Source organism: Crocodylus siamensis, chromosome 5 (assembly GCF_052110815.1).
Source record: "Crocodylus siamensis isolate JL-2025a chromosome 5, ASM5211081v1, whole genome shotgun sequence".
In the NCBI taxonomy this organism is placed as follows: domain Eukaryota; kingdom Metazoa; phylum Chordata; order Crocodylia; family Crocodylidae; genus Crocodylus; species Crocodylus siamensis.
The window spans coordinates 122097025-122169113 of record NC_143399.1 but is presented as its reverse complement, the minus strand read 5'-3'; the positions used below and the strand labels follow the sequence as shown (position 1 = coordinate 122169113).

The 72089-nt window shown below is 42.9% G+C and overlaps 1 protein-coding gene across 1 annotated transcript; it reads left to right on the top strand.

Annotated features, from left to right (window-relative positions):
- The first annotated feature begins 40588 nt into the window (after positions 1–40588).
- LOC149864512 (putative G protein-coupled receptor 141) lies at positions 40589–55599 on the top strand. Its single transcript, XM_090048664.1, has 3 exons — positions 40589–40623; positions 40819–40914; positions 54026–55599. Exon 3 carries the CDS (start codon positions 54041–54043, stop codon positions 54950–54952), a length of 912 nt encoding a protein of 303 aa, XP_089904790.1. The 5' UTR covers positions 40589–40623; positions 40819–40914; positions 54026–54040; the 3' UTR covers positions 54953–55599.
- Positions 55600–72089: the final 16490 nt, after the last annotated feature.

Sequence of the window (72089 nt, the reverse complement as noted above, 5' to 3'; positions counted from 1 at the left end):
TTCCCAGTTCCCCAGAAATTATTCTCAGAGCAGGAGAAAATTACAGACATAATTCTAGAAGTCCAAAGCATCTCTAAAAGCAAATTTCCATCTAAATAATATTATTCTCTCCCTTTTCTGTATTTTAAATTTTCTGGGATGTGGTGCTGAATACCTACCAGTCATCCAGAAGGACTACAACTTGGGAGGTTTGAATAAAGTTTCAGCAGCTGATTTATTTGGCAGTGTTCTCCAATTTACCAAGTACTCATTTATATGGGAGTCATATCACTCACAAGTGATGTGGACTCATATATGATAAGAAAAATGGACAGTGAAACCACACAACTATTTATCGAGTTGCGATTGTGAGGGGAGTTTAGGTAGGCAGAATAAGTTTACCAGCATGTGGAATTTTGCCACATCACAGTATCTAAGCTGTGCCTGAATAACTTCCCTCTCACCCCCTAACTGGCCACTGCCAAAATAAGCCCTGATCATTCACTCCTGCTCAGGCCCACCAAAAATCAACCATTAGGTATAGAGTACTTGCTCCCTGTGAATGGCACCAAGCACCTCTGGGGGGACCTGAGTGTTCCTGTCTTCTCTTTCTATGCTCCCCTCAGGCTCTTCCAGAGAGCCTGAGCACACCCCCACATACAGGTACTATGAGCTAACTCCTCTGCCTATTTACCCAAGGAAATATCTGGTATGCTCAAGCAGAAGCAAGTGGGATACAGCTTATTTTATTAGCAGCAGACATACATTGGAAGGGAGGTTGTATAGACGTATCCCTGCTATCTCACGTGAACTGAAGGTATGACCCACCATGGTCAGAGACCGCTACTAGAATCACATTGTTGCCTAACATCATCCTGGAGATTTTATTCTGTACAGACTCAGAAATGAGTGCAGCTTGTGAAATAAACTAATTCTACTTCCTACAAGAGCTTGGTCAGGAAGTGCACAAAGCAACTACTGACTAGTCCTAGTGCTATTTATATGCAAAATGCAATGTGATCATACCCGCAGTGACACTGTTCCATGGCAGACCATTTAATACTATTAACATTGCACTGCATCACTATAACAATATGATTTTCACACTTGCCTTTAATTGATTTATCTTCTGTGCACTTGGAAATTCTTGAGGCTTATGAGTGTTACCTTCATGGAATTCAGAAGTCTGAAATTTAAACCAATATATATATATATATATATATATATATATATATATATATATATATATATATATATATAGGTATATATGTTTAAGAACAATGGAAATACATATAACCAGTGCCCAATTCTCACCAAATGAAAAATCCCTGAAACTCCAGGAATTTCTCTCCCCACACCAAAAGAGAAGTTCTAGGTAAGGCCTAGAGTTCAAGCTGTGCTGTGAAAATCTAGGACATTTGAGATATCTCTCCATCTGAATTGTCATTTTAATTTTACTGCCCAAAGACACAACTGAGTGTAAAGCAGGAGTGAAAATGTTTGCTCTGTCATTTGAAAACACCTGAAATTTAAGAGTTCTCTTATAGCACAATGCCTTATAGCACCTGAAATTTAAGATGCTCTTATAACACAATGCCTTAAATTAATCAATTTGTGGGTTTGGTCTAATTACTATTAAATTAACAACAATTTTTAAAAGTATACAAATCTTTTTATTTTCTACTTTCAGAGCAGCCTAACGTTTCATCATCAAACTGTCAAGTAGGTAACTTCCTGTCTGACTGTTGTCAGTTCCTCATCATATTACATCTCTTTGTAATTACTAGTGGTAATATACTAACATTACAAATGTGGTTTTTTTAATTAAGCTACACAACACCTTGAGAGATGCTCCACATACAGAAGTTGAACCAATGATGGTGAAAACTTGCCTTAATTGACAGCCAATGCAAACCTGGATTGAAAATAGTGTAAATGAGACGGGAAAAAGTCTACACACTGGATTTGTGGACAAAGCTTTTTTTGTATGATGTTAGCATACATAGTCCTAGGGGACTATAGCATAGCCCTAGCAGAGCAGTCACATTTCAGTATTTTTCCTTGCTCAATAGGCAAAAAGGGAGGTAGGGTAGCTTCTTAGGCCATGTGTAGACAAAATGAGACGTGTGTTTGCATGACACTTTAAAGTAGACTAAATGCTTTTGCATCACTTTAGTGGTATCAGTGTTTGCATGCCTGGCAGCATATTGTGCATTAATGCCAGCCGCTATAGGAAATGTGGTGGCATAATGCACCTTCAATGACTTGGGGCGCAGCAAACTAAAACTCCTTTGAGGAGTTTTATTTTGCTGCCCCTACAGCCATGGAGTGAAGCACCAGGCTCCGTACAACTCAGGGGCTCTGCAGGAAACCCTGGAGACAGCCTGACAGCAGCCCAGGAAAGCAGCTCTGCCCAAGACGAACAGTGAGCCTGATCTTTTTTTATTCCCTCCCCTGGAGCCTGCCTGTCTGAGCTGCATGGGGGCCTGGTGCTTCTCTCTGCAGCTGCGGTGTCCCCCAGGACCACCCGAGCTGGGTGCCTGCTGGCAGATACCGCCTGGGGGGAAGCTCCAGCTACTGCAGACGGAAGCACCCAACCTACCTGCAGCCCAGGGACCACTCCACCCACTGGCAGCTCACCCTCCCCTCCCTGCCTGAAAGGCAGGTAAGTCAGCAGGGTGTGTGCATGACACGAGGGTTTAATCAGCCCTAAATTGAAGCAGTATTTTTTTAAAACCCACTGCTTTAATTTAGGACCCGTGTTTCGTCTACACACGCCATTAGAAACTAACTGGTTCAGAGAAATGTGAGCTTTCATGGGCAAAAACTTATTCTGTCAGTCACTATCATTTGATGGTTGTCCGTTTAGCTTGGTCCGATGCTATATGGTTGTTAACATCTGTTGAGGTAAGTTGTTGTCTATGAAAGCTCATGCTTCTCTGAATCAGTTAGTCTCAACCCAGGGGAGCGGGCCACGAGACCCTTTTAAGAGTGCCATGGAGCGCTGCCCAATGTTAGCACTGGTAGGGCAAACACCTACAAATGAATCACAAGATAAACTAGGAGATGTGAAAGAGGAATTCACAGGAAACCATTCTGACCCAGTGTGGGCTTTCTGTATTCCTTGCAACAGAAACATGGTTAAATTACTTCTTCTTTGTAGTGGAAAAATGAGCGAAAGCTAAGAGTTGAAATTTTTTGAGGGTTGCCTCGGGTTTGATGAGGAGTGTCGTGAGTCTAACAAGGTTGAGACCCACTAATCTAAGGTGCCATCCTGCCCTGCCTTGCCTTCTGCCTGACATCCAACACACAGCTAACCACCTCTTTGCCCAAGAAAGAAATTCTGTTCTCTAACCTCCTCCTCCTGCCACTCCAAGTCTTTCCACTTCTTGACTTTGGTAAAGCCTGGTTTTATATCATCCAGATCTCCCCTCACTCTCTTCATAGGCACTGGAGAGCTATGAAAACTGTAAGACAATACACAGCTAAGAATAAGGAACAAATGCAACCGGGGAGATTATGTCCTGCTTATAGAGACTGACTGGACAAGAGTGAGGGAATTTTTAAAAAGTGTTGAGAATCTAATCTTTCTCATCCTCTTTTTCTCCCTTTATCTTATCTTTATCATTATCTTTCTTTTTTCCTCTTCCTGCTCCCAAATACCATTTACAAGGCCAGTTATATGAAAATTAATCTGAGATAAAGCGAACCAAGCCTTTTTTCTGAAATAGCAACTTAACTCTCAAAAGGAACTGAGAAGTTTTCATTCATTGTCAAAACAAGGGTTGTTTTTTTACATTGTGACCACATGTACACTTTCACATGGTCTTACTGGATCCAAGAAGTAGATATGCAATAATATCAGGGAAACACCCTAGTCTTACACAATTTCTAAACTACTCAATCAAAAACTGGGAGAAATTTCAGAGGAAATCTTGTTTGGGGTGGCTTTCTAAGTATATACATTTTTGGATGAAGTTCACTTAATACCAATCAATTCCCACTCCACAACATTATCATACACAATATCCTTACAAGTATTGACTCTCCACTTGCCAAAGGAAAATAGAGCTAGTTCTCACAGGGGGATGTCTGAAGTGGAAGCTATGCTAGGTATAATGAAAAAAAGCTACCTGTATCCCTTTTACCTTTTGATCTTTTCCTTGAAATACCTGTTTTCATTTAAGAGCTGGTGATTTTCCTCAATAAGCTTAACAGCCATCTTGCTGAGGTACTTCTTCTCACTTTTTAGCCTCTCTGTAGCTAATATCAGGCCTGAAATCATTGTGTTCCTACAAAAACATATTCTCATCATAGCCCTTTGATCCAAACAAAAAACATGGCTGAGCTCTTTCTCCCAGAGAGCTGGAATCAGATATGTGAATGAACCTTATAACTAACTGCCTTTTTGAAGTCTCTATTTGTGGCAACCCTCCCAACGGGCTCTCTCTTCTGTCCGTAAGGACAGTTCCTTCTGTATGGCATGACTAGCCCTTAGACAATCCCTCCCAATATAAAGTGCTAACAGAGCCATAACAGATTACATGGTATAGCACCAACTTCTTAGATGGTGTGCCATTTTTACAAAACCCACTTTTTTGTTTCTGAATTGCAATACCTTTAATTTTATTTTATTTCCATATTATCTGAGGGAATCATAAAATATTTAGCTTTATCTTCTCACCAAAGAATTATTTACCCAGTTTACACATGGGGCACTAAGGCATAGTTTACATATGGGGCACTAAGGCACAAATAACATCATAGGAAAGCAGGGTTGAGGTCATGAGTACATTTAGTCCATCCTCTTGCTCAAGGCAGGATTATCCCTGACTCAGTCACCACAATTAAATGGCTGTCTAACCTGCTCTTGAAAATTTCCAGGGATGGAGCTTCCCTAACTTCTCTAGGTAGAAGATAATAAGAGAAAGACTCAAAGTCCAAACTCCTCTTTCAAGGCAGTAATTGGCACTGGACTCCAACATCTCAGTGCCTTGACTATAAGACTTTCAGTTGTATATGGCTATTTCACTTTCCATTCTCTAAGGCAGGTTTGTCCAACATACAGCCCGCAGGCCACCATATGGCCCACCAAGCTGTTTTCTGAGGCCCAAGGTACTGCAACAGGAAACAAAAGTAAGCACTATTTACTTCCGTTCCCACCCCTTGTCCCTCCCCCAGTCCCTCAGCAGCTTCCTAATGGGGGCAGGGGGTTCTCTGGCTGGCCCACTGGGTGATAAAAAGTTGATGATCCAGCCCCATATTCAAAAGGGTTGAAAATCCCTGCTCTAAGGAAACTTTGGATGGGAAGGAGCTGTAGTAATAAAGTCAAAGCCTACAGTTTTCAAAACTCATTTTGTGTGGTCTTTCTTGATCCAGAGTACCCAAAGCTTCCCTGAAACTCAGATGCTGAACCAAAGAATTTTCTGAAACGGCACAGGTGCAACAAAAGGACTGGTCCCCGGCTTGGGTATTTGCCATATTGAAACTGGTAAAAAAGAATGAGCTGGGTAACAGAATTGGATCAATCAACCTTTGAAGTTCTGCTTCTGCCTCACTAAGCTTATGGTGGCATTAACTGCACCAGAGTGCCTGTGTAGGCCTGGTATCTGGTTGACTTTGTATGAGACAATACAAAGAAATGGAGAGGAATAGTAGACAATCCTTCATAGAATGATTATTAAACTTGAGATTAATTATTAATGTTTATTAACTGGGAAATTAGTTGTAACAAAATCACTGATTAATGTTTGTACCACAAATATGAGATGGACTGTCCTCTTCTCTTAAAGTTACAAAATCAAATTTGAAAAAAGTGTTAATAAAAACCTGAAGGTTTAAAGGGTTTTTAAATTTTGTTTTCCTACTAGTCATGCTACAGTCCCTTGTGTACCAGCCATGACCACTCTACAGGCCCATCTTCTTTCAGCTGTCCTGCTAAGCTTCCACTTGGCAGTGGTGACCAGCTGGAACACTTTGACACACAGCGGCTTTTTCAAAACACTGCGTTATCTAACCTCAACAGATACAACACAGCGCAACAAAAGCAAAGGAGTACTAACACAACAGTACACGCACGTTTGTCTTACCTTAAACTTACTTAGCCCAGGTTATCCAGACAGCTGCACTTTGCTCTAAAGGAAACAGTCCACAGCTCAGCTTTTCTCCCTTCCTGACTAGTTTAGGGTGGCCCTTTATACCCTCAACATTCCTTTATCAGCCCTAAATCTTCCATACATAGCCAAGTTGATTTATGTTCTCTATATGGGAAGAAGGGAGAAAGCAGTTAGCTACATCATCTTTTCATGTATTGATAAACAAGGACTATCTGAGATGTGCTTTCCTCTCAGTATGCTGCCCTGTTTGAACATACAACATTCATAAAATAATACATGATAAAATAATACATGCATATTCTACTTCCTTGACACTATCATGCCTCTGAAAACCAGTCAATTCATTTAAAAGAAAGCCAGCCCTACTTTACACAGAGCAAAAATAAAAGGCAATGAAAAGGAAAGAACTTTGTTCTATAAAGTAAAATCTAAACAGCAGTCAACTCCTTGATTGCAGACAAATCTGAGTTAAGCTACATCTCCAAGAGCTAACTCCCTAAGCTCCTGATGTACTGACCTTGTTTGTGAGGTAGCATGAGATCATAATTTATTAACTAAAAATCACTCAGCAGAGGATAACTCACTTTGCCTTAATCTCCCTCCTTTAAGGCTTAGTATTGATACTCAGTGGGTACGTTCATTAATACGCTCTTGCTACTGTGCATTACATTTAGTACGTCTAATGAGAGGTACTAATGCGCAGTAGCAAAAGCGCATTTTTTTAGTGATGCTTAATGTGTGGTAGCCTAATTGTACTGCGCATTAGTGTGGTAGCATGGTTTTGCCATGATGCTCTAATCCACAGTAAAATAGGCTACTGTGCATTAGAGCACACATGTAGACATGTCCAGTGTAAGGCTTGCTAAAAACACTGCTTTCCTGAGGACTTCAGTGGGAACAGAACAATGAAGACAAGCTTTCTTGTGAGATGGTCAGACAATGTTTTCAAATGTAACTATAGATAAAACCATTCCTGGTCCCACTGCTGTTAGTGGCTAATACTGCAATCAGGATCATGGCGTAGCAAAATACAGTTTTGCACCTCTCTAGTGTCAGAATATAAGGCTGCTCTCTCAGCTGAATGAAGATTTTGGGTACTATTGAATTCAGTGCTGCTCAGATTCACCAGTAGCACTGGTTGCCTGAGGAGGACCAGGAGGATACAGCAATGTCTCTCTACTGTGACTCTTGCATTGCTCTTCCAGATTTTGGTTGCTTCTATTTACACAGACTTCTGTATAAGACAGCCCTTCCTGAGTATCCCATAGCATAGAGGACAAATGCAGGTTTTTTGGGGAGGGGGTTAACTCAAGCTTGCAATATCTTTGCTCAGTGTCTGCTCTGACTTCCTGTTTGCTTTTGGTTGCAAATGAAAGTGTGGGTGATAACCATCAACACTTTGAATAAGCTAGAAAGTAATTACCTAAGAGATCACTTCTCATCACTATCTTTTAATTCAGCATTTAAAATAAGCCAGAAGAATCATAGAGTTAGTTTGCTCTGCCACAAGCTCACCTTTGTGATTCCCCATCCCTCACCACCAGGATCTGAAACTACCAGACTCTAGAAAAACAGGTGAGGCTCATTTGTTTTGATTCATTGTTTTTCAGGCTCACTGTGAATCTATCTGCCATGTAAGGTGAGAGCTGTGACTGGAGGTATTAGTGTATGCAATTTACATACATTTCAGTTCTTGTAAGCTAAGGCACATTGGTATTAAAGAAATTAACTTTTTAAGATGGATAAGGGTTGTTTCACTTTCAGGGCTCCATTCAACAAAGCACTTAAGTGTATGATTAATCATATTGACTCCTCTGGAATTCCTTGTGATAATAGGCATGCTTATATGCTTTCAGGGCCCAGAGCTTTATGTGGGACCAAACTAACTAGAGATTACAAGCCGTAAATAACAAATACATTTTTCCTGCTTCTCTGTTGAATGAAGTTCAGGGCCCTAGAAAATCTACAAAGGTTCAATGGGCAATGTAGCAAAGACAGAAACCATGTTAGCTCACTAAAGATTAGCCCTAGAAACCAGAAAAGACTACATGACAGCATCTCAGCAAAAATAAGTAAGAATGCTTAATGGGCAATTGATATACCATATTATCTAAAAGGATGGGTCCTTTTTACTGAGCCAGTTCCAGTTAAAAAATGTGTAGCCTGAGAAATAAGAATCTGAGAGTACTGCACTTATTATAATGTAGTGGTTCTCAACCTTTTTAGACTCAACGCCACCCTCCATAACTTCTGTGAATTGAGTGGCAACCCATTTAAAAAACTAAATTCTTTATTACAGTGCTTACCTGCTTAACGGGGGGCCAGGAAAAAGGAGGTACAGGTGGCAGAGAAGAGCCTGTGCTGCAGTGAGTGGGGGGAGGAGGAGTGGCTGCAATAGAGAATAGCCTACACTTTTCTCCTCAAGGTTTCTCTCTCTCCCTGCATCACCCTTCAAAAGCTGTCACAGCATCCCAGGGTGCCCTGGCACCTGGTTGAGAATCACTGTTATAATGCATCAAAATAGTCACAGCAAAAACTATAAGTAAAAACTATTTAAAATGCTTAACTAAGAGGGGTTGCATTGAAACATTGATACTGTCCACTGGCTTATCTAGACCGAGAAGAAGAAAGGAAATGGGAGGGGGGGAACTAAACCACAGTTGTGGGTCCATTCTTACATCCTGTAAAGGAAGTGGTCACAGGCATGAAAGAAAAGCAGGAGTTTTACATTATAGCTATTTTACAATTGCATATCTGCTAACTAGAGATAAACACCCTGAACAGGTTCAACGAATGGCTCTCAAAGGTGTAAAGACCCAATCACTCAATTCTACAAGAGAAAGATATGATGTGCAGATTTTCAAATAATCAAACACAAACAACACCCTGCATGGTTAAGAATAGAGTAAGAACAGATTAATAGATTAAGAATGGATTGATAGATTAAGACTAGATGGTTGTGGCTGATATGATTTATTAAGTTGCACCATTGTGACAGTTCTTTGCCATACCATGTGTCTCCGGCGGCTGGGGGGGCATGGCAAGTTCCCACAGGTGGTGGCAGTGCTGTCGGCGGTGGGATCATGGCAGTGACCACCTGCAGACGTCACTGGCCAGTGGCAATCACAGACCACCCGCAGTGTCAGTGGCCAGAGGGGAGGAGTGGGGGTAGTGAGCAGTGACCACCCACAGGCCGCTGGCAGTGTTGGTGGCACCTTTTCACAGGGGTGCACTGCCACGCTCAGGGGGTGCATATGCACTCATGTGCACCATTTACATGTTGCCAGTGCCACACAGTCACTGAGGTCTGTTATGTGGGGCAGCAAGTCTGCCATTGACTGAAGTTAGTCTATGAAGAGATATAAATACTGAAAGTACTGTAGCATGAAGTGCTGAGGTGCGGAGTCAGTCTGGCTAAATTGGTCTGCTATGGCTGAAGTCTGTGGCTGAGCACTTAAAGCCAACATTATCATTTTCCCTGATCCTCAAATCCAGTTTTGTATGTCCCAGTTGTATTTTTAAATTAAAAAATGTGCACTTTTCTTGGACTTATAGTCTGCCTTTGTGACTTCTTGGCTGATTACAGATGTTAAAAAACCCCTAGGAAAATGCAGCTTGCCTTATACTTGGTGTGCATCTGTGCAAGCCCACTGGATGCCCAAAAGAGGCATCATGTTAGCTGGACCTGGCTCTCCCATGTCTGCATAGATTGGGTGCTTTAGTGGGGCTGTTTTGGTGCTTTTATCTAATAGCTAATTCAATCAGCTATTAGATAAAAGCACCAAAAAGCCCCACTGAGGTGCCTAATCCATACAGAAGGGGGAAAGTAATATCTTCCTAAGGCTAAACAGTACCAGCTACACCCACACTGATGGTGGCCCAGGGTTAGAAGAGAGGCTGAGTCACACCCAATCTCATAGAAAAGGGGCTGGCATTTTGGTGCCACCTTTAAATCAGTACCCAAAGGTGCTGCCCAAGTTACATTACTGGATGTTTTCCTGCCTGACCTGCCTGTTTAGAATGCAAACTCTTTAAGGAAGAGAATTAATTGTATACTAAGTGTATAAGACCTTATGGGAAGGGATTATGATGCTGAATGCTGACCTGTAGGCACTACTGTAATACATGCAGTAATAATAGAAGTGGCTCTTGTTTAACACAATATCTGTATAATGGATGTTAAATGTGCTACTTAATTAAACCTAGATCTATAAATATGATTTCTACCAATTTTCCATTTATCTAATCTCCTAGGCAATGGCCAGTAGCGTAACCGAGGGAGACTGACTAGGACAGCAGCCCCAGGCACTGCCTTTGGGGAAGAATGCAAAAATAGCCGGCAGCTCAGCAACTGGAACGGTCCCGTTATGTTTCTATCAATCACCACCACAATGGAGCACCGATAATATGAGAAAGCCTCAAAGCCAAACTGCTCCTCCCAGGCAGTAATTGGCATTGGACTCCAACTTGTCAAAAGGTTTTCTGGCCTTTCCCTTCTCTTTCTTCATTCTCCTTTTGCTTAACCAGTTAGGGCATATTTTCTCCCAGACCCAAGTGTCCAACTCTGAAATGAACTCGAGGGAACAAAAATAGTGTTATACATTCAGCCTTAAACTTTTCCATTTCCTGACTTGGAATGCTTTACTATATATCTACAGTGTTTTATTGCCATAGATTTAGTGCATTTAAATAATATGTTTACTAGTTTAGTTTTTGCTCTGCCCCCTTCCCCCTTTTTCCACGCACACGCACAGAAACACATGTCCTATTTCTACCATCTTTCCTTGAGATGTCAGTTATCCTTTATTACCCTTTACAATTTATGGAACTCCTTGATGAGGAAGACCATTAGCCTGCAATTCCTCCGTCACTCCTGCAGGACAGTTATTTTTTAAACCATTGCTCTCTGCACTGCTGGTAAGGATGGCGAAATTAATATGTTCCTTGTTCCTGGTGACTCATTTGAACAGGGAGTGGAGCAGTATTTGAGAGTTATCTGGTTCAAGCTGCCCATAGTCTTAAGATAGCAAAAATTGTATGATCCTTTTACTGCAGAAAAATAATTTTTTGCTCATGTAGGAGTAACAACTAAATGCTTTCATTGGTGCTTTGAATCTCTCATTAACCTGTGCAGATTTTAACTTGAGAAGTGATTATTAGTTTATAACAGTCCTTAATTTTACATGATGTCCAAGCCTGTTTTGGTCAGAAAGTTACCTCTAATGACTACTCATTTGTTTAGCCAGTACCTGGATCTTTTTTTTAGTAGATGTATTTCAAGTCAATTAATTTCTGCTCTATTTGGTTGTTCAGATCATTATTTGAAATCCTTCAATATTCCTTTTTAAGCCAGACTCAGCAACCATGACAACCACTTGCCAGTCTCTAAGCAGTCTAAATAGGAATATTTTTATGTCTGACTTGGATTATTTTTTCATCTCAGCTTCAGTTTCTGAGGATTTGACTATTTGCCTAAGGGTAGGACCTAGGGTAGTGAGCATTCTCATTTCCCACTGACTGTTGAGCTCCTTTCAGGGAAGTGAACCAACAAAACTGGCTCAGCAGAGAAAAACTTCACTCAGTTAAATTTCCACTCCCAGAACGCAAGGCACTGAACCTCAAAGCCAAGGAGCCGATAAGTTGTTAGAACAAGTTGGTCTTCAAATGGCCACAAGTGACTCTAAATATGCCTCCCTTCTCACGGTGGCTAAGAATATCTGTGTTTTACTGAGAAACTATGTGAGAATACCACCCAAGTTGAACGCACCTCTGCTGCAAATGCAGATGTCACCACAGACAAGGTTCTTTGGGTAAATCCAATATCTTTTATTAGACCAACTCCAATAGTTGGAAAAATTCTTCTTTGCAAGCTTTGCTCAGACCAACTGCAGACACTTCTTTAGCCTGAAGAAGGGTGTTTGTACCTGAAAGCTTGCAAAGAAGAATTTTTCCAGCTATTTTAGTTGATCTAATAAAAGATATCGAATTTACCCAAAGAACCTTGCCTGCCTATGCATTAACCTCTCAAAATATCCTTTTTCATATGTCCTTAGACCAACCTATACCCCTGATGTTAGCACAAAAACTTGTTCCAAGACTGCGCTACCTTGGTGCCAAAGGCCAATACAAGCTTTGGCCTTTGACAGATGTTAGTTCTGTAGCGCTACAAAGGTTGCAGCCCACAGAAAATTAGATCACAACACGTGGGCACATAGGCAGAGCCCCCTGCCTGGAGGGCAACACTGTCACCACAAAGTCACACTGTCTTGGCAGGAAGTCATAAAGGGCTGCTCTGTGGCTCCTGCCATCCCCAGGAGAGCTTTTCAGTGATGCAAGACATTTTGCTTGATAACTGTTGCTGCCATGCCAAAAGCTGAGACCAGAAACGGGCTGCAGAAATGTCCCCTAGTCTTGGGCTCTCTGTAAGGTGTTTAAAGTTTCTGGCTTCTGGGCAGCCTCAAAGGCAGCTGAAGCCAGTCTTAGGCAGCCCAGGACCCCTTTACATTTCCCAGTGCTTTTGACATTCAAGCACCAGTAGCCCTTTAAAGTTCCTGGGTTGTAGGCAGAGTCTCTGTCTCCAAACAGCCCCAGCCATCCCCCCTTGCACACAGCTCTGTCACCCTTGACCCTGTCACCGCAAGAAGTGACTGGGGAGGAGAACAGCGGGGTTGGGACAGAGTCACCTTCTTCTGGGTCCAGGAGGACCTGGACCAGGCAGGGGGCAGTGGTCCCTGATAGCTTGCATCTGGGAAATCTACCATGGAGCCAGCCACTCTCCCCCTCTCTTGGAGGGGAGAAGAGAACGTGGGGCATTGTGAGATACTGATGGACGGAAATACTTGTTCAGGTGTTAAATTTGTGGTGAAAAAGAAACTTTCGGGTCATAGATCTGCCAGTTTTAGGATGAAAGATCTGGTAACACAAAACTGGCACAAAGACTGCTAAAAATGTAATATCTGCCAGCCCCCTTCTGGTTCACTACCAGCACAGATGCAATTTTGAACAGCAGAGTGAACTGGCTGCATAATAAAATATTTGCCTCAAGTACTAGATACCGAGAACTCCTCTTACTTAGCAGCAAAGGTCATGTTGCCTGAGGAACTCACCAGGAAGAACGAAAAGCCCCAGTACACACCTGGAGTTCAACTCCATCATGCATCCTGAGAAGTATTTGATCAGTCACTTATAAAGCAAAGTTATGCCCCTTCTAGCTGGCACATGACAGAAAACAGCAGTTGTATCCTCTGCTAATGGAAAATTATCAGCTTCTTGCTCAGGGAAGCAAATTTGCAGGTGTCTCCAGAAAAAAAATATAGGAATAAGCTTTCAGAAATATTCCCTCAAAAAACTTGATTCAGAAGCCTTTTGTAATTATCATCCTGTCTCCAATCTCCTGTTTAGCAACAGCTAAGCTCTAACAACAGACAATATATCCAAATTTCCTGAATGCTTCAGATAAAGCCACAGGTCAGAGACAGCCCTGCTAAGAACTAGTATCTTGCTGTCCTCATCACAATGGATACATTATCTTAAATGCCTAAAGTTCTCAGCCTTTCTATAGCCTTTCAGAAGCTTGTCCCTAGAGTGATGTTGACCCACCTGTATGCCAACTGTTGCATGTGGCACAGTACTTCAATGCTTCTTCTCTAACAGGGCATGGTGATGATAGGCAATGTCTTCCCCTCACTAGTGGCAAACTTCAGAGGCACTTACTGTGTTCCTCTTTTCTTCAAATATTTGGAGATGTGATGAGATGCCAGAAGTTTTGCTACCAGGACCATTCATGTGTGTTTCTCTTTTTCAAAAGATAAAACCACCACCACCACAAAGGTGTTGTGGTGCCTACAGAACATGAACAGCACCTTGATAGAAACCTGCTGGCTCAAACTCAAGCTAGACAGGACCAAAGCAATATAGGTTAAGAAAGGAAAGTGCTTTGAAAACCCCTGCTTTGATAATGACCATCAAATATATTAAAAGGACAGGCCTCTGTCTTTGTGGATCATAGCTGGAATTTCAGGTATAGATGTAGCAGTCAAGGTCCCTGTAGACACATAAGACAACCCAGGAGGAAACAAAAGAGATGAAGGGATAGAGCATCTAGTTTCAGCCAAAGCTGCCAATGTGAAATTTGCTCTCAGCTAAAATTAGAATAACCTGGAATTTGAGTACCATTCAAACATATTTTAAGGTCCTCTTCCTTGATAACACTTTTCTCAGTAAAGCTGAAAGAAAACCAAGATAAGCATTCCAGTTTTTTGTTATGGTCACCTGTTAGACAGAGATGGATTCTTAATGCAAGAGAAGTCTTGGACAAGTGAATCAATATACCTATGGAAAGACAGATGAGTTATAAGCAGATATTATATATATGTGGAAAAAATGGGGTGGAGTAGGGTAGATTTTGCAGGGTCACTCCACAGACAAATCTGGCTTGTGGGCCTGGCCAGTGTGGTGGGTTGCACCTGCACGCTGAACCTGTGCACTGAGCCTGTGCTGGGTCAGGTCTGTAGACTGATCCTGCCCATGGGATTGAGCCTGTGGACCAGCCCTGTGCAACTCATTTGGCCCATGGGGCCAGAAGGTTGAGTACCACTGTTCTATTTGCACATAAATAACAGAAAATAAGGAATTAAAATGTGATAGCACAATGGTAAATCAGCCTAATATTTGTTTTTTAAAAAGGCTTTCTTTTCTGGTACATATGGTTAAGGCGGAGCTCTTTAAATAGTTGTGTGACTTATAACTGTAACTGAGAGCTTGTGTCAGGCAATCATTCTGTCTCAAAACACTGAAAACTCAAAAAAAAAATGTTTGCAAGCCTTCAGATTTCTAACATAAGCCATTGTTACAAATTACCCCCCAAAGAACAGAACAAATGCTGCTGGGTTTTTGTTCTATTTTTATTTTTTTAAACTATGACAATGACATTTTTGCTAGCATACAGATCCTTCTACTTCTATTTCTCAGGAGAACAAACAATCAAAATTTAACCAGCAAAGAATTGCAGAGCCTGGTGATATCACCAGTCCAGACTACAGATAGTGGTTCCACGCCGGTATAGTCTGATTCCAAATCCCCTCTCAGCTTTCCAAGATTCAATATGCACTTTAAGGAAACTTGGCTCCTTAGACAGCATACTTTTTCCTTGGATGGGAACATTCAATGAGGTCACTAAGTTAATATGGAAATTTAATATTAGGAACCTTGCTTATCCTCTCCAAAAGCGAAAGCAGTAGTTAAATCACTAATGGTTAAATCACTGAACTGGAAATAGGAAAGCAAAGTTCTAGTCTTCGTTCTATGCTAATTTGCTATGCAAATTTGAACAAAACATTTAACCTATCTGAGCCTCAGTTTCACTAACTGTATAAGGTGATAAGGTGATAAGCACACATCACAGTTGGCGTGTCTACACAAGATGTTACCAGACAGTCATTACTGCACATGTATTTAGTATCTGTAGTAGCAAGTACTAAATAAGTGCACAGTAACTGGAGTTTCTGTGCAGCAGCATCTGCAAATGTCTTTTAGGTGACGCTACTGCGCAATAACCTAAAAATACTGTGCAGTAGCATATTAGCACTGTCAGTGCTGTGATGAACTACTGTGCATTATTTTCTGGCTACTGCACAATCAGCATCTCATGTAGATGCACCCAATTAAGACATATTCATTAATGCTTTCAAAACATTTAGATAACCTGACAGGCATTCTGCTGAAGTATTATTATCTTATGAAAAGTATGAAAAGTCTTTCTTGGAGCAAAGTATTGTAAATTTTAAAACGGGGATGATTAAAACTGTATAAACAAATGTTATGACCAAAAACTACCAGTAGCCAAAGAAATATTTTCCCCATTACATTCTAAGAAATTATCTAGCCATTGTTATGACCAATGGTTATTTTCCCCCCATTATTGTAGTTGACCTTGTAGGATCTTTACACAAGCCGAGAACAGAAAATTTAATGGCAATTTGGCACGTATAATTTAAACAAAGAAACAAACGTGGACTCCTAGTTTTGGGGGAAATAATACTCTAGTTTAGCATTAACCTCTCAAAATATCCTTTTTCATATTATTCCTATGTAATATTTATATCATTTCATATTGTTCATTCACATTATCCAGACATATCTTCAGATCTAAAAGCACAGCACAAAGGTATTCTATATGTTGTATATATGTAGAATGTGTATTTCTGTAAAGGTTTCTGTTTCTATAGGTGAAGACCAAGAGATAGAGGTTAAGTAACCTTCCGGGTCAGACATTTCTGTTAGTGCTGTAGTAAGAAGAGTCACGAACCGCTGTGCAGAAGGGAATGCAAGATTCAAAGGGCTGAAAGGAAAGCAAAGAAGAAGGGACCCAACACTGTAGTCTTGTGATTATGGCACCTGCTTGGAAGTAGTTTTAACAAGATTCAAGCCCTGCTCAGTTCTGTCAAAGAATACTTTCAAGTATGCTTTCAATTGTCTAAGCTCAGGATAAAGGGCTACTTCCCTCACATGGCACTTTGGCAGTCCTCCCTGCTTGGTTTGGATTGCCATTGCCAAGCACATAATGACTCTTCCCCATACACTGCACAAATCTTGGACACCTCACTGTAGTTTCTGGATCCTACTCTGCGGGCCAGCGTGTACGATCTGGGTACTTTAGACCTCGGTTATGCTTTAGTTATTTTTTTTATCTGACTCCTAATGCTAGTGTTCAGCATTTAATACTAACGCTTCTCTTTCTCTTGCACTGGTTGAAGGAAAAAAGGAGGAGCTGATGTTTTTTCTTCTTGCAGGGTCTAATATAAAATCAGTTGGAATAAGAAATCATGGATAATCTGTTCCCAACAGTTACAATTTTCCTCAGTTTAATAAGAGGATAACACACTGTAATAAGTATGTCTTTCCGCCTGAAGTTTAAATTAACCCCTATAGTAGAGAATATAATATGGTTAGCATAGTCCTAAGACTTAAAATGTTTAAGATTAGTCTCATCGGGCTGCATCTGCTGAATCTACCTGTAGAGAAGGTAACACAAACGAAATCATGATCACCACAATTTCAACTTATATACTTCAAATGTTGCCATTGTATGCTTTTGCAAGATCCTGTGAGGCCTCTACCCAGACAGGCTCCTTGGATGGGTTGGCAGTGCCCTGGCCCCCTGTCTGTGGGGGTTGCCTGGTGGGACTTCTGAGGCCTGGGGGTAGTGTGGGGGCCAGGGTTCCCTTGCCTGTTCCACATGTGTCCGGATTGAGACCCTGGAGGGGCAGGTGAGGGAACTCCAGACAGAGGTGAGCGGGCTGCAGGGGATCAGGGAAATTGAAGAAGAGATTGATGGCTACTTTCATTCTCTGCAGCACAAGACTTCTGGAGGGGAAGCTGCGAGGGAATCCCCTGAAGCAGATGCTGGTGAGGGGAGGACGGTCATCTCAGGGTCCAGACCTCTCGCCACAGAGACAGCTCTCCTGGTGCAGTTGGGGAAAAAATATGAGGCCTGGGCTGCACTGGATGAGTGTGCAGTGGGGGAAAGTGCACTGGAGGGTCCTGCTGCCATCACCAAGTGAGCTGAGGGCCAGTCAGGTAATCGTTGTGGGTGACTCCTTGCTGGGAGGAACAGAGGGACCCACCTGTCATCCAAGTACCATGGTGCATGAGGTCTGCTGCCTGCCCGGATCCAGGATCAGGGATGTCACGTCGAGAATTTCTGACCTCATCCAGCCCTCTGACAACGATCCCATGGTCCTCATTCATGTGGGAACAAATGAAGTGGCCAGGACTAGTCCAGACCATATCATGAAAGACTACAGGGCTCTGGGGACCAGGCTTAGGAAGACAGGGGCACAGGTGGGCTTCCTGTCGATCCTCCCAGTCAGCAGTCGCAGTAGGCATCATGTCACTTGTGTCAGGGAAGTCAACCCGTGGCTCTGGAGTTGGTGCCATCATGCAGGTTTTGGCTTCCTGGACCATGATCCACACTTCCGTGCAAGGGACTTCCTGGGACACAATGGGCTTCATCTCTCTACAAAAGGTAAGATTCTCTTTTCTTACAGGTTGGCTGACCTCCTATGTTGGGCTTTAAACTAAGTATGATGGGGGACAGGGAGGCAGGAGATGGAAAGAATGTAGAACCTACAAACTGAAAGACATGCAGCAACACACCCCAGGTAAGTACCAAGAGGCCCTTTGGGCATCAGAATGGAGGGGGGTGGACAGCAAAGGCACCATTCAGAGGTCTCAAGTGCCTCTATACTAATGCTAGGAGCATAGGGAACAAGCAGGAAGAATTTGCACTTCTGCTTGCAGATAATAATTTTGATTTAGTGGGGCTAACAGAAACCTGGTGGGACCCTACCCATGACTGGGTGATACACATTGAGGGCTACAGGTTGTACAGAAAGGACAAAGTAGGGAGGAAAGGGGTTGCTTTCTATGTAAAGGAGCATTATACAGCTACCCTAATCAAAATGGGATCAGAGGAGGAGAAAATTGAGGCATTGTGGGTTAGGATGCATGGAGGTCATGGAGAAAGGGACTTGGTGGTGGGGGTCTGCTACAGACCACCACACCAAGAGGAAAAGATGGACTTGGAATTCTTGAGGCAGCTCTCAGAGGCCGTACAGTCTAGGGACATAGTTGTCACGGGGGGCGTAAGCTACCCTGACATCTGGTGGGAGGAGCAATCGGTAAAATCCAACCGTTCAAGTAGGCTCTTAACCTGCGTGCAGGACCTTCACCTAACATAGGAGGTCTATGGTTCCACTAGGGGGAATGCCTTACTGGGCTTGATGTTGGCTACAGGGGAGGAACTGGTAGGGGAGCTGCAGATTCATAGTTACCTTGGGGACAGTAACCACCAATCAATTGAATTCACTATATAACGTAGAGTGGGTAAGATAACTAGTGGGTGGAAGTGCTTGACTTTAGGAAGGCTAACTTCAGTGTCCTTAGGAGTGCAGTCAATGACACACTGCAGGAAAAGAGTATTGGCAAGATGGGAGTCCAGGAAGGGTGGTCGTTCCTAAAGGGGGCAATCCTTCGGGCACACAGGAAGACTATCCCAGTACAAGGGAAAAAGGGTAAAGAAGCCAAAAAACTTCCTTGGCTAAACAGCGGAATCCAGGGGAGCCTAAGGACAAAAAAGAAGGCTACCAAGGGGGAGTATACCTACTTGGCCCGCACTTACAGGAGGCAGTTAGAAAGGCCAAAGCAACAACAGAGCTGAGGCTGGCAACACAAAAACAACAAAAAGTCTTTTTGTAATGGGTTCTTAGATGGGCCTCAGAGGGACACCAGCCCAACAACTGCCAATGCTGACTTGGTGCAGAGTCACTTGGATGGACTGGATGTGTTCAGGTCAGCAGGCTGGGATGAGCTGGATCTGAGGGTACTGAAAGAATTGGCCAGTGTCATAGCAGAACCACTGGCACGGCTGTTTGAGTGCTCATGGTGCTTGGGTCAGGTCCCAGAAGACTGGAAAAGGGCCAATGCGGTCCTAGTTTCAAGAAGGGGAGGAAGGAGGATCTGAGTCATTATAGGCCAGTCAGTCTCACCTCCGTGCTTGGAAAGGTCTTTGAAAAGATTATGAAGGATCATATCTGTGGGAGTCCAGAGGGAAAAATAATGCAGCAGGGAAACCAGCATGGATCTGTAGCAGGTAGATCATGCCTGACCAGTCTGGTTTTGTTTTATGACAGGGTCACAAAATGCTTAGACACAGGAGTTAGGGGTGGATGTCACTTTCTTGAACTTTAGCAATGCTTTTGATATGGTATCTCATCCTATTCTCATAAATAAATTAAGAGGCTGTGACATAGATGTTTACACAGTCTGGTGGGTGCAAATTGGCTTAGCAGTCTCACCCAGAGAGTGGTAGTAGACGGATCAGTATCAGCCTGGAAGGATGTGGGTAGTGGGGTCCCGCAGGGTTCAGTCCTTGGACCTGTACTCTTCAATATCTTCATCAGTGACTTGGATGTGGGGGTGAAGTGTACTTTATCCAATTTTGCAGATGATACAAAATTGTAGGGTTAAGTGCACACTCTAGAGGGTAGGGAATGATTGCAGGCAGACCTGGACAGGTTAGAAAAGTGGGTAGTACACAATAGGATGCAGTACAAGGACAAGTGCAGAGTGCTGCACCGAGGGCACAAAAATATCCAGCACACCTACTGGCTGGGAAGTGACCCCTCTCAGCAGCACAGAAGTGGAAAGGGATCTCGGAGTCATAGTGGACTCCAAGATGAACATGAGTTGTCAGTGTGATGAAAAATCATCAGCAAAGCTAACTGCACTTTATCATGCATTAGCAGATGCGTGACAAATAGATCCAAGGAGGTGATACTTCCCCTCTATGCAGTATTAGTCACACTGCAGATTGGAGTACTGCTTCCAGTTTTGGGTGCCATACTTCAAGTAGCATGTTGATAGACTCGAGAGGGTCCAGAGGAGGGCCACTCATATGCTTAGGGACTTATGGGACAAGCCTTATGAGGAGAGACTGAGGGACCTGGATCTCTTCAACCTCCACAAGAGAAGGCTGAGAGGTGATTGTGTGGCTGCTTACAAGTTCATTAGGGGGACGCAGCGAGGAATCGGAGATGCTCTGTTCACCAGAGCCCCTCTTGGGGTAACAAGGAACAATGGTCACAAACTGACAAAGAGCAAATTTAGGCTAGCTATCAGGAAAAACCTTACGGTAAGGTTGGCCAAAATTGGGAATGGGTTTCCAAGGGAGGTAGGGCTCTCCCCTATCTTGGGGGTCTTTTAGAAAAGGCTAGATAGGCATCTGGCTGGAGTCATCTGACTCCAGTGCTCTTTCCTGCCTAGGCAGGGGGTAGGACCTGATGATCTGTTGAGGTATTTTCCGAGCCTAGCATCTATGAATCTATGAAGCTATAAGGTACTTTGAAGAAGAAATGGGATTGGAGCAGCATTTGAAGACTCCATAGCAGATTACAGCATCTAACCCTAGACATGCCTTCAGACTGGCATGTGTCCCCAGACACATGGCAGAGCTGGGCAAGTTCTTTAAAAAAAAGAAAAACATATTATGAATATTTAATCAAATTGCTAAGAGAGATTTGCATTGTCTTTGTGCTGTTAAACAGCTACTTTCTGCCAATGTTTAGCAAATAAGTTCAATGGCAAGAGTATTCAGAGAGCTGATTTTAAGCAAATGTCAGAGTACCTGACACAAGTAATAGAACTTCTCTATTACAATCCACTTGTATAACACAAGGTCCCTTTAGAGCTAAAGCAGAGCTCTCCTGTGTAGTATACAGTGCATGTAAAGGTATTGCATTTTCATGTTGGTCTCTTCACAATAGTGTTGATGTGAGGAAAACACATAATCAAACATTGGCTCTATGTAATCGTTCTAACTCATGCTTATCAGCATGTGGAATCTTGCTACATTTATGTGCTACTTCTCTAACAGGCTCCACGTAGAGCCTCCACTTTTTTTTAATGGCACAAAAAAGACTATAACCATAGCAATGGTAAGTCTAACATAATGAAAAATAACCTTGCCAACACATCCTCCCTTGTGACGTGTTGTCTATCATTGCAAAGGTAGATTAAGTCAATATTTTCACTTTATTATTATATTACATTATTGATCTTACCTTTGAAAAACTGCTATTCATATTTTCTTTGCGAGATGTACCACTGCATGATAAGATCAAAATATTTCAAGTAAACTTTCAGACAATTCTACTTTGTTGTTCAGAGTGGCCAAATTTACTATTTTTAACGTTTGTGTCCTGGGAAAAAGAACCAGCTATACCTTTTGAAACCACTATATTCACTTTCATCTAATTCCTCAAGACTATTTGGAAGAATATAGAAAGTTACATCAGAAATGGCCAGCATTCAAACAGTTGTGATGGTCAGATAGATGACCAGTGGAACATAGATTTCTGAAGTGCTACAGATTAACACAGTGTAATAGTAGGCCATTTAAAGCTTATGTTCTTTCTACCAAAAACATTTCTTTATTTCACGGCTGACAAATACACAAAGATTCTGTTATGTGGCAAAGAAAATATTCCCAGCAGCGTCTCTTTTTTTTTTTAACCCTTAAGACCCTTTTCTGGAATAGTGAAACCCATATTATATTAAAGTATAGGTGTTTCTCATTCATTTTGTCCACGTGACGCTACTCTGAAAGCACAAATGAGCAAGGTTCAGTGGAGTTTCTGTAAGAGCAGTTGCATATTTTATATAATGGCCATATCCCCAAGTTCTCCCTAATTTCTCAAACAAGCAATCCCATTCGTTTTAAATTCCATGGACTTTAAATCCTCTTCAGCTCATGTCAGCAGTCCCATTCAAGCCAGGGATAGAAAGTAAACAATAATAATGGAAAAGGCAAATCTCAAGTTTTTTGTGTGCATCTCAGTGCTTAACTGACAAATGGTAAAAACCAGAAGGTACTCTGATGAGCTATCTAACTAAAGAGTGAAAAAGAATCACTACACCAATACTAAATTCAGAAGTTATGCCAGAATTTAATAATAATTTAAATGCTGGCATTCATGCTATTCTACAACATAGAATTTGCTCATGTTCTCTCTCTTTCATTCTCTCTCACACATACGTTATTACTTTCAATCTCTATTTATAAACTATCAGGTGATTATTGCAGTATATTTTGTATGGTAAGCTCAAAACTGGGGAACTTATCTGTTCTCTTCTGTATATCTGTGGCTTCAGTGATGTTTCGAACTATAAACTCTTCACCACAGGTCTTCAGTAACAGCTTTTAACCACACTGGAGTGTTAGCCTACCAAGATTCTCCTGGTGGATATCTGGATTTCTCTGCATAATGAGCATGAGGTAAGCACTTTAATTTTATTTAACAGTAGTATGGAAGATAGCTTTAAAGAAAAAAAAACGTATAGGGCAGGAAATCATTTCCCAATTTCAGAAACAAGAAGAAAAAGCAGATAAAGCTCCAAACCCAAATGAGAAAACCTTAGCTGTAAGCTGAATTTAACAGGCTCTCTTCAGAGATAAAAACAGGGAGAAACCTAAAAGTAAAAACTTTAGGACAAACTTTAGGAAAAGCTTGTGTTTGTACTCAGGCTACAACAGTGAAGGTCAGTGTTATACCTAGGTAAGATAAATGTGAAAATGTTGCATTGGTCTGTTGTGGTCAGGAGTCCATGTAAAGAAACTCAGACCTGTTTTTTTCTATAGCATCTATATCTTAACAACACTTTTAACATTCAACAAGCATTTATGAAAAGAAAAAGGAAAACAGAGAGGCAATTATTGGTGTTCACTATTGATCTTGTAACAATGGCCAAAGAGCAAGAGTCTGTGCTGATGTTACTAGTTCCATCAGATGCCTTTGATAAAGATATCAGAATTGGTAACATTTTCAAGTGACTTAGGAATCCAAGTTGTATTATCAGTCAATGAGACTTAAGTTATTAAAGTACTTTTGAAGTGCCCCAGAGCGGCATAACTTTAAGTCACCCAAAGTGTGCGTGAAACTAATTTTGGGTGTTAATATGTGGACAATCCTGGGGTTAAGAGCTCAAGAGCTGCCTAAAATGCATGTGTTACTAACAAGGCCCAAGGTTTCTTAAAAGCATATCTACCTTGAATGTCAAACAGTGGGGATAGGAAGTGGAACATAGATTTCTGCAGCATTACTAAATTCAGATGTTATGCCAGAATTGAATCATATTTTAAATGCCTGTTTACAGGCCAGGCTACAACCCAGAATTTGCTCATGTTCTCTCTCACACGCACACATGCATATTTTTGGAATTTCACACTTTTTTTTAGAATATCACCTGCTTATTGTGATGTATTTTCTACTGTCAGACGAAAACTGGGGAGCTACTGTATATCTGTTCTGTGGCTTTAGTGACATTTCAGGAACTGTAAAGTCCATCAGTAACAGCTTTTAACCACACTGGAGTGTTAGCCTACCAAAATTCTCCTGGTGAATATCTGGATTTCTCCGCATAGTAGGCAGAGGTAAGCATTTTAATTTTATTTAACAGTAATATGAAGGATAGCTTTGAAGAAAAAAAACATATATAGGTAAGGAAAGTATTTCCCAATGTCAGAAACAAGAAGAAAAAGCAGATAAAGCTGTATTCCCAAACCCAAATGGGAAAACCTTAGCAGTAAATGGAATTTAGCAGGTTCTCTTAAGAGATACAATAAACAGAAAGCTAAAAGTAAAACCTTTAGGACAAAATTGAGGGAAAGCTTGTATTTGTACTCAAGCTACAACAGTGAAGGTCAGTATTATGTCTAGGTAAGATAAATGTGAAAATGTTGCATTGGTCATGTTGTGGTCGGGAGTCCACGTAAAGGAACTCAGACCTGTTTTTTCTATTGCATTTATATCTTAACAACACTTTTAACATTCAATAAGCATTTATGAAAAAAAAGGAAAACAGAAACACGATAATTATTGGTGTTCACTACTGATCTTGTAACAATGGCCAAAGAGCAAGAGCCTGTGCTGATGTCATTAGTGCCATCAGATACCTTTGATAAAGATATCACAATTAGTAACATTTTCAAGTGACTTAGGAATCCAAGTTGTATTGCCAGTTAATGAGACTTAAGTCACTAAAGTACTTTTGAAGTGCTCCAGCTGTGTGCACCTCAGCAAGACCAGACCATAATGCCTTTGAATGATTTACTTGTTTTATCTCTTGGGGAGATCTCAGATAGTCTTGTGATACATTTATTGAGTTGGCCTGAATATACTCCCCAAGCGGGGCTTGTCTTGTCCCTTTTGTCAAGGGTGTAAAAAGAGGTCACATTCAGAGGATGAGGGAAGAAGACAGTGCAGTGTTTCAGTATGTTGAGAGCCCTGAGCTTTCTGTTCTTTACAGTGAAGCTAAGTGAGTGCCTCTTCCCAAGCTCTACAAGACAGACACACATGGATGAAAGCGAGATGAATAACCCATGCAAGATAAAGGAATGACTGGTGGGCAGGAGAAAGCTACGAGAAGAAAAATACATGAAAATTCTTTGTAACCAACAGCAGGTGTCTGCTGTCACCCACTCAAATACCTGCAATCTAGGAATCTGCCTGGATTCTTAAACATGACTGGATGATCTTATATTAGCAGGAGCCCAGGTGACATGTCACTATTTGTTCAGTAAGAAGGCTACAGCTTTATTTCTGCTGTGATATTCAGTACTAATGTTACTTCAGACCTAAACTATTGTGATGCATTGTACTTGGGCTATATTTTAAACTTATTTGACAAAGACAACTGGAATAGAAAGTAGCAGCCTCTCACTGTCTTGCCACAATCTTATTCTGTCAGTACTTGATATTCTGCACTAGCTGCTTGTGATTTCCGGGTGAAGTTCAAGAACATAGAGGCTAAGGCCTCTCACATGTGGCAAAATGTCTTAGGAAGAAAGATCTGTTTAGACACAGAATAAGTGGTCAGAGGTATCTAGGATATGTCTATGTGGTGCAAAGGAGTTCCATGACAAGACATCTAAAGCCATCCTCATCCACACTCTGGACTAGCTCTGGACTGGGCCACACACATCACTGGTATCTTCTGTAAATGCAAACAATCATGCAATAAACACAAGAGGCTTCAGAGCACCCAAAAAGGAAAAAAAAAAACTTAAACCACAGGAAGAGAGACAGAAAGCCATGACACCAATAAATATTTTGACAGCAAATATGCCCAGATGATTCTAGCATGCGGACTATGCCTGAGACTACAGAGCAAGGGGGAGTAAACCAAACAAACCAACGATCTTTGCCAGTCAAGGCAGCATTTCCTTTCTGACCACAGATTTGGTTGTCAGTTTAATCTGGCAAGCATGTAAACCAGACACAAGAGCCAGGCACCTGAGAGATCTCTTGGTAACATTAGGAGTACTTGCACATCTGGAAGATTTGTCATAGCCCCTTGTTCCAAAGGCAACGTAATAAATAATGGCAGAGCCAGGGCTAGAGCTCAGGCTCTCCAGACTCTCAGTGCTGTGCCCACTCTTCCAGATAATAAAGTAAGAAAAACAAATAAATAGATAAAACACCTGAAATTTGGTTCTCATCACCATAGTATGTGAATGCCTTTCAGTAATGTATTAAGCATGCCTATATAGATATAAGTTTGTCTTCTCTACTTGTTTTGCTGGGGATTTAGTTTCTGGGGTTTTAAAAAAAAATATATGTGTTCTTGTGTTTTTAAAGGAGAGAAGGCAAAGTCAAGGAGCAGAATGTAGTGAGGTGTATGAGGGTCCTTAGTTCCTAGGACTCTTAATTACAGCCCTGGACCAGCAAGGTTGTCTACCACTGTCATAGTGTAACTAGGGTGGGGTGAGCAAGGCACCAACCCCAGATGCTGTCTATGAAGGGGTGCCAGGATCACACCCACAGGAGGGGCAACCCCGCACTGCTCTGTCTGGCCATAGGACAGAGCAGCCCCACACCTAACAGTGTATTTTGGGGTTGTGGGGGAGGAAGCAACAGGGACTCAGTATCAGCTTCCAGGGAACTCAGCCATAGGGTTGCTCCTGCCATGATGGAGCTAGTGCTCCTACAGCAGGAGCAGGAGCCTGGGAAGGTAATTTTTCCCTTGCCTTCACCCACATTCCTCTGCACACCCTACAATGGTTAGCATATCTCTATGCTGCCCTCTTCTCCTCCCACCCCAGGCACTCAATTAGCTCACTATGCCTCTGACCCCTGTCTTCATCCCAGGATTCTGCCCTACCAATAGCCAGAGTCCAGTCCACAAAGCATGTTGAAGACCCTGAAATCCTATAGGAAATTAACAATAATAGAAAAGGACTGAGTTCATATGCTAATAGCCTGTGTTGCTGAAGTGATATGGTCTTCTGTACCTGATGGAATTCGAATGTACATGTGGAGGAAACCTACCAAAGGTGGGAAAAAGGCGGCAGGACACCGCACTGGCAGCTGGCAACAGTGAAAGTGAAATGAAGATCAAAAGGAAAACCCCCAGCAGACCCGGGAGGAGCTGGGAATGGCTCCCATGTCTGTTTGGGCATACTTTGTAAAAGTGTGCCAGGGCGATTGGCCAGGTGGCCACCCGGCACCAGCATAAAAGGCCCAGCAGGAAGGAAGCTGGGGGGACTGGAAGTAATGTCCCCAACCAGCCCAGAGAGTCCAGAGAGCACAGAGGAGGAAATGTGGTGGCATCCCAGAGGGGGAAGCATGGAAGGCAAGTTGGGCCAGCAAGGACCCAAGGAGTCACTTACGAAGCCAGCATGGATGGAAGCCAGCAACAGCAGCAACTGGGACACCAGCGAAGACAACAGAGCCGGAACCTGGGCATGGACACCAGACAACAGGTACCAAACCCGGGGAGGGAATGACGTGACAAGGGGTCCTGAGTCCCGGGTGGAGTTAGGCACTGCGTGAACTGGAAGACACTGGAGGGCAGCAGCGGACACTCGGTGCAAGTACCACCTGTAGCCCACAGGTGCAGCCCCTAAGTAACCAAGCATCAGTGAGAGCCAGAACACTGGCCCTGATGGACAACTTTACAGTTGGCATTAGGCGGGGTGTAGGGGAGGTGGAGCCCCAAGAAGCAATAGCCACGAGGACAACCGAGGGGAAGTACTGGGGAGACAGGACCAGACATCATCCTACCGCTAGAAAACCATCACCATCAAAGATGTGGCAGGTGAGACCCCTGGGGAGCTGACCCAAGGCCACTCCTAGTAGCTTGCCATGCAGCCCAGAACATGATGGCGAAGTTCGAGAGAAACCCAGACATGCGACACTCAGGGACAGAGGCACAGAAGGTTACAGTACTAAAGACTTCATGCATAAGCAATGCATAGGGGAGGCACAGAGGGACATGTGCCCCCGCTGAGAGTGCTGGGGCTCCCCCCCAAGAGTGAGCGCTCCAGCTGTTAGGCACAGAGAGCACTCGTGCCCCCCCTGAAATTGGCTCTGCTGCCAGGATGTCACTGGTGGACACCCCAGTAGCAGAAGTGCCAGCAATTTCACCGCCACCATGCCACATGCAGAAATGCTGGCATTTCTGTCACTGCCATGCCACAAAGGGCTGGCTTGATATGTTTACAGCAGCCTGTGTTGCTGAAGTAATATGGTCTTCAGTACCTGTTGGAAGTCCCATGTACTAAAGACTTTATGCAGGGGTGTACTTCAGTGCTGTGGTTCACCCAAGAAAAGTGTGAATACATCAGCCCAGGTTATCATTGATCAGAAGGGGATGGAGTCTTCTCTCAAACAAATGAGACAGAACATCACTTCTACATGTTTCTCTGTGAGAGAATGGCCCAGAAAATCTAGCAAACACCTAGGCTACAGACAAAAGTGACCAATTGTGGATGTGCATCTTCAACTACAGGAGACTGCACCATGGTGGCAAATTCAAATCTAAAAGTGAGATAAGTTATTCATCTTCCCATGTTCCCTTTGCTTCATTTGAATTCTGTAATGCCAGAGAACAAAAGAAAAGATTGATTAGTAAATATCTTGCTGGAACCAAACTTGGTTTTAGGAAAGAGGAAGAATAAAACTGTTGTTGGCATCGAGTTCAATACTTCAGAATATTTTGTTGGGGGTATAAGAGAGTGGCAGAATTGTAAGTGTCTTTTTGGGAGGAAGTTTTGAGAAAGAAGGATAATTATGAAACAATCTAGAGACTGACAGTGTGAAGAAGTGGTTTCTCACAAAGGTCTAATAATCACTTCTTTCAAAAAGCTGTACAGCGTGTCCTCCTACAAGAGAGCATTGCAGTCTCTCTGCTGGCTTTCAACAGCCACAAGAAGCATAAGTAAGGAAAGGTATGTCTGCATGGCACAATGCAGTACTGTGGAAAGATACCCATGCTGTCTCATGTGTCTTATGTACTATAGCCACATTACCCTAACACCCTGAACCAAATGGACTACTGTATTAACCTCTGAGAACATGAGTTAGCCCAATATGCAAAGTTTCCTGGTTTGATTGCTTCTACTGGATGGAGTCTCTGGGTGGCCCCTCTGTGGGGAGGAAGAAGGGGTTTGGGGGCAAGAAGAGAAAACCAAGGTTTTAGTGTCCCCAGAGCATGAGACCTTTTCATATATGTAGATCTGGGTCCAAGGGATTCTGGGGGACTCCATTTTTCCCCACACACTCCCCCTTCCCCAGTGCAGCTGCTGCTCCTACCAGCTGCATTTCTGGCTGCCTCCTAAAACATTCCTGCAGCAGCTAAAATATACAAAAGACTTTTTAAAAAGTCCAGTAATGAGATTATTGTTAGCACAATTAGCCTCACACTTTTGAAAATGCTCACGTTAAGGATCATAATCTAACATGCAAAAATACTTTAGATTAGCTTGAAATAGAAATCTCAGATTTTATTAGAATGTGCCCCATTTCAGGCTAAACAATTTATCTGTAAGGGATAATCACATGCATGCCATGCCTTGTTTAATTATGCATTCTTTAGCTTCTCTAATTAGGAAAGCCTCTTGCTTATCAGCATGTTTTTAAAAAAACCAACATGGAGCTATTCCTGTGCTATAATTTGTGTCTAAGATTTTTACTTCTCCTGAAAGAAAACCTTTTAATCCAACTCCCTGTTTATCCCAAATGCTTTTCCTACTGTAGTGCTAACGTAATGTATTCAACTGTATTTATGTTGAAGTAGGAAAACACCTTCTTTATCATGTCTGTCAGTGGCATTTCTGAGTCTGCTACAGTGGTACTTATGTACCTGTACTTGGGTGTACTGCATACAGGTGTGGGAGCCTCAGGGGAATACACTTTTCATATTTTGCCTGATATTAGATATTCATTAATTTTATAGCAGGTAGAAAAGATTTTTTACTAAAAATAAAATCCCTCTGCACACATTCCTTCCAGACAGGAAATAAATGGGGAAAAAAAAGAAAAGAGAATAAAAAAATATTGGTTGCAATGAAAGTGCTGAGAGACAGTAGCATGTGACTTTGTTTTGTTCTCTAGTTTGGTAGGTAAAATCACAAGATAAAATAAACTTCACATACATGACCTGCATCAGTATGTACCTGAAACAAATGCTGGGAAGAAGCCAATCCTTTTGGAAGCACAAAGCGCTTTTTCTTCTTGAAAGGACAGGTAACGGAGAAGTGTTTCTAATTCGCTACAGTCAATGTCATCCAGAAGGCTGAAGTAATGTCCCTTCCTGTCAATCAACTCTTCCTTCAGTGGTTTTATCATGTTGAGAATGAATTCTGATAACAAATGAATAGCTATACCTGATTCTTGATGAAAAGTATGTCTGCTGAAAATCTGTTGGTATGTGACAGACATGAACTAGCAAAAAGCCTGCAGGAAGCGATAATATTAGGTTGGTGATATACTGCCGGAAATGAGCAGTTGTTAAAAAAAAAGGCTCTTCTAGAAATATCAGTTTAGATTGGAGTTTGTGCTGGCATTCTTTATAAACGGTTCTGGCTGCCCCAGATGCCCTCCCTTATAAATGAATGCGGCCAAAGCAGAATGTCAGCTGGGAATGTCAATAGATACAGGAAAGGTTAGGGTGGATGTTAGCATCAGAGCTGCTGTTATTACAGAACTGTGAATTTTAAAAAAATTCAATAGCTCAATTGTAAGGAGCAGGCACAAGGGATTTGTGGGAGTTTTGGTAATAGTTCCCTTTTGAAAGTTTGTGTTTAGGGAACCAATCAGGTGAAACTTAATGCAAGTTAATTGCCATCTCATTCCTTAACAAAAAAATTGTGCGCAATGCTAGTGTTTGTGAGAGAGACATTACCAAACCCTTCTTTTCCTCAGGTGTAGTGCTGCTGTATGCGTTCTCCACACAGCTCTATCTATTGCTTTTGACAGGAAATAGCCTCAGGCACTTCTGCCTTGTGCCTCCTCAGAAAAGAGATAGCCATACCATGTGTTTTTGGTGGCTTGTTGAAGTGGGAAGAGGAAACTCTTTTTACTTTTCAGATGAGCTAGCATAGAACCTATGTCATGATGAGATGTGTAAAGTGAGGACAAGTCAGGTGTACTTTCTGCTATATGTTTTTTTAAAAGGTATTCTTTTCAAGTCTGTTACACATAAAGTGTAGCACTTGTATAATATTTGATATCAGCATATCACCACTGTTTGACATTCAAGGTAGCTATGCTTTTAAGAGACCTTGGGCCTTGTTAGTAACACATTCATTTTAGGCAGCTCCTGAGCTCTTCACCCCAGGATTGTCCACATATTAACACTCAAAACCAGTTTTACACACACGTTGGGTGCCTTAAAGTTATGCCACTCCAGGGCAGGTTTATCTCTGGTCCGTGTTACCCAGCTCATGTCCCATTAATGTGTGGCTACGCCCCACAGATGAGCTGCCTAAATTGCAGTCCTCCAGCATCCCAGGATGCAGTGCCCCTCACCTACCCTCCTGTTCTATGTGGGCAAACTTTCTACCCCTGAACTCTACTGCTGAAGGGGGTGTTTCTGGCACAAGCCAACTACCCTTCCTGCTGCTGGGGCTGGGACCTTTTCACTCCCCAGGGAGGCAACCCCATGAAAACAGCCTGCAAAGCACATTCCAGCTAGCCAGGTCACAAGGCACAGATGAGTACAAGAGTGGGGTGGGGTGGAACAAGAAAGAAGGCTGGATCAGGTCTCCATTTTGCTATGTGAGAGTAGCTCCCCCAAAAGCACCTTCCTTCACTGCTCCCACCTCCCAGCCACCCCAGGAATCACAACCAGCATCCTCCACACTCCAATCCCAATTCATTAAAACACACTACCTTTAATTCACTTCCTCTTTCTTTTTAAATTGTTTTTTTTAAACTTCGTTTTATTTGACCTTTCAGTGGCTAACTTCCTTCATTTTCCCACCCTTTCCCCACCCCCATTTCCTTTCCACCTCCAATTTCATACCCACCCCCATCCCATTGACTCTCTGCCTCCCTGTTTCATGTTCTCTTCCCCTTCCCTCCACCTCCCCAAACCCAGCTGTCATATATCTACACAAAAAGCAGGGAAAGAAGCCTGTCTGGGCTCAGCAGCCCCGTAGTGGCTACTCACAGCTCTAGCTCCTAATCAGCCCCTACTTGCCAACTGTGTAGTGGCAAGTCAGAGCTGTGCCGGGGGGGGGGGGGGAGGCAGAGAACATTTTTAGCCTTAAGGTCTTACTCCAAACTCAAGCTCACACTAACATCAATCAACATTTAAGCATCTCAAAGTGCAACGTGTAACAAGGCCCCAACAACAAGTACAAAATTGGTGGTTGTTTTTGTTTACCAGTATTTTTCCCTCCGTATGTAATAACTAAAAATCCTTACATTTTTCACTTAACATAGTAATTGAAATATATGCGTTAAGAAACATTTAGCATTAGTGTACACAAGTTATTTATCGGTAATGACATGCTATCTCTTAGCGATTCCTGTTAATGCTGCTGTAGTAAATAGTGATAAACTGCAATTAACCCAGGTCACTACTGACCAGATAATAATGGATAGATTTTGCCACTCTTAGGGCCATGTCTATATGTGCATAGTAATGCGGCATAAACTTCGGTGCATATTGTGCCAGAGTTTATTGTTCCTGGGTGCTGCCAGGACCACAGCACATTGAGCCAGATCAGAGCAGCCCTAGCTGGTAGGGAGCCCATGGGTCACCCTGCCAGACCAGGACTGCTCTGACCAGGCTTAACACACTGCTGAAGGGATGGCTGGAGCATGAGGATGCTCTGGTGCAGGCATAGCCATCAGGGAGCCCCCGCACCAAAGCACCTTCATGCCTAAGCCAGCTAAGTCAGTGTCTGCACATGCATTGCTGCACATGAAAAAACTCTGCAGTAGGTTAGTACTTGCATTTACAGGCTACAGAGTTTATTAGTTCCCTGAGGCCTAATAAGGCCACGTGTGTAGATACTGAGACTTTTACTGCAGAGTCTAATAGGTAACTCCTCAGTAAAGTCTCATGTAGATTCAACCACTGAGTACTAACTAACTCTGGAAACAGACCCACTACTTGCAGAGAGAGTACTATCAGAGTAAGATCATGATCAGAGTAAACTAAGAGAATTGGGATCTTTATAACAAAAAGATGTTATAGGAATTCTCTCGCTGCTCTTGTACTTTATCTTTGTGCAAAGAAAACAAAAAGTGCTGAGAGAGTCTCTCATGCTGAAGAAACTGCTGCGGGTGGAGATTTCACATGAAGATTGAGGTCTTCTTAATCTTAGGTCAGATTTTTCCATGGGTTCCAGGGTCAGGCAATTATTTTGGGCAGAAGGCTGCTTACTGAGTTTTAGCAAACCATCGAGGGCAGCATGACAGGCAGCCCAGGGCAAATTAATATTAATCTTCTAACTTTTTAGGGGCCTCACAGGCCAGACAGAATGGTCTGGCAGGCTGCGTCCAGCCCCCAGGCCACATTTTGCCCACCCCTGGTTTAAACTGACACTGCTCTATTAAAGGCAACACCAATTTATACTAGCTGAGGAGTTCATCTAGTTGTTTGGTTGTCCTCGTTAATCCCTTCCCTCCCCAAGTAGACATGTCTTGAGAAGTCAAGCCAAAAGGAAATCAAAAGGAAAATAATACGGTCTATGGCAATCATTGAAATAATGCCAATTTACACCAGCTATGAATGTGACCCAGAAACACAAAGAACAGTAAATAGCAATCAGGCAACCCTTTCACTCATATTTTATTCTGTATATCTTTATGGCACTCACTTGTTAGTGAAAACTTAAAAAACCCCTGTATGTTTTTAGCACTGCAATCTTGATACAGCTAGCATGTGATGTGCTAAAATTATCACATTCTGTCTTCTGATGATTACGTTGCTAGTGGAAATGTAAATCTACCATGCCTTAAACTGTTCTATGAAATATGCTGAGATTAATGCTTTTCATGGCTGTCAGTTTAGGGAGGATGATTGAATTTTAGTTGTATATACTCAAGTCTTCCATCAGGATTCCTTTTTCATGGGAAATTTTGATATTTCAACATTTGTTCTACCCATCAGGACAAAAATGTAAAGTATTAAAATTTTCAGCAGAAAGTTCTCAAATTTTTCCAACTGATATTGGTGGTGCCCTAAATGTTGTAATCTATCCAGGGATGGTGGTGAATTGGGCAAGATAGGGACATAAGGCACTTGAATGACAATTATCTTGTGGCAGTCTAGCACTGTGGGCAGATGCAGTTCAGTGTCTAAGTGACTTTAAAGTATTTTATTTCATTTCAGCAAACTGTGTTAGAACTCAGAGTAGTTCAATGCTAGATGACATTTGTTGTTTTGATTTTTCTCACTGAAAATCCAAAATAGTCACAAAATCCAGGCCTACTGGAACTTTTTGAATTTGGATCCTGCAGTATCTGCATTAAAATATTGTAAGGCAAAATTCTGAACATGCACTACTGTTAAACAGAGCAATGCATTTTGAACTATTTGAGCTAGCCAGGAGTGAGGTCAAGCTATTCTGTGGTACTATTGTCTGTTTCTCCTGTGGCCTCACCATCTTCTGTAGAATTTATGCATTCATTAAAAACAAATAAGCTTTATTGCCCTTACAGTTAAAAGGATAGTTTAGTTATAAACTAAATCTGTAGACAGGTAGAGACAAATACTGCTATCATTAAGCAGGGTACTACATTAATTCTGTGGCCTAATGAACAGAGTTTACAGAGTCATGATTGCTATATCATTGTTGTAAAAATTAGAGCTGAGCAAAACTTCAGTAGCCAATTCAATTTGGAGGAGACTCAGTCCAATTTGGCAGCTGAATCTCTGAATCCAAATCGAATTGGGAGACCCATTAAAAGGTCTGAATTGAGTCAGAAGCCTCTGAATCGATTCGGAGAGATTCAGCACTGATTCGGAGATTTGCCCATAGACTAAACAGGCAGCAGTCCTCGACTATGCTGGACACAGCTGCCTCCAGCTGGTAAGTCTGTTGTGGTAGGCAGAGGGGAGAGGGAAGGGGTGTGGGGAGGCAGATCAATGTCCCCACAGCAAGGGGGGATTGGGGTTGGGCCTGGGACAAGCTGCCCAGCTGAGGCCGGGGGGGGGCGCAGGACTCAGGGAGGGGGACTCCTGCCACTGCATACCTCTGCACACTGCTGGTCCGGAAGGGCATGGGAATGGACGTGTACCTGTGGATCTGTGCGGGGTAAGCTGGGCTGCGCTCCAGGCAGCTAGCCCCAGCTGCAGCCTGAGAGCAGCCGTGGCTCTGCCTCCCTCACTGAGCACAGTGGAGTGGGGGCTATGGGGGGGGGGGGGCTGCACCCACCCTAAAATTCCTCATAGCCCCTGCTGCCAGGCCTGCCCCAATGTGGGTGCATGCGCCCACCCCATGCCCTGCCACTGCCCAGCTGGGGAAAAGCCATGGCTTATCTGGGAGGTACTGGGAGGCTGGAGAGGCTTCTGTTGCTGCACGCCACTTGTCTGAGGCAGCACAGTGGCACTGTCCAGTGCTTCGCCATCCTGGCTGGGCAAGCTGCAGCAGGGCATAGCCCCCATTCCCAGCATTGCCACACCCATGTCCCACACTCCCCTGCTTCAGCTGGACAAGTGGCAGCAGGGCAGAGCCCCCACTCACAGCACTGCCACACCCACATCCCGCACTCCTCCGCCCAGGCTGGACAAGTGGCAGCAGGGCATAGCTCCTGCTCCCAGTACTACCACACCCGCATCCTGCGCCCCCTGCCCCCCACCCTGGCTTGACATGCAGCAACAGGGCATAACCCCCGCTCCCAGTGCTGGACAGTCACATCCCACACCCTTCCACCTCGGCTGGACAAGTAGCAGCAGGGCAGAGCTCCCAGCACTGCCATGCCCATATCTCATGCCCCGCAACCCCTGCACTGGCTAGACAAGCAGTGGCAGGGCAGAGCTCCCACTCCCAGTGCCTTCCACTGCCTGTCCAGAGCACAGCCCAGCATAGCCCACCCCACGCAGATCCAGGGGCATGTGTCCACTCCCATGCCTTCCTGGACTGGTAGCACGCAGTGGTGGAAACCCCCTTCTCTAAGCCCTGCACCCACTGCCCTGTCTGGGCAACTTGTCCCAGCCTCATTCCCTCCTTCACTGTGGAGGCATTGAGCCCCCACACCTCTTCCTTCTCTGCTCTGCTCACCACAACAGACTTTTTAGCTGGAGGCAGCTATGTCCAACATGGTTAAGGACTGTTGCTTATTTAGTCTGTGGCCAAATCTCTGAATCGGCACCAAATCTTCAGATCTGAAATGGCCAAATCAAATAGGGACAGTGATTCAAATTACCGAATCGAATCACTGTCCCTCTGAATCAGCCAAATCTGAATAAAATAGGACAATATGGCTGATGTACCGATGAAGTGCTGAACTGGGACTTGGGTGGCCTGTGGTGTAGCTCCTATTGTACAGTTAGATGGCTGTATGATTTTGGAACAATGAATCCTAGTCTTTGCTTCTATTTTTTCATCTCTAAAATGGTGACAACAACAGAAGTCCTCTCTATAAACCACCTTGAAATCAACTGAAGCATAAGCAAGGATTATTAACATTTCATACCTAAACACATCTCAAGTAGTTAACCACTAATAACATTATTATAACTAGATAATGCAGAAAACCATTTAATGCCATAGTTCCGTATCTGATTGTTGCTGCATCATGGATTTTGTTGCATCATGTTTGTTAACATACCATGAAGCAACAGGATGTCAAGTTAAGGGGCATCCAAATGTTGAAAGCCTTGCATGCTTGCTTTCAAATCCTGTATTCTACATTCCGCCTAAAAAATTTTTTTAAACGGGTAAAGACTGCTTCAGGGTGCAATACATTCACACAAAATCATGTGAACATTTCTTAACACTTGTGCATCACATTAATTATTGCCCCTGATGAGCTTGGGTTGATTTTGGGAGATAAAGCAGTAAACTGAATCTACCACAGTAATGACTTACATCTAAGGCAGTGGGGCCAACTTTTTTGGCAGGAGTGCCACAAATTAAGCCTGTGCCCTCTCAGTGCCACTCTGATCCTTTTCCTCTGCTTTCGCTGTCTGCCCTGTCATCCCTGCCCACTCTGCCATGTTCCACATAAAGAGGCTGCCTATGCCTACAAGTCTAAAGCCAAGAAGGTGGTCTCTTTTTAACAAAGCTCTTTATCTACAAGAGATAGATAGAGGTGATGGGGGCAGGGAGTATTCTTCCCATGGCCACAGTGGGAAGTAGATGTGGAAGTAGGACATCCAAGAAAATTTGAAGGGGACAACCGTAATAGTTTTGTGAGGTACAGTGGATATAGCAGAGCAAAAGCACTGTGTGGTAAATGAAAGCCAGTGAATTTGAAAAGTACAGACCAACTGTTCTGTAAGACTCTTTGGGGCAAGGGTTGTGTTTTTATTCTGTGTCTGCATCTAGTACCATGGTGTCCTAATTCATGATTAAGAGTCCTAGGGACTATGGCAATACCACTACTACTGCTGATGTTCTGCGCAATCCATCCATGCTTTCTAATAATCTGTCCAGAAGTGTTGCCTCAGGAAAAAAAAACACCAGTCTTCTCACAGGTACTCTGTTTTGCAAGCAACCTGTGGCACATCAAACAGTCTAAGCCAATGTTCCACAGATCAGTGACTAGAGCTTTTTGGGCTGGTGTGGAGCTTAACCAGGTCTGGTCTTCAGTTTTTCACATCAGTCTGCCCTCTCAGTGGTCCCTTATTACTGGTATATTTGGATGGGGACTTAGAAGTGGGGGCCTGTTCTCTAAGAACACTGCACTCACTGTGACCACGGTACAATGCAGACATAGGCAACAGAAGCCCAGGGCTAACAGAGCTTAGCCCCCACAAATGAAGGCAGCCTGGGTGCGGGCTCCAGGTGGCTGCAGCAGGGCAGGTGGATGGGCGCACGCAGACAGAGCTGAGAACTCAGCCCAGCCTGGCTGTGTGTGGAGTGGCGCCCAGCAGATAAATGTGTGGATGGGAAGGGGCACGGGGGAGGGAAGTGGCATGGGGTGACAGATCGAGGCTTCCAGGGGGGGTGGGAGGGTCATGGGATGCTCAAAGCCCAGGCATCTCATCCAGGTGTGCAGGGGCTCCCACTACTTTGTGCACCCCCAGGGCAGGCACAGGGGGCACATACCACCCAGATCTGTCTGTGGGGCTGAGGCAGCTGTTGCTGTGGGCTGGGCTCTGCAACCCACTGCCAGTGTCCTGCAGCTGTGCAATGCCATGTGCCTCCCACTGCGGGCAGGTGGCACAGCCAGCATGCAGAAGGCATGTGGGATCACACCACTCCCAGGGCATTGGCAGCGAGGTACAGAGCCCAGCTCACAGTGGCAGCTGCCTCCGCCCCATGCACAGATTGCGGGGCATGTGCCTCCTGTGCCTGCCCCTGGGGTGCATGCAGCAGTGGGAGCCACCCTGTGCCCCTGGATGAGCACCTGGGCTCCAAGCGTCCCATGACCCGCCCTGGCCCCAGGGCCCTATTTTCCCTAGCTCCTGCCTCCCTCCTTCCCTCACCAGGGGGGGCCTCAATCTGGCCTCTCGCCCCTTTCTCACGATAGGCCCACCAGCTGAGGGGGAGGATGCATATGCATCTGCAAGTGCGTACACACTCAGCCCCCTAGATCATATTATCTTCTTCCGCCTATGAACGCAGACACATCCAAGGAAACTGGAATCTATGTAGCTCACATACCAGTAGCAGTCAAGCAAAGGTTTTAATACTTCACACCAAGTGTTTTTGCTGCTATACCTAGATTACCACCAGTATCCCAAACAGTTCAAAGCTGTCATTGGTAAGTCTACATTACACTGCAGTACCAGGTTTCAAAACTACTACATCATCCAGTCATGGATTACTGGTTGATATTTTCATTTCCTGCTAGAGCTCTCCCAGCCAGAGGACCATATGTAGCTTGCTGGCTTCTCTAGTTGCCTTGTCAAACTGTCCTCTCAATCCTACCCCTAAATCATTTCTGTGCTGGGGAATGTGTGATTTATGAATTTTCCATAATGATATAAATTACACTTTTAGGAAGTAGAGCAATATGACACTATCAAAAATATATGCATTGCATGACCTGATTTTCAAAACATTGTTCATATGAATAGTCCTGTAAAGAACTTCACTCCTGTAAAGAAGCCCCACTGATGTCAACAAAAACATCTCCTCTGCCATAAGACAAAACAAAATAAATTATATAGTACAGCATTTTTGTAGGGTTGTTTGTTTTTCAGCTGAATCAGCAAAAAGGGATTCTGGGATACATAACACAAAGGATTCTGGGACATAAAAGTCATGGGATTAAAGGCCGGGTGTTCTAGGAATCACAGAAGGAAAAAGGATTGTTCAGATTCTACATTCCAAAATGCAGTGTGCATGTGCCAGAAAATATCACGCTGACTGAATACCAGTTGCTAAGGAAACTCACAGCATGACCGTTTTAGAGGTTTTCGTAAGTAAGAAGAAAAGCCATTTGGGTAGTTAGGGTGGAAACTTGCTCAGAGTGGAAATGAACTCCATGGGTCACTTGGTAAACAGGCAAGAAGTTAGTGTAGGGCCCCCCTGGGAAGGACTAGCAACAGGTCAAACTTTAGAGCTTTGACTGAAAACAAGCTGCCCAAGGAAGGCATCTTGAAAACTTCAGGGTTGAGATGACACGCACAAGAATCTTATTATAGATTTTTATTATGCTGTTTCTAGTAATTTGTCCCCCTCCACCAATCGCCAGCCTGGTATCATTTCCTTTTTTTTCTCTGATGTAATTTTAGAGGATCATATGGGCAGGTTCTAAGTCGTACTGAATGCTAGGGTGTCAAAGGGACGTTCTAGCAGGAGAATATAACCACAGCATACGACCATGACCCCTGCACTGCCTGCGAGGCTGTAGGAATGGCTTAGAAGCTGTTAGCAAAGCTCCAAAGCAGTTAAGAGTCCTCTCGCACAGGATGATCCCTCCAGGGATCAGTTCTAGGGACAAAGCCGTCCAACATTCAGATCACTGATTTGTACTCGACTCAGAAGAGGAAGTAATGCAATTGCAGGACATTTAAATGGAACTTTTTATAAAAAGATTCTGCACAAATGGAATACATAAGTCAATGAGCCCCAGCGACTGAGGAGGACAGTTACTTGGCTAGGAAGTGAATAGGTAGAAAAAACAAAAGGCTTCTTTTTTTTTCCCCCCTTTTTTAAGATTCAGGTTGTAAATCAATTAATCTCAAAGTGAAAAGGATGAGCCCAGCCTAGGAAGTGCATACACATGGAAAATGCAGAAGGCTTTTTTACGGTTCAATTCATAATTCTTTTCAAGCAATGTTTGTAACTTTAAAAAAACATTGTTTAATTGGCTTATTATAAATAAAACAGAGCTTTTCCTGGATGGCAACTTTTCATTATTGCTCCTTGCTTATTACAATCTGATGCAGGAAACATTTCTACACTGTTTTCATGGCATTTTCTCAATATAATTCTGTTTCAGTTTCCGGTATGGGGAGATTGGGTCACATTTCTTTGGGTTTTCCTGTTCCCTTTTTCTGTCCTTTCCTTCTTCCCTCTATACATTTTGTGTTTATCATAACTTATATGCTCGTCATGGTATGTTTTTCTCTTAAATCAGGTAATGGTAATAAGGAGTGAAGAAAATTTTAAGAAAGATTTCATTTTTTAACTCTATATAATTGTATTTATTTGTTTAAACAGGATCAACTGTACAAGTTTGAAAAACTGCATTTTTTTCTCAGTGATTCCAGTGACGAGTTATATTTCCTTTGTCTACATCTACTTCTGTAGACTGGATTGCAGCTGGGAGGTGTCAGTAAAATGGTGACAGAGACCAAGGAACATCACCCTTACATCCAGTAAAAAGTACTACCAAAAGAGTTACAGGTATCTCTAAAACTTATTTGAAAAAAATTGTTATAAATAATGTACAGCAAATGCCTGTTTCACTAAGGTTTTCCTTTAATCAGAAATGTATATTATAGGTTTTAAATGGGTGGGTCTGTTTATTTGTATTTTTCTGTGAAAATATGTAGGTATCTTAGTGATATAGCCATCTCTGCCATGACAGAGCACAGAATTAAAACTAGGCAAAAGCTGTCAAAAAGTAAGTGTGTCCCTGGGCACCCTGAGAAGCGATCATGCAATATTTTTTCTAGCAATGCAGCGTGTGCCAACTAGGCAAGGTTCGTTTCTTAGCAGCATTTTCAGGATTGCCACAAATGAGATACAGACATACCCTTAGACTTCTCTAAGGTATTTGGCTTAGTACTGCATAATGTTGGGATGAAGAAAATAGCATTTTACCAAATCAATATGACACTCGTTAAATGGATTAAAGACTGACCAACTGACAGATCTCAAAGAGCAGCTGAGTAATCATTATTGAGTGGATGTGTCTACTGGGGTCATGGAGATTTCACTTCTTGGCTCTACATTTTTTCACCTCTTTATCAATCACCTGGAATAAAGAGAATAATTACTGACAAAGTTTGCAGATGGAGAACAGTTTAGGAGAGTGGTAAAGAATGAAGATGACTGATAGAGTAGTCTGGATTGCTTGATTAACTGGGTGCAAGCAACCATTGTGCATTTTAATACAGCCAAATGTAAAGTACATGTATAGTTACAGCAGGATACACTTTCAGCATGGATAAATTATAGAGTTCAGAGGAGAGCCACAGGAATTTTTAAAGAATTGGAAAATATGTCTTATAGTGAGATAGAGTCCAGAAGCTCAATCCATTTAGCTTCAAAATGATGGCTATGTGGAGACTTGATTGCAATCTGTAAATATTTGCCTAGGAGTCAGAAGTTTGATAATGAAGGGCTCTTCAGTTTAGAAGACAAATAAAAATATCCAACATCTACAAGATGAAGGCAGACAAGTTATACTAGAAATAAGGTGCAATTTTTAAGTTAGTCATTAGAAATAACTTGCCAGGAATTTTGATGGGTTCTCTTCTCACTAGAAAATTTTAAAACAAGATTGGATACTTTTCAAATAGTGAATTCTAGTTTAAATAATTCAGGGAATTCCTACATCCTGTTATACAGGAGGTCAGACTAGATGAATACAGTGGTCCCTTCCAAACTCATACTCTATTAATATAATCATTAATATTCAAATTTGTCACAAATAGCCTTCTGTCAATCATTTTTATCCAAGATTCAAGTTCCTGGCCACCTGCATAGCTAAATGTGTTATCTCCTTGGCTGATGCAAAATACAGAAGGTGTGATGATTTCCTCCAAGTCCCTAACATCAACAGATAATTTACAACTAGATGAACCATATGAGATGTGTGACTGCCTTTCCTTGGATCACTGTTCTTTAAAATATCTTTCTACCAAAAAAATAGCCTAATATGGAGACTGAAAACTTCAAAATCTGTTTCTGAGCTTGTAACACAATACTGAACTGGGGGCACATCTATAGGAGATGCTACGATGCAGTAGAAATGAGCTACTTTGCTGTAGTTTGCTGTTATCATGCAGTAGCGTTGCCGGGCACTAACTGTGATGTGACACTACTGCACAGTAGTAATGGGCTACTGCACAGTAGCTTGTTGCTATTGCACAGTAGCATCAGGAAAAAAAACGTGTGGCAATGGTATGGTGCAGTAACACCATTTATTGCACAGTCATTTAGTACTTGCTTAAGCCAGTTAATATTTATGAAGTTACTAAATGACTGTACAGTAACAACTGTGCGGTCCACCACACATGTAGACAGGGCCTGGATGGAGCAAAAGGGTGGGAGGAGGAGAGCAGGGAATTCTTGTGCTAAATCCAGTCCTCACCCTCTCCATCTTCATGTGAATGAGAAAGCTGGTCAGAAGGGAAAGGCATGAAGCCTGTACAGCCTAAATGTAATCCTGAAGTGATCCCTAGTATGGAAGGATCTTTTGAAGATGAGACTGGGTCCAGGAGCCTCAGCATAGCCAGTTTACTGTGAACCTGAGTATGCATAAAGAACTGTGGGTACATACTCTAAACTGTACTAAACCAGCTATGGGCATGCACACCATGGGTGCAAGCAAGCGGGAGGTGCTTCTTGGTGTTGCTCCTACAGTAGTAGAAGGAAGTATAGGTATTCCTTAAAGTGAAGGTACTGTAACACTCAGGCTTCAACAGCAGCTACAAAGTAGGTTCCTCTGTTGTTTCTCAGCCTTCCCCCTGAAGCTATTGAATGACCTGTTTTTTGTGCTGTGCAAAATATTCTGCCATGAAGTGCATACCCATCTATAAGGCCTCATGTTTTCATTTCATGTATGTCCAATTAAAATTCTGGTAAAAGACCTTACACCTGAAATTCTGTTCCCTATGCTTTGTCTGTACAATAGGAAATGGCATTTCACCACAGTGTAGCAATTTCCTTTGTGAAACATACTTTATTATGCTATCCTATGTATCTGCAACCTAAATGGATGCCTGTAGTGATGAGCCAGTAAGTTTACTACCATAACATTAGTCATCATAAATACTTTTTAAATTGAATGAAATTACGCCCCCAAATTGCAGGACCTGATTCTCACGGGGGAAACTAATTATCAGGACATCTGCCAGGGGAGAAACATAGCAATGCATAAGCAGTCCGGCATATTTTTGGAGTGTGTTGGGGATACGGGTTTTTTTATATACAGATAGTAGAAAAGACAACTTGAGGGAAGCTTTTCTCATCTTGCTGTGTACAAACAGGGAGGAACTGGTTGAGAATGTGAAGGTGGAAGGTAACCTGGGGGACAGTGACTGCAAAATGATAGGAGCTCAAGATCCTAAGGGAGCTAGGGAAGGTGAACACCAAAATAAGGACATTGGACTTAAGAAAAGCAGACTTAAGCAAACTCATGGAACTGGGGGACAGGATCACTTGGGAGACAAATCTCCTGAAAAGAAGTCCAGGAGAGCTGGCAGTACTTTAAGGAGGCCCTTTTCATAGATTTCATAGACATCAGGGCTGGAAGGGACCTTGGGAGATCATCGAGTCCAGCCCCCCACCCAAAGGGCAGGAAGTCAGCTGGGGTCATAGGATCCCAGCAAGATAAGCATCCAATTTACTCTTGAAGGTGTTCAATGTAGGTGCTTGAACCACCTCCGCTGGCAGACTGTTCCAGACCTTGGGGGCTCGGACAGTAAAGAAATTCTTCCTTCTGTCCAGCCTGAAACGGTCTTGCAGGAGTTTGTGACCGTTCGACCTCGTCATCCCTTGGGGCGCTCTGGTGAACAGACGTTCCCCCAGATCCTGGTGGTCACCCCTGATAAACTTATAGGTGGCCATCAGATCACCCCTGCGCCTGCGCTTTTCCAGGCTAAAGAGTCCCATGGCTCTCAGCCTGTCATCGTAAGATCTGTTTTCCTGACCTCTGATCATGCGCGTGGCTCTCCTCTGGACTCTCTCAAGCTTCTCCACAACCTTTTTGAATTGTGGAGCCCAAAACTGAACGCAGTACTCCAGTTGCGGCCTCACCAAGGCTGAGTACAAGGGGAGAATGACGTCCCAGGATTTGCTCGAGAAGCATCTATGGATGCACGCCAGCATTTTGGTCGCTTTACTAGCTGCAGCATCGCATTGGAGGCTCATGTTCATCTTGTGGTCAATGATGACCCCCAAGTCTCTTTCTTCTATAGTGCTATCCAACATAGCACTGCCGAGCCTATAAGGAAGCTGCAGGTTTTTTCTCCCAGGGTGGAGAACCTTGCATTTTTTGGTGTTAAACACCATCAGGTTCTCGTCTGCCCATTTGCTGAGCTTGTCCAGGTCAGCCTGGATCACCCGCCTATCTTCTGGCGTGGATGCTTTGCCCCAAAGTTTGGTGTCATCAGCGAACTTGGCCAGTCCACTCCTGACTCCAATGTCCACTGCATTAATGAAGATGTTGAACAGTATGGGTCCAAGGACAGAGCCTTGAGGAACCCCACTGGTCACAGGGCACCACGATGAGTGACTGCCATCAATTACAACCCTCTGGGTCTGACCACGGAGCCAGTTTCCCAGCCAGCGGATCGTGGTGGAGCCAAGGCCACAACTGGCCAGTTTGGCCAAGAGGTGATCATGGGATACCAGATCAAAAGCTTTTTTGAAGTCAAGATATATGACATCAATCTCTTCTCCCTTGTCCAGGTGATAGGTCACCTAGTCATAGAAGGAAATGAGATTGGTCAAACAAGACCTACCCGCAACTAACCCGTGCTGGCTATCCCTTAGAATGTTAGCCTGGGCCAGTCCCTCAAGGATGGCCTCCTTAATAAACTTTTCTAAGATCTTCCCCAGGATAGAAGTCAGGCTAATGGGCCTGTAGTTAGACGGATCCACTCTCCTCCCTTTCTTGAAGATCGGCACCACATTGGCCTTCGTCCAGTCTTCGGGCACTACACCAGAGCGCCAGGAGTTTTCAAAGACCCATGCCAGGGGCTGGGCTATGACGCTCGCCAGCTCCTTGAGTACCCTGGGGTGCAGATTGTCAGGGCTGGCTGACTTGAAGGTATCCAGCTTCTCAAGGTGTTCCTTCACGAGGTCAGCATTGATGGAGGGTAGGGGATCCCCATCACCCGGATCTCCCTGTCCCATAGCAGGCATGGGCGTCCCATAGGACTGATGAAAGACTGACGCAAAGTACCTATTTAATAGGTTGGCTTTTTCCTGGGTGTCAGTTGTCAGTTGCCCCATCTGGTTTAGCAGGGGTCCAACGTTGGCCTTGCTTTTCCTCCGGCTCCCCACATATCTGAAAAAGGACTTTTTGTTGTCCTTGATGCTTGAAGCTAGTCGGAGTTCAGTTGCAGCCTTGGCTTTCCTGGTTTGCTCCCTGCAGGACCGGACCAGTGCAGAATAATCGTCCTTGGAGGTGAATCCCGTCCTCCGTCCTTTGTAGGCTTTCCTTTTTAGCTGCAGGAGGTCCACTAGGTCCCTGGAGAGCCAAGGGTACAGAAGCAAGATAAAATAGAAGAATGGGAAGTGCAACTAAAAGGTCAGCCTGGCTAGACAGAGATATCTTTTGTGAGCTGAAACTTAAAAAGGAATCCTATAAAAAGTGGACACTGAGTCATAGTAAAAGGGTATGAGAAAGCTAAAAGAAGGTTAAAAGAATATTGCATGGGCAAGTAGGGATAAAATTAGGAAGGCCAAGTCACAATCTGAGCTGTAACTGGCAAGGCAAGCAATATAAAAGGCAATAAAAAGGAATTCTACAAATATGTCAGAAGTAAGAGGAAGACAAGGAAACCATAAGTCCCTTATGAAATGCAGAAGGTAATCTAGGATGTATGTGGATGAAATGGGGGCCCTAAATTGAAGCAGTGGGTTTTAAAAAACACTGCTTCAATTTAGGGCTGATTAAACCCCTGCCTCACATACACATGCCACTGACTGACCTTCCTCTCTGGTGGGGAGGGGAGGCCGAGCTGCCAGCAGTAGCAGTAGCTGCAGCCCCTCCCTAGGTAGCACTCACCCACAGGCACCTGACTCAGGCAGTCTGGGGGAGGGGAGCACTGCAGCACCAAAGGAAAGCACCAGTCCCCTGCACAGCTCAGGTAGGCAAGCAGGCTCCAGTGGGGGTGGGGCAGAAAAGAGATCAGGCTCACCACTTTTCTTGGGTGGAGCTGATTTCCCCACGGGGTACTGCCAGGCTTCCTGCAGAGCTGTGGAGCTGCACAGAGCCCAGTGCTTTGCTCCGCAGCTGAAGGAGTGTTAGTTTGCTGCACCCCAAGTCTTTTAAGGTATATTACGCTGCCAAATTTCCTACAGCCGCTAGTATTAATGCACAATATGCTGTTGAAGCATGAAAACACCGACACCATTAAAGCAGTGCAGAAGCATTTAGCCTGCTTTAAAATGTTGTGCACACATGCCTCTCATTTTGTCTACACATGGCCCTACTTACAGATGATGCAGGGAAGGCTGAAGTACATAATGTCTTTTAGGCTTGTGCGAGTAGGCAGCTATTTGATCTGGCTTCAGATCCAGCTGCTTTGGATGCCAGGGATCCTATCCAGAGCTCCGGACTGGGTTTCCGCTTCAATCTGGCCAAAGTGGCTCCAAAGCTTTGGAGCCGCCTCGGAGATCCAGCCATAGGGTATAATGGGGAATCAATGAAATATCGAACTTTGTTGTTTTTTGTCTAATTTGGATGAACTATGCAGGAGTTATAGCCCCTGCTGAGAGCATGAAGCCTGCCAAGTTTCAAGAAGATCGTGCAGGGGTTCAGGGGTAACTGCACCCCAAATTCCTGGGGGTTCAGTGGTGTTTTCTTCGATCCTCCCAGTCTCAGGTGTCATTGGGGAGGCTTTGGCTCTGTGGCCAGATCTCCAAAGTGGCTCTGAAGCATTTTTGAATCGCTTCAGAAAGCCTAATGAAGCCAGCGCTTTGATCCAGACATGCTGCTTCGGATCCAAAGCACAGTCCGAAGCCTCGCACAGCCCTAATGTATTTCTTCTGTCTTCACAAATAGGGGCAGCTACCAGATGATGAGTATAGTTGGCAGCTAAGATAGGGAAGCAGCTTAGAGTAGTAAAAAAACAGGTTAGAGTTTATTTAGGGAAGCTAAATCAGGGCCAGGCAAAATACAGCCCACGGGCTGGATCTGGCCTGCCAGGCTATTCTATCTGGCCTGCAGGACCCCTAAAAAATTTAGAAAATTAATATTTCTCTGCCCTAGCAGCCTTTCAGTGCTGGCAGGAGCCACAGGCAGTTAGGACCCAGGAGGAGCCTCAGCAGGACTGAACAGCCCAGGCCTGCCCACCCCCAGCCATTTTACTCTCTTTCTGCCCCCTCCCTGCTCCAGCACCGTGTGGCTGCTGGCTGCATTGTCGGACAGGGAGCACAGGGCTGTGCCGGTATGGGGGTGTATGGGGGTGTGTGTGTGTGTCCAAGCAGAGGCAGTGGGGGAGGGGAGGCAAGGACAGTGTGTATGTGTATGTGCATGCAGGCAGGGATAGTGTGTCTGTGTGCATGTGTGTTCATAGGCGAAGTCCCACAGGCACACCCCACCATACACATGAACCCACACCCTCGCACTGTCATAAATGCAGACCCCCCACATCTCCTCACACACCTATCCCACAACAAACCCCATACCCACCCACATCCCACATATCCACACACCCACAGCCCCCCACAAACCTATACCCACCCCACACAATATACAAGAGTAAGACTTCATTGAAGCTATTGTGTATCACCTCTATGTACACTACATATTTTTTTAAACCAAATTAATGAATGCTGTAGATGTTCACTTTTTAGAATATAATTTGGTATTTTTCTGGTTTTGAGATGGAAAAAACCCTTGCTGAAAGAAGTAATTCCAGAGGCAAGAGGAGGGACTTCTAGTGGCAAAGGTCAGACATTAGAGGGTGGGACCTCCAGTCCCTAGGACACCCTAGGGTGGGGGGGTACTTGAGAAGGCCCTATGGAGTATGTGTAGGTGGTCAGGAATGGAGCACCACCACACACCATCCCATGCTGCTGCACAGGCACCACATGCCTGGCTGGATGCGGGGGAATCTCACATGCATGCATTTGGCTGTGTGCCCCACCCCCACCCCCTGCTCCACATCTGGCTTCACCCCACATATGCCAGGGCTGGGGGCTGCCGGCACAGCGCTGCATGGCCCCTTCACGGGCTGCATGCGCCCCGCATGTCCAGGCGGGCGGTAGTTGTGCGTGGCGTTGTGCACAGGCAGCTGGGGGCCATGAGCGCCAGATGCTCACAGTGAGAGGGGAGAGGGGCCCAGCCCCCTGTTCCAGGAGCTCGGTTCATTCATTCCTCCTGGGGAGTGGTGCCAGAAGCAGCAACCACCAGGACTGCCCCGTGCTTGCCACCCCACTTCTCCGCACCCAGCTACTTGCCACCCCCCTCCTCTCCCTGTCCTGGGGATACACTTATTAAAAAAGATTGAAACCCCTCGCCCTGGGGTATTGAAGGAACTGGTTGAGGTAATTTCAGACCCATTAGAAGAGCAGGTTGGACAGACATCTGTCTGGGAAGGTTTAGGCAGGGAAGATTCTGCCTTGGGTAGGGGGTAGAACTAAATGACTTGTCAGGTCCCTTCCAGCCCTCCTTTCCTATGATCCTATAAAAAGGAAACTCTCTGCAATATCCCACAAAGAAGATTGGTAGAGTGTGTAAAATTGTGCAAATACCTTCATTTCAATACATTGGCTACATACTCAAGAACCTAATTACACGTTTAGCTGTCTTATTAGCAGAGATTTATGAAAATTCAAAACACCTGGTATTTCCAGTTTGGGTTTTTTTCTAGTGTAGACTCTGATAAAGTTACATAGGTCAGAGCCTGAGAAGCATCCAGCTGGGGTCATTCAGCTCCAGCCACAGAACTACTACTGATACTGCTATGTCCATCAGCTTTGAACACACTGCCCATATTGCAGTAACAGTTTTTGTCTTTACATACACCATTCAAATTAAAACTATGTGCTAATGCAATAATAGAGAGACATGTTTTCAACATAAGGCTTGACAGCTTGAAAAATTGACAAACAGCTGCTGCTAATCCTTTCTGGCATGAATAATTTAAAAGCTAAAATGCAATATTACTAAGTGACAACAGGAACTTCTTTACTGTTCTTACTGCTTCCAGTAAGCTGAAAAATGTTGTAAATTGCAAAAATCCTTTTGATTACAACATGTTATGCTTCTCAGAATTCACTGATCTGAGTTACAAATATAAATTTAGTCTCTAGACTACATTGTCAGCTGTTACAGAGTTTGTATTTATGAAGTTACCATATGGAATCTAAGATAAAACAGTTATTTCTGACAGAATATGTAATAAAATAGCTAGCGGTATGGATATATAGAAGAAACTGCTGACGGTCTCAAATACTACAAATGATGGGCACTCTCGAAACATTTCTAATAGCTAAAATTATTTTAGAAATCGAAGTCAGGGAGACATACTGGGCACATTTACACATGCATTAATGCTCCATAGTTACCATGCATTAAGTTTAGTACCTGTAATAACATGTACTAACTCAATACACAGTAACTCATGCGACTGCACAGTAGCGCTGGCACATGCCTTTTTAGTGATTACTCAATGCACACTAGATTAATTCTATCGCACATTAGCACAGCTTTTGCTGTGGTGCACTAATGCACGGTAGAATTAGTCTGCTACACATTTAACATTTTATGCAGCTCCACCCACCATGTTGTTAATGTTTCAATTCACCCCAAACCTTCTCATTTCCACAAATGAGGAAACTGTTAAATAGTCTTTTGGGTATCAAAAATATGTATTACTTAAAAATGGAAGTCATCTGAATCATCAGTGATATAACAGACAGAGGAAGTAGTGTATCACCCTGCAAAGCTAACATCATTTTGATGTTAAAAGAAAAGGCTCTAAAACCCAACCAGGGAAAATGTAGATCCCTTTTTGGGTCTTATATTGCAAAATCCATGGATCAGGTAAGAAGGCTTTGCCAGCAAGCATGAAGATGAGAGGTGGAATTCAGATCCAGTTCAGATTCACAGACTCCAGTGCATACCTGCCATAATCATGTGCTGCTGAACACATGGAAGAGAACTGAATCTAACACACTTGCTCCCCTACACGGGCAGATCTGGGATTTCGAAAAGGGGAATGCAGACAGATAGTGTAGTGTGTCATCACATATAACACCACACACATTTTTCTCCAGTTAAAAAGAAACTAGGAGCCTCACTAATAAGCAGGGGCTGAAAGCTATATTATTCAATAAGATTGAAACAAAAAAGAAAAAAAGAACTTTATTGGCATGTGCATTAACTTGCTATATCATACATTCTAATATTATAAAAGCCTAAGTCTGTCTGTCTGTCTGTAATGCTTTATTCATGCTCTGATTGGCTGTCTCAACAGCCAATCAGAGTGCCCTACACAAACAGGGACAGACAGCTGAGCGCTGCCATGACAGTGGGTACTGAGGCTAGTTATATAGACTATGGCTAGTTATATATAAGAACACAACAAACTAGGCAAAAATAATCCAAAGATGTTTCATTAATACTGGAGTCATTATAATTAAATGTACATGCCTCTTTTTCAGATTAATAAAACAAAATCAAGCCTTGAGTATCTAGATAGTGCCTCCAATGCTTCACTAAAAGTGATTTCCACACCTGAGCTAATATTCACCTGAGTTAATATTTTCCCACATGAGTTAATGCTTTAACTAGATTTAAAAATCAGTCTTCAGAGCTGTGAAATGGAAGCTACATTACTAGGAGCAGCTAATAGACAGTAGCATTGCAGAAGTAGCTCATTAAAGACTATTCAAAAGTAAAGAGGATCATTAACACCTGTGAAATAAAGAATTTAGAAGGAATCAAGAAAATTATAATGAGCCATTAAGTCATTTAACTCCCTCACTGCCACCTGAATAGAAGTGCTGTTGCCACTGCTAGGCAGTTGGCCTTAAACTTTGGATGGAGCAGGAATAAAAGGGCATTTTTACATATGGTTTTGATGCAGTACCAGTTGCTTTTAAATAGCAAGCCATGCTAATTAAAAGTGTCTGCACGTCACGTGTATTAGCAGCGCAGTGTGTTCCTGCGCTGAGAAAATGGCAGCAATGCACTGTGAACTAAGGCACATGGAACGTATTTTAGTTCAAAGTGCACCGCCAGCATTTTCTCAGTGTGGAGGCATGCTGAGCCACTGATACACATGGTGCATGAGGCTGCCAGAGTGCATCAATTTACAAGTAATCAAGTCTGCTCCAATCTGCTGGATTCCAGCTCACTGGAGCAGGCTCCCTGCATGTGTGTAAGTGCCCAAAGTGGGGTGCAAGCATACCAGTGCACCTCCCTTCATCTGCCCCTACTCTTATAACATGGTCAGGAGGATCTTTAGCCTCCCAATCCCATGTCACATTTCAACAAAACAAGATACCTTCTTTTCAGTCAGCTCTAGGAACTTGCTTTGTGTTGCACATACGCAGTTGAGTGTTGCAAAGCTGATTCTCTATTGCAGTTGTTCCAATCTAGGCAGGAGAACTTTTAGGGCACAGCTCCCCAAAACGTATCTGCAGTGAAGTGTAGAGGGTTTCAAGCTGATTTTCAATTCGTGCGATATAAACACTTTTTGTAATATTTGACAAATGCCGTCATACTGGAATCATCAGAATTATAATTAACTTCCTTTATCACCAGAGAGGAAATGTAATTTATGTCAAACATCTATACTATGTCAACTAGGAGTATGAAAAGATGAGACTTTTGGTTCTGCTCCATCTGTGCACAGTTATGCCGACAGAAAAACTTCTGCCAGCAGAACTTCCGTTGTTCAAAGAGATAGGAAACAAAGCCAGCAGCGAACTGCTTCTGCTTGCATGTACCGTATTTCCACTAGGGGGCTCTGCATCTTAGCATTACTGTTCAGCTGAGGTAGCAGTAAACTCATAAAATAAACACAATAAATGTGTATTATGCTACAACCTCATTGTAACAGAAAAGTCCACTAAGGGAAGGTATTTGCCACAATAAGTTTAGTCAATCTGACGAGTCATAATAATGAAAAAAATGGCTCTGGTTTCTGGGCGTTTTAAAAACCAAGGGTTTCTATAAGTAGGGTTTCTCATACAGAAGTTGAATTGCATACATAAATACATTATGTACAGACCCTCCAGAAAAACTCTATTCTCAGACACATCCAAAATTTGTGGCTTCAGTGAAAAAGCATACGGTTAATATTAACATCAGGCCCTTAGAATAGAAATTTGTTACAAATAAATAAAATGGACTCTAGTGATCAAACAGCAGTATTCTAGCACAGCAGCGTGTCTGTGGTAGGGGTGTGCAAAGTGGCCGTATTCAATTTGGATTCAGCCCGATTCAGAGGACGGTGATTTGATTTATTGATTTGGATCGCTGTCCTGATTCGATTCAGCTGAATCCAAATATGAAGATTTGATGCTGATTTGCAGAATCAGTGATTTGGCCATAGACACAGCTTTAAATGTTTTTTCTACATACCTCAAGGTACCAGGCATAGCCCGTGAATGTTGAGATGGTGGGGCAAATGCAGTGTCCTACAGGAGTCCGGGGGAGCCCCCCACGTGCTCAATGGTGGACTCCCTCCCCTGCCCCCTGGCTTAGCAACTGGCCATGTGGGGACTGCAGGTGTCCCCCCAGACCCAGGAGACGCCTGTGGCCAAGCTAGGGAGTGGAGGTCCCCTGCACACTCCACGGTGGTCCCAGAAGTGCTTCTGGTCCACTCAACGGCCAATCAGAGTGCCCTACACAAACAGGGACAGAAGGTGGTGACTTCTGGGTCCACCACCGAGCGCACTGGGGACCCCCTCCACACTCCTGTGGGACACTTCATCCACCCCACCATTTCATCATTCATGAGCTGTAACTTGAGGTATGTAGAAAAAACAATTAAAGCTGTGTCTGAATTGTCGAATCTCTCTGAATCAATTCGAAGGGATCTTATTTGATTTGGAGAGATTCAAGGGTCTCCTGATTTGATTCAGATTTGGAGATTTGGCCATCGAATTGGGCCAAATCTCTGCCAGATCAAATCAGTGACTGAAGCTTTGCACAGCCCTAGTCTGTGGCAATACCTATGTGGCTCTTCAGGAGTAAAGAACGGCATCATTAACAGATGGCAAATAAATGTGGCACTCAAGTAATCTGGCCAAAAAGCTATCTCCTGCCTCGGCTTTATAATAACATTTCATAACTGTTTTTAATTTTATGCCTGGTAACATTTTAATAAGTTGAACAATTTCCTCCTGTCTTTTCCACCTGAGAGTAAGCTGTAAATTCAGGGTTTAGTGCTGTTCTTTCCTCATCCTTCAGAATATTTCAGTAATAGATAAAATCAATTTTAGTGACTCGTCCTGGGAATATAATAATCCCAGCCCTTCTAGGATTATGCTTGTACCCGTGGAGCCAGAATACAGTTGAACACAAGTCCAGCTTTAGTATTTAATCACATTGATTTTTTTTTTTCTCTCTCTCCCTCCCTCTCCTTTTTTTTAACAGTACAAGAAAGGTTTCATGAACATGACTGAGGAGGCACCAGCATCCAATACCACTCAGCATGAAATTGCACAGACCATACTGACTACAGTGTATTCAGTAGCCTTTATTGGAGGTGTGACTGGAGTCCTTGCAATGTCATTTTTTCTAGTTAAAATGAACACTCTGTCCATGACCACCACCGCAATCGTGAACCTGGTCGTGGTGCACAGCCTCCTCCTCCTAACAGTGCCATTTCGGCTTCATTACTATATTAATGGGAAGTGGGTTTTTGGACTGCCCTTTTGCAAAGCAGTGAGTGCTACACTTCACATCCACATGTACCTGACTTTTCTGTTCTACATTGTCACCCTGGTTATTAGGTGGCTCATCTTCTTCCAGTGGAAGGACAAGGTGGAGTTCTACAGGAAGCTTCATGCAGTGGGGGCCAGTGCTGCCGTGTGGACTGTAGTCTCTCTCATTGTGGTGCCCGTGTTTTGTTTTCAATATGGGACCTCTGGAACATATAATAATACCACATGTTTTAATTTCCAAGAAGAATTAAAGCAAGGTAGTGTGAAAATACTGAACTACATCATGATCATAAGTGTATTCTGCATCACTTGTATCCTCTTGGTCTTGCAAATCTTTATCATTCTCAGGGTGGTGAAAAGGCTTTCAGGCTCTGTCTGGTCACATCAAGAATTCTGGGCTCAGATAAAAAGCTTGATTTTCCTAACTGTCATAATCATTTGTTTCCTTCCATATCATCTTTTTAGAATCTACTACATTCAGCATATGAATGAAATGAATCAATTACTGAAGTACAATGAAATCACCTTAAGTATAACAGCTATCAGCTGTCTTGATTTATTGGCATTTGTGCTAGGTGGAAGCCGTTTACTTAAGCAAAAAGTTATGGTGCTCCGAAACAAGTTTACCTGCTGTTAGCTTCACTCTTCCTTCACAACCTGTCTTCCATACTGTTGGGTGAGAGGAAGGCTTGTGAGCTTTGTCTGTATTTTTTTAAGTCAAGGCTGTCCAAAATCTGAACAGCTGCAGGCCCCCTGGGTCACACACCATTCAGGCTGCATAGACTCCCTTGGACCTCCCCACTTCCAGCCCACTGTGTGGGCTGTGCTGATTCCCAGCCCCTCTCCACCTGCCCAACCCAGCACCTGGACTCCCTGGATGCACGGATTACATGGATTCCCCGGGCTCCTCCTGTCCTCAGGGGCAAGGGCAGGAAGCAGAAGCTGAAGGAAGAGAGGGAGTCCAGAGACTTTGGCAGCAGCAGAATGAACAATGGAGGGAGAAGCAGCCAGTTAACACTTCAGCCTGTGGGCTGCAAATTGGACAGGTGCATTTTGGGAATAATTAATAAAAATGAGCCAGAAATGTTATACATGCTGTCAATATTTATTTTACAGACCTCAAAACCCAGCATACATACTTGATTTGGTGAAAGTTTCCCACAACTAAGCACTAGCCTATCACAATAGGTATCACTGTGTGGTGTGAAAATGGAAACCCTAGTGGCAATGCCATTTCAAAGAGGGGAAAGAGAGGAGGAGCCCAAGATGATTCGTACAAAATAGCGTGTGGAGAGGACACAAAATAAAAAGCTGGTAATTTATGTAATAAAATGCAGTTTTGAAATATGTAGATTTATGTGCCTCTCACATATACGTTAATTCAGTGACAACTGTGGGTGGGTCCAGGATTGTGGCAATGAGAATGCGGGCACATACCCTTTTGGGGTGGGATACATGTGCAGTGAAGAAAGCTCACTGATCAGATGATGTGGCCACAGCCCACTGCTGTGATCCTGGATCCCAGTGAACTCTCAGCAGCTGCTGAGCTCAGCAGTCTGGACTCTTCCGAGAGTCCCTGATTTAGTGGTGCTTTGGAGCCATCAGGATCCAGAGCTGCTTGGTAGCAGGATTCTTTGAAGAGCCCGCACCCATCAATGGTGAGCTCATAGTGCTTGCAGCACATGCAGAGCCCTGAGAAGGAGCTGTGCTGAAGTGATAGTGAGCTCTGAGAGTGTACTGCATTTGTGGAGCACAGCCAAAGTGGGGATGCATCCATACCATTGCACCACCCTTGGATCTGCCCCTGGTAACAACCATCTGTGATAAAACATTGGTGGCTTCTTAAACCATGTTGTTCCCACACTGGAATAAAACTATGTACTTCTACTTCAACTGAGCCACACTATTTAGCAGCAAGGAATGCATGTATCTCTTAGATTTCTCCTGAATTCAACTTTTGAATAGAGGGTTGAGAGAAAGAAAGAGCTGATTTCTGTCTCTGCCAAGCTGTGAAAATGTTTCCAACAATTACATATTACTGTGGATTCTGCTGTTCAAATCAAAATCCAGCATTTATTTTTCTTGTTTATAGACTTGTCCATTTTTTTTCTAAGAGCTCACCTGGTTAACTCTACAGGTCATTTAATTTAGAATATTCTTCAGACTGCTGTAGTATTTTCTCACAATCACTTTCAATTTTAGTCTCCAAGGTAACAATTTATTTTCAGTGATGCTCTGGTGCGGTTTTGATGGTAATAATCTGGCCTCCCAAAATGTCCCTGGGATAAAATTAATTCCATAGAAATGTGTGCTCTCTGCAAGCTGAAAAGGTAAAAATATTGGCTGCTTGGAAATGATTGGAAGAAGCTAATATGCATGGTGTGATTTAGCAGCCTATTATACTTCACAGAAATGGAAGCATTGTGAACAGTGGGATTAAAAAAATAGAATTATACATTATGAAGACATGGAAATATGTAGAGAAATCACTCTGTGGAAGCTACTCAGGCTTTCATACATCTATTTTATTGTGCACACCTCTACAGAGAACATTCATCACTGTCACCTCGAAAGACTGGATGGTTAATGTGTATTTCCATTTTTTCTTATCTTCTGCATCAAGATCAACTTTCTCACTTAGAGCCAGTTGAATAATATTTGAATGTTTTAACAGATTTGGTGAATTAGCTGCATAAATCACCTGGTTGCTCCCTTTTTCATGGCTCTGCCAAGTCTTTCTCTCTTACCTCTATATGAACTCAACTCACTTGTGTCTGCTTCACGTTCTGTTGCTTATCTCCAGTGTGTCACAGTATGTTCCACCACTGCATAAGCTTTCTGCTCCACACACTACTACTACAATGCTTATTGCTTTCTTCCTCATCCGACAGCCAAACTGGCAGAACTGCCTAGGTCCCATTCCAATCTCTGTTGCCTCCTTTCCCTTACAACCTTCTGACTGAACCTCCTTCTTCATCTTTTAACAGTTCTGCTCATCCAACACTAGGCTTAGTTGAGAACGTTAGTAATTTTCATGTGGGACAGCAAGAGTTTAGACCTATCTAACGCCACAATCCTGGGAGAGAAGATGAATAACTACCTTTCATTAGTATTCCTTCCCATACCATCACCTTTTGTGTGTAGAACATGAGTGACTTGTTTGCATTCTGTAGAGCACATCATATCTCAACAACACTCTCCATTTATTTTGTAATAATAAATATGTCTGTGAACGAAACCAATACTTCTCTTCATTCAAGGTCTTCCTACCTATATAAATAAATTAAATAAAAATTATATTAATGTTGCAGACAAGGTTCTTTGGGTGAATCTGATATCTTTCATTAGACCAACTTAAATAGTTGGAGAACAATTTTGAAGCAAGCTTTCGGGTTCAAAAACCCTTTGTCAGGGTTTGTACAACCTACACCCCTGTATTAATGTTGCAAGCATTTATTCTCAAAACTAATAAATTTACATAGATAAAATTTAACTATATTTGAAGTAAAATGTGCATGTATTGCCAAAATTCCATGTAATTTCTTTTAAAAATGTATACATACACTGATGTTCCAGGTCCCAAAATTGATTGCGTGTCCTCATTGATTTTGACCGCAGTAAAGGTGATCCACTGGATGTGGTTATCCAGTGAAGATGAAGATAGACAGGTTATGTTTAGGGAGCTTTTTCTAGCCCCTTCCCCAGGTGGGATGAGCAGACAGGTCCTGAAGGGGGCTGTTCAGTTGCAGTTACAGTGGTCAAATTGCACTCCTGCCTTATCCAAGTGTTAGACAACCTTCTAGAAACTGCTGACTTTGTACCAGTTTATGATTAGGAACTTCCATACCTCACAATCTTGCCCATCATCAGTAGCTGGTCACCAGAGGGCTTGAAAAATATGCTGGAAAAGCTGTTTTTATGGAACACGCCTGTGCGTGATTTCTTTTATCATGAAGAAACTACTGCACATCAGCTCCCACAGGGCTCTTAACAAAACGGAAGTTTAAAACCAATGGCAAGGAAGCCAAAACATTTGCAAATCTCATTCCACTAAAGCCTTCATCAACCTTCACAGCTGTCAAGAGCCTAACATCTGCTTGCTCCACTGTTGAAGACTTGTAGACCCATGGCTGGGGGCAGGCAGGCTTATTATAGTGGCGACCTGTACTCACTATGTCACAGCACCATCAAAGATACCTGTGGCTCTTCAGGAAGGAAAGCATTGCTTTCCCCACCGCATTCTGGTGCTACTGCTGCTGCTTGGTCCGACTCCACAACTGCTTATTTATCAGTTACCTTTGCTAACCTTCCCTGAAGATCATTCCTCTATCCACCACCCATGGACATGCTAGGTAGCAGTAAAGCTCTGCCACCAGAACATCAGGACCATCATGGACTATCCTAACAGTGAACGCCCAGAGCACCACACCACAGTCGTGACTCAAGCACTCAGGTGACACAATACTGAAGTTGCTGCACTAAGAAAGACCAAAGGTCCTCCATCAACAAGCTCTTAATAAACAGTCCCCAGCTCTGGTAATTCAGATTCTTCATGAGGCTCTGGAAAGCATTATTATTTTCTGTACCTCAGAAGCCATCTCTATCAGAAGGCTGACATCAATGAAGAATCCAACTTCACCTCAAATGTGCAAGTGTAGCCTTTGACACGTGAGGAAATGGGTGTTTGAAGATTGTGACATCAGATCCAAAACCAAGCTCTTGGTTTATCATGCAGTTGTGCTCACCACCTTACCATCTGGAGCTGAGATCCGGACAATGTACAGAAGGCACCTCAAGTCACTGGAGAAGTACCATCAACACTGCCTGCAGATGACCCTTCAAATCCAATGGAAAAATAGATGCACTAACTTTAGCATCCACTCACAAGCAAAAGCATTACGAGCATCAAGTTGATGGTCATCTGACATAAACTTCAACGGGCTGGCCATGTCATCTGGATGTCCAACTCCATACTCCCAAAGCAAGTTGTATTCTCCCAGCTCAGTCAAGGCATACAGTCAAGAAGACAGAAAAAGCACTTCCTCAAGGCCAGCTAAAAAGATGCAACATAAACATCAATTTGTGGGAGACTATAGCTGAGGACTGTCCCAAATGGAGGAAGAGTCTGTTGCAAGGATCTCAGTACTTTGAAATCCTATGACAACAACAAGAGACAGAAAAGCAGAAGCAGTGTCATGGACCAAATCAAGAATTGGGAGCTACCCACTCCACATGGAAACATGTGCCTGTGCTGCAGCAGTGTGTCAATCCTGGGTTGGCCTCATCAGCCATCTTCACTATACATACCCACTGTAGCAACTGTAAGGGTGTGTGTACACGTCACCCTATAACACTGTAGTGGTGTGCTATGTTGCTGAAGTGACATGCTACACCACCATAGTGCATTGCTACAGTGATGTAGTTATCACATGGGTCTACATGTGATCGGCAGCTATTTCACCATAGTGGCGTGTTCCCTCATTTTTGCACACTGCTATGGTGAAGTAGCAGTGAAAAATAAGTGTGCCATATGCACAATGCAGTACAGGCAATTACTGTGCCATGCTTTAGTACTTCCAGAAGGAAGTACTAAAGCATGGCATAGTAACAACATTGCCATAGGGTGACGTGTAGACGTGCCCTAAGTTAACCAGCAATTCAGATTGGATGAACTGTTTTTAATACACCCTCTGAATGAATATCTATGATCTAAACATAAGAGAATAGTTTTAATGTTGTGTTTTTAAACTTTTATTAGCCAGCACTGCATTTTTTCTTTTTATGGAGTTTTGCAAGAGTCTCTGCTAAGCAGAATTTATATCTGACAGTGGTTTAACTCTTCTGTTGCACTTTGAATTGTTACTGTTTTGCCATAGAAAAGAAAATGAAGTTAAAGTGTGACTAGCCTTTGCCCCTCACAGAATTGTCAGAAGTAAGTTTCAACTACCAGTGGCAGAAAGGACTCACAGCTGAAGGCAGAGATTCACTAAGCAGAGATGTAATAGTCCTGCTGTTGACAGGCAGTTTGGGAAACGAGTTGTCACATTCCCCAATTTTGGCAGTTCTACCTATTCTTATGCTCATTCCAGGAGATCCTAGGCTGAAAATCCTGTGGCGAGAAAGTCCAGAGAATAGCAGGTAACCAGTGAATTTCCTGGATATAGGGAAAATGGAATTATGATACTGAGAGGTGAACCAAGTGACCATGTGCTGCAGGTGCTAGAGAAAAGACTAAATCAAAGAGCTGGAGAAATGTAGACTGGTCTCTGTCCTCCACAGCCACAGAAGCCAACTGCCTTCATGTTATTCCTTGCACTGCCTTTAACTCCTTTCCTTGTCTCACTCGCAGCCCTTCTGGCTTCCTGTGCCCCAGTGGACAGGTGGGTTGAGGACATAATGGAGAACGCTGCCAGACAACATTAGCAACGAGGGGTCTGAAAGACCTTTGAATCAAGCAGGAACTGAAATGCAGCTTCTATGCTGCATATAAACCTATCTACAGAACCAGTGGACTGGAAACAGTGGAGAGAGGCCATTGAGTTTGATGGCATGGGGACACACAGGGAACTTGGAGAGCTTATCATCACATGTAAGTTGTCAGAGGCAGAGACTGGCATTAAAGTAGCCCCCAGTTCTCCAAAGTTCCTGTTTCCTACCTGGGAAAAATCAGTGGAACATCATCAAATGCAGTATGTACAGCAGCATCTTGTATGGAACAGAGCTGAAGAATACAATGGGGAAAAAGGGATAACTGGAAGGAACATGAGCAGATTTCTGTTGTGTGGAGGCAAAGCAGAGTAGCAACTGTCCTTTGCCTCTGAAGTCTTCCTGTATTCCAGAACTTTTAGTTTCCAATCAGTTCGCACAGCCCTGAGATGCTTCTTCTTCCCACCTCTTCTCCCCAAACGTGGTCTCTCATCAGTCTCACAGTTTCCTGGGCCTTGTTCTGTGCCTGATCAGACCTAGAGCAGGGTAGAAATAGAAGCTACAAATTATCAGCATTCATTTATTTATTTGTGCGTGTTGGAAAGAAATTAACTTTATCTTCAAATATGTATTGCCACAGCAGCTTACGTTTTTTAAAAAAAAATCAGACTGAGATTGACCAGTTCTTAAGGCCTGCTAAGTCATGTGTGCTTTTGTTTTACTGATATACTCAATGAGCATGCCTGCTGTTAGATTGTGAGTGAACTAGATAAAGTAAATATATTGAAAAAATATTGCACAATTATGTTGATCGGATATATTTTTAACCAAGAGGATATTTCCTACATAACAAATAAGGATACACAGGCAATATGAAAACTACATCCATTATATTTAAATATTAAGGAACTTTGGCTTAAAGCAATTTAGCTTGAATTATATTTAAAAATTATATGAAAGGATCCACAATGCTGTATACAACCTCACATTAAACTGCTAGGCTATTACTTGATATAACTGCAGTGACTTGCATGTACACTTAATACTGCCAGAGCCCAGCAGCCACCAGTAAGGGATCCTGGATACAATGATTATCACAGGCCTTGTTTGAACAAATGGGGTTGTGCAGGGTTCACACAAGGGGCAATCGGGCTCTTCATGTAGTGAAGCAGCAGCAAACAGTGGAGACTACTGCCCCAGGGTAGCAGGTTAGAGGTGGGCTGGGATGTTTCTCTGGTTGCAAACACAGAGGTGAGGAGATTGTAGCCCACATATGTTGGGTGCAGACAGTCTGGAGAACGAGTTGTAATGTCATGCTAGGGATGAAGCAAAGATTATTGGCTGCAAGGTTGAATGGAGTGGGAGGGCATTTCCGAACAAGGAAACGGCCTGTTATTGTTTTTAATGAATTTAGAGAGACCCAGCACTGTGTACATTTGTTGCAAACAACCAAAATGACTCTAGAAGTAACATTGACTCACTCCACTGATTTCTCATTCTAACAAACAACAACAGAAAGTCTCGTACATTAATTACGAGAGGGCCAAGAGGGCAATGCAGATATGCTTTCTGGATTTCAGTGTTCTAGTAGCCCCAGTTATCCCCAGGGCATAATTTCACTAAAAGCCAGATGCTGCAGGGTAGAATAAGGAAGGGCAGCATGAAGGAAGGGGTCTGTCGCTGGCAACCTGCACCACACGTTCAGAGAGATGGTGGCACAACTGGACTGAAGTGCTTGATCCATCGGAGAAGATCAGAGAGAGTCTCTATTGTGTGGAGAAAAAGCCTGAGGTGTTTTCCTTCCTCCTGCTGCCTATAGTGACAGCTAGCATCACTAAGTTAGGAATAATGGAAATAATTTAAAAAATGCAGCTGATTTGTGGAGTAAGCTAGCTTCCATGGGCCATAACTAAACCGAGTACCCTTTGTATCTCAGGTGACCTGGTCTGACAGCCAACCATAAAAGATCAGAATTGGTGCATTTATACCCAAGAAATCAATAAGCAAAAAGATGGTTTTCCAAAATTAGCTTAGTCCATAAAGAACAGTGGACCCTAATTAAGTTCATAATTGTGTTCAGTTATTTAGCAGACAAGGATAATTCCTGCTTCAAGTGGAAGCTAAGGCACAGCTTAATTAGAGATATAAACAGAGGCCCCAAAACAATAGAGGTAGTTGGCTGCATTGGTCTGGAGTCAGGTAGAAGGCAGGGGAGGGTGGCACCTTAGGCCGTATGTAGATGAAACGAGGGGTGTGTGCGCACGACATTTTAAAGTGGGCTAAATGCTTTTGCATCCCTTTAATGGTGTCAGTGTTTGCATGTCTTGGCAGTGTATTGCGCATTCATTCCAGCCTCTGTAGGAAATTCGGTGGCATAATGCGCCTTAAATGACATGGGGCGCAGCAAAGTAAAACTCCTCCGAGGCGTTTTAGTTTGCTGCACCTACAGCTGTGGAGTGAAGCACTGGGCTCCGTGCAGCAGACCAGGAAGGCAGGCTCTGCCCAAGAAAAGCAGTGAGCCTGATTTTTTTATTTTTGATTTTTTTTCCCCCTGGAGCCTGCCTGCCTGCGCTGCGCAGGGGCCCAATGCTTGTCTTCGCGACTGCGGTGCCCCCCGGGACTGCCTGAGCCAGATGCCTGTGGGCAGGTGCTGCCTGGGGGGCGGGGGCTGCTGCTGCTATGGAGGGAAGCGCCAGCCCCTGCTGCAGCCCAGGGACTGCTCTGCCTGTTGTCAGCTCGCCCTCCTCTCCCCACCATCAGAGAGACAAGTAAGTTAGCGGGTTGTATGCATGACACGGGGGTTTAATCAGCCCTAAATTGAAGCGGTGTTTTTAAAAACCCACTGCTTCAATTTAAGGCCCCCATTTCATCTACACACACACAAACTTAACTGGTTTAGAGACGCATACAATTCTGTAGGCAGCAGCATCTGACAAAGTAGGCTGTCACTTACAAAAGCTTATGCCACTCTGAACCAGTTAGTCCATCAGGCCCTTCCTTCTATATAACAACAATACTGTTGTATTATAAAATATCACATATATTTATGTTGTCCTGACATAGGAGAGCTGAATAAGGTATAATTTGCTTTTGTATATTTGATTCTTACTCTTGAATTTCAGTAGATGCTACCTCTCTTTACTAATGTGCGCCATATGTTTGTACAGTCTGTATAGATCCAATATGCATGGGTACAACATGCAATCTTTTAATAAATGCAGTTATCCATAAACTGTAGCACCACTCTAATGTCCAGGAATAGTTACTGTTCAGGGTGGTTCACTGGCTAGTGCACCATTTCATAAAGCTTAATTTATCTAAAAAACAACTGACCTGGAAACTGACAGTCACAAAAAGATAAGGAACAATAATGGTTCACTGAGCATTCCCCGCTCAGGAAGCAATCTGCTGACTGCTATCACAGGGTTACTAAATGTTACACTGACAAAGATGACATTTCTTTTCCTGCAAGAGGTATTAATGTTCAGTCAATTAAGCAGTCTTAATGACTGTACATTTCAGAGTGCTTATTTATTTATATGCAAAATACAAATGAGGGATTATTTGTGATAGACCATTAATAGGAGGAGGCACAGAAAGATTAGAAAATAAAACAAGCAAAAATGTAACTACAAAAATGACATAGGTGAGGTAGAAGAAATCACAACAGATGAAGCCCTGACAGATGAAACTATATAGTAAACTCAGCTAGAAAAAATCACAAACAAACTAGTGAAGCCAAGCTGTAAAATACACATATTTGAGAGGGAAAAAATGAATCCAAGAGAAAAAAAAATGTGAAATTGGTTATGACTAAACCCCCAAAGGGCATGGGATAATGGGTCACCAGTGGTTACATTTAACTGTAGACTGGGCATGATAAAAAGTGGTGACAGAATGCATATGGAAAAAAATTCTTTCTACAGAATGCATCACCATACCAACCATTTTACAAGAATGTGTAAGAGGTAAGATGTGTGAAACGAATGGAGTTACTGATTAAGTGAAAAAGAAAAAAAATGATGAGGACTGATGCACTTTCATATCTTCTAATGCAAGTTAAAGGGTGTGTTTTGCATTATCAGAAATCCCTGAGCTGATAAATGTAGCAGCCACCACAGAATCTTGTGCAGCAGATCAGAATGGATGTTAATACTTCTGTTACTATATGTTCTAGATAACAGAATTGCAAGTTACTATATTTATTCACCAAGCTGCTTTCCTCAAAGTAAAGGCCTAACCACTGGAGGGGAGATTTACCCCTGGAGGGTTTGCATTATTACTACTGATGGCTTTCTGCAGCTGTTCTGCTGGAAGAGAAGTAGTTTAAATCCCACAGAGCCTACCTTAGTAAAATGCAGTCAGTGGATGCTACTATAATCAGGGCATGCACTGCCCCACGTTTCTGGCACAGGCTAATCTTGTACGACCACTTTCAATCCTCTTGCTCCTCTTCAAATGACCTGCAGTCAGTTTGCATGAGAATCCCCAAGCTCCAAACCACCCCAAGACATAGATATTTCTCATACCTAGTTCTCCCCAGGCATTTATTAACTTAGCCTGACACTCCAACCAACAGATCTGGTTGGGAGTGCCATGGCTTCGCTGGCATTCGGTAGCAGGGACTCTGCCCACGCTGTGTTGTGCTGCAACTGGGCAACAACGGACTTTAGCAGAGGATGAATTCTGCATGCACTGCACTCCACTGTGCTGTGCAGAAGCTGGATGGCAGGGAGAAGGGGTGGGGACAGCTGGGTCCTAGTACGTCAGACCTGAGCTTGCTTTTTCTGGCCCCTTGCAAGAAAATGTTGCCAAGCCCTGCCCTATAGGATGTGCCTCCCTTCATTTTTTTGTGCTTTCTTCCTTGGGACATGGCCAATTCAACCCCAACAAACAAGCTACCCCAAACTCCTAGGGTGGAGGAGAAGTTCCTGGCTTCTCAAGTAGAATCAGCTTCTACTTGAAGGTGCAGCTAGGCCCCAGCAAGAAAACTTAGAGGAGTGAAATCTCAGGAAAACCTTCTAGCTGTAAAAGCAGTTGCATCTTCTTCTTTGGAGGTTTTCAAGAGGCCATTGGATAGGCCTCTGGTCTGGAATGATTTTCAAACAGTGAAACCTGCACCCCTGCCAAGGGTGAAGCTACATGACCCTGGAGTTTCCTTCCCCACTAAAGTTCTGTAAGTCTTGTCTCCTTTGCTAAGGTTTAATGGTGTAAACAGCTATTGGCACTCACACTGGTCCTACATGTTTCTCTTAAGGCTTTAAGTCAGTGGCCAGCAAATTATGGCCATGGGCCAGATTCAACCTGTAGAGCTGTGGGGCTTTGGCAGCATTTTGGTGGTAGGAAGCTTTGGTGGAAGGAGACTTTGCCAAAACAGAGGCCAGTTAGTGGCCCTGTGGGGGAAGTGGTGACGGCAATGGCAGCACAGGCCACACCAAAAGCAGCCTGTTCACAACACTCCATTAAAATGGCCTCCCACTCACCCCAAAACATTGTCAACCCTTCATTTAACTGGATTTAATTAACTTAATGGGTAAATTATCAAACTTGGAAGGAACAAAAGGCTTTATGAGCCATCAACTCCTCCCCCCAAAACAAACAACCAAGTAATCAGAAAATCTTCAGTTATACAGGAATAGCACAAAACAAGCAAGAGTTATATACACAGGGGCCCCATTAGGAAATCATGAGACTTCCTTCACAAAGTAGTCTTCTGATTTAATGATTCTCCTGAAGAATCATTAAACTCATAGGTATAAGCAGGGGCATATATTCCCCCAGACGAGTTTTGTACCACTAAGTAGATCACTCTAATATTACCAGCTGTAATGGTTCTGCAGGGCAAATTAAATTATACCTGCAAGAATTACATCCAATCTACTTGTTGTCTTCAAATTATGCACTCACTCACCTCTAACACCAGTGGCCTCATAATTTGAATTTAATTAACATTACTACTCAAAATGCACAGAGGAACAGAATTCAGGTCTCTCTCTTCTGGCTCTGTTGTCCCTACTGGGATAGCAAGAGTAAAAAAACAAGTGTTTAGATTAAAAATAACAGGTACAAGTTATATATGAAAAAAATCACTATTTTTAAATAGACATTTTATTACAGTAACTGAACGGCCAATATAGGAACTTTACAAAAATATATGAAGCCCCAAGTGCCATAGCAGCTAGATGAACGGCAAATGCAATTAAATCTTTTTAAATTTAAAATGCTTTTATTATTTTCAAAACAAATAAGAAACTTAACTGTGCACAAGACTAGTCAATTTAATCTAAAAGCAGTTTCAGAGAAATCAAATGCAGTCACTTATTCAGAGAATTGTTTTGGCCAAAATTAAGGAGAAAACAATTGGCAGATGTTTGATGGTTTTCAAAACCAAAAGTGTTTGGCTAGGAATTTCAAAACATTTCATTTCAACACTTCTTTAATGTTTTACCACAATATTTTGTTTCAAACTGGCATTTTTCACTTAAAATTGATCTATATTAAACAAGAAGAAAAAAATTGAAGGGAATAAGTTAAGCAACCTGGACATGCTCTTATTCCACTTATTAGGTACCAAAAATCTAAATGATCCATTTTGCTTGAGTCCTTGAAAAGCAACAAGATGGATCCTCTTCTCTCTTGCCATTTTTTGTGGCTTAATCTGAAGGTTGAGATGAAGGAATATTCCAAAATTAGACACATTCATGGTTTTTCAGGAAGTCAGGGTGGAACATGAGATATCTAATAGGAGGAACAGAATCTGTCCCTTCCATTCTGGCTGAAGAAAACAGTTAACAGGTGTTTGTGGTTGACTCAAACTCATCTCCCCTCCCAATTTTGTGACTTTGCCACCAAACTGAAATAGCCAGTGTTTGACCAGCTCTTATCACGAGGATTAAATTCATGAGATCATTAATGAGATTAATGATATGAAAAAGATCTGAAAAACTTAATCCAGTGAATTTGCCCCACTGAATTTCTAGTGTGATGTTCATAGGCGAAATTCTTTGTTCTGTGCTTTGCAGAGGTCTGAATGTTACATTCAATAACTTGTCAGTGGAACAGGAAGAGAATAAGATTATATTTTTCAATGTCCCTTTTAAATGTATTATATGAAGGATAGATATCCTGCATTTATTTTCCAGAGATTACAACCTCCAGTGCATAGTAATGTTATTTTGAATGGCTGTATTGGCTAGAGTCCTGCAGCTCTGAGGATCAATTTTAATCTGATCCTATTCTTTAAAAAAAAAATGGTTACCTAGGATTAACTAAGTTTGTTCTACAGATTTGTGGATGGTTTTAATTTGAAGTAAAATGGAAGCAAGCTTGATTCCTAATTTATTTTAGGTTAGTAATTAGATTCAGTGTAGCTACTTTCCCTTAAGAATTAAATAAACTAAGTCTCACGGAAAGTCAAGATTTGTGCAAGGGGAAAATATGAGTCCTCAAGGGCTTTTCTTTTCCATTACTCTGCTTCTTACAGGTCAAATAAACTGTTCTAGAAAAAGTTATTTATAGGTATTTAAAATGGCACCTGAAAAAGAACTTTAAGAACTTTAAGCCTTTTCAAATATATCAGTACTTTTGGAGCAAAACTATATTTTCCATAAAGATAGGCAAGGATATGTTTTAGTGCATCACTGTATTTGTAACGTAGCCCAAACCACTGTGCTGAGGCGCTTGGACAAACACAAGTAACTTAATACTACACAACAGAATACATAAAATGAAATTACAGTTCTTTACAAGGGAGATGAGAGTGGCTTCATTAAGACTTCTGAAGCATTTGAATCTTTCTGCATGCTAGATAACAGTGAGATGGTGGACCAGAATAGCATTGTTGTGAAATGCTGTATCATTCTCTGACAGCTAGTTCCTATAGTCTCATTGACAAAAATGAAACATTTTCATGGGTTTTGATAGTAGCGGTGTTGGTTTAGAGGACACTCAGTTGGTCTAATAAAAGAGATGGTATCTACTCAAAGTACCTTGCCAAACATTTTCAAGCAACTTGACCTTCTAGGAATACTTTTTAGCTATAAATTTCCATAGTAAAGCATTATTTAAAAACAGAAACATAGACAGGGTGGCATTCTGATTTGAACACCATGAGCCTGAGTCTCTTATTTCATACCTTGTGTACAAAGTGGGTATAAAATTCTACCAAATCTAGCTCCAGAGAGCAGATAATCAGGGTCTTTTTCCTTTTAGAAAGGGATTTTCCACTACAGTAATTACTATTTAATTAACAGCCTTTTGTATTAATTGGAATGTTTTGTTGTTCAGAAACTCACTTGTAGTTCAGGAGAAGATTTTAAAATAACATCATGTTGCATGAAGGGAAATAATTATTACTTTGCTTCTATTGCAGTAACAACTGCCTCACTCATCCCTTACTTTCAAGGCCTGATGACGGCTGAAAGGAAAGTAATTTAGTTAATCACTTCATTTTAAGGGGTTTTTTAACCGTTCTAGTCTCCTGTAATGAAATCTATTTTTGTTACACAGAAAAGACAAGTCCAACAAGTCTTGTTGAATGGTTCATTTGGAGTATGTCACATATTTCATTTCCACAGGACAGCTTAAATTCTTTTAATTAGCTGCAGGACCATCTACATTTGGGATAGCAGTGTTCTCACAATTACAGTAATTACTCAGATACTTGTACTGAAGAAGGGAAAAGAGGGGGACTCATTGATGCATAACGTTCTATTCAATTCAAGTCCTCACACGGCCCTTATTATCCCCATCTCATATCATTTAAGCTGGCTGTATATTCTCTTTTTTACCTTATGAGGAGAATGTGGGATATAAGCAAATACATCCCAAACATGCCACAATATACTACTTTTTTTTTTTTTTTACTTATTTCTTATGACATAATTATGGTGGCTGTGACGTTCTTGTTGTTGTTTGTTCTTTACTGCATGGTCTTTGGCAGTGGTGGGGAGCCAAAGAAGTAGAACTACTATGCAAAAAATGTGTGTGCACTACAGGTGACTAGCTCAGTGGGAGCAAATTATTCTATATTGGGTTAAAAGACCTTCCTTCACAGATGCACCCATCAATACAATGACTTCCCAGCTAAAAATCAGGGACAAAACTGTTAGCTTTGTAGAACCTCGTCCCACCTGTCTTTGGCAAGTTATAAGTCTTGTTTGGCCTTGGTGTGAGGCTAGAGAAGTCTTTTTGAGGGACTAAAGAAGAACTTTCATTAGAAGCATGCCACAGAGAGAGGGGATAGTTTTCCAGTGGTGCTGAAGGGCACTGTCAAGGGTGCCTTTGAACCTGAACATGCCAATCACCCAGGCCTTAGCTCTAAGACTATCCTTTAGTAGCAATTCTTGCTGCACAAGTTAACATTGATCTACCGTTGGGCACTGGGGGTCAGCAGACTCCTAACTCATGACATTCTCTAGTGGGTTTTGCTCACAACTAAACTAGCCCTGACCAGTCCATTGTAGTCCACTTGGTCCTGAAAAGCCAAGCAAACATTGCATAAAAAGGCTAGAACCATCCTTTTCTCTACCTGGAAAAATACAGTGATGCACTAAAACATATCCTTGCCTATCTTTATGGAAAATATAGTTTTGCTCCAAAAGTACTGATATATTTGAAAAGGCTTAAAGTTCTTATAACTATATAGCAACCAGGGCAATAGGGGAGATTGACAGCTTGGTGAGAGCCCGGGAACACATTAACCCCTTGTGGACCATGCATGGTACACAGGTTGCCAGTTGGCAAACCCTGACAGAGAGCACAGGACCACAAGATACATCTGGCTCTCTAAGCCTGCTTGGAAGCAGGGGTGATGTAAGCATATGGTGTGGACTGTAAGGGGTCATTCTTTCATGCCTTCAGGGCTGCCACTGAATTAACATTCACATATACCCAGAGAGCTCAGAGTCTAGAAGGAAGGCCAGAGAATTAGGCTTCACAGATCCAGGCTATGGTAAACCTCAGGTAAGAACAAGCTCTACTTGTGAGTGCCTGGACCCATCCTGGTCCTTTCTCAACCCTTTCTAACCCTGCTCCCAAGTCCTGGCCCTGTACCCAGGCATTTTGGGACCTCCTCCTCCCCTTAGTCCCTCCCAGACCTCCAGATGTTACCACAGTCTGCAATCTCCTAGGAGTTATTTAGGAGCTGCAACCATCCCTCCCAAGAGATGTTCTCTCAGCAGCCTGCAGGGCCAGACTGCCTGCCGCTCTCGGGCATGGGCTTATATACTGCAAGCCCAAACTACTTCTGAGTCATGTACCCCCTGGTTGTCTCCTGTCACACCTGCCCCTGCTTCAACAGTAGCCTCCCTGCTCTTAAAGTACCAGGAGCACCAAGCCTTCTGCTACAGAAGCATCTTCTATATTAAAACCCAATAACTAACATAGCTCTCACCAGTCCTCGGTTTTCTACACTGACTTCCCATAGGATCTGAAATCAAGTTGAAGAAGTTGCTACTTATGTTCAAGGCACTCTGTGACTTGCATATTTTAAAGGCTTGCATATGACAGCATATTTTAAAGACTGTCTAAAATTTAAGGATAATGACTGCAGGCAGCACCTCCCTTCCCTCAATACAGTCTTCTTTATGATAACAATACAGCTCATTTTTGTGGGAGACAACTTTCTCCGGGGTCTAATATAACATGAATTTGCCCACCTGCTGATTTCAGTATAAGGTACATTTCTTTGATTTTCCCATTCTGAATATATGTACATAAAGCTTAGGTATACATAACCATGTATGCTTATATACATATAAGCGTTATATACAGATATAGCGTGTGTGTGTGTGCGTGCGTGCGTGTGTGCGCGTGTGTGCGCGTGTGTATGTGCATGTAAAAAAAGTCTTCACCAACCTCCCCTCACCCCTCTTTCTCAAATAAACCGGGCTCCTTGTGAAGAGAATGACAGGACATATGCAAAACAGATCAGCATTACTAGAGTTGCTTAATGCATTACTGGATGGTGCTTAGATATTAAGACGATAATTTATAAACTTAAATAGACCAGAATAAACTAACTAAACATTGGGAAAAGACTGGAATAGAATGAGACTTCTATTGAAACTACAAGTCAGAGTGTGATTATATATCTGTCTTGAGGATTTATTAAACATCAACACATCAGAAGCTCAAAATATCTATCTGACATATTTTCATTGTCGTCACTAACACTTTAGTCATAAAAACTCATGTACCTTTCCTCTGTCATTCTTCTTAGGCATGGAAAAATGAAGGCAAGTTATCTGGACTTAATTGTTTTTTTAATAGCTGTGGTACAAATCAATACTAAATCAGTGTGATTCAGCCTTATGACCTCAATTACAAGCAAAATATATCTTGGCACC

Excerpts from the sequence above, each read along its gene's own strand:
- LOC149864512 (XM_090048664.1), top strand. The coding sequence starts at position 54,041 with ATGAACATGACTGAGGAGGCACCAGCATCCAATACCACTCAGCATGAA.